This window comes from Nicotiana tomentosiformis, chromosome 7 (genome assembly GCF_000390325.3).
Source record: "Nicotiana tomentosiformis chromosome 7, ASM39032v3, whole genome shotgun sequence".
Classification (NCBI taxonomy): Eukaryota; Viridiplantae; Streptophyta; class Magnoliopsida; order Solanales; family Solanaceae; genus Nicotiana; species Nicotiana tomentosiformis.
Window position 1 is genome coordinate 100,467,111 of NC_090818.1, and position 72,089 is coordinate 100,539,199.

General features: G+C 39.9%; 1 protein-coding gene and 1 pseudogene across 1 annotated transcript; both read left to right on the forward strand.

The window, feature by feature from the left end:
- The first annotated feature begins 29,536 nt into the window (after positions 1–29,536).
- Positions 29,537–31,756, forward strand: LOC138896098 (uncharacterized). The gene is made up of 4 exons (XM_070180878.1): positions 29,537–29,864; positions 30,746–30,945; positions 31,038–31,235; positions 31,484–31,756. The coding sequence occupies exons 1-4, from the start codon at positions 29,537–29,539 to the stop codon at positions 31,754–31,756; spliced, it is 999 nt and encodes a 332-aa protein (XP_070036979.1).
- Positions 31,757–41,485: 9,729 nt separating this feature from the next.
- LOC104086436 (protein NRT1/ PTR FAMILY 8.1-like) lies at positions 41,486–44,174 on the forward strand (annotated as a pseudogene).
- Positions 44,175–72,089: the final 27,915 nt, after the last annotated feature.

A 72,089-nucleotide genomic window follows, 5' to 3' on the forward strand; every position in this document is an offset into this window, starting at 1 on the left:
ATCTTCAACTAAAATAGATTAATGACTTTCAATAACTTCAACTCCAATTAATTGCTTAAGAATAAACTCAATAATGAAGGTATTTTCATGAAATGGCAAACTTCCAAATTCTACGGTGTGAAATAACCTAACAATGAAGAGATGACATGAACTAGCAACTACGTCTAAATGCGTGAGAATAAGCTGACAACGAAAGGATATCATGTAACAACAATTTCAATTAAGAGTAACTTATTAATAAAGGAGGTAACATTACAATAAAAGAGGTAACAACTTCAAATAAAGCATATAAGAATAAACTTGATAAGAAAAGGATATGACATGTAACAACAACTTCAAATAAAGCATGTGATATTAAACATGACAAATAAAAGATATAGCACGTGCTAACAATTTCAAATAAATACATGAAAGAACAAACTTGAAAAATATATAATATAACATGTAACAACTTCAAATAAGTACATGAAGGAAACCTAAGAGTCTAAACAAGCCAATTTTCACCTCCAAGTCTGAGTACGCAATCGTCACCTCGCGTACACATCTTTCACACAATTCAAATAATACAATAAATCCCAAATCCTAAGGGGTAGTTCCCCCACACAAAGTTAGGCAAGATACTTACCTCAAAGAAGCTAAATCAAAACTCTAAAATGACCTTCGCATGTGAAACGACCTCCGAAGGGCACGAATCTAACCAAAATAACTTAATATCATAAATAAAATCCGTAGAAAATAATTCCGGATAATAAAGCTTCGATCTTTATTGAAAAATACAAAGTTAACCAAAAGAGTCAACCCCAGTCCTGCATCTCTGAACCCAACAAAACTTACAATCTGAACACTCATTCCGATACGAGTCCAACCATACCAAAATTTTTCAATTACGACATCAAATCCTCATTTTACATTTTAGAAAGTTTTTACAAAAATTCCCAATTTCTCCAATTCAAATATTTAATTTAATGATAAAAACAAATATGGAATCATAAAATATAATACCCAATCCAACACGTGAAAACCCCCTCCTAAATCGCTCAAAACCAAGCTCTCTAACTCAAAAGCGATAAAAATATCATAACCCTAGAAATAGAGTACTTATAATTCTGCTCAGGTATTTACTCATTGCAATCGCGGAATTAGCTTCACGATCACGGAGACAAAAATCAATAGATGACCAAACTTTCTTCGTGAACGCGTACAACAAGTTGCGAACGCGACACACAGCCTCAGCTCACTACGCGAACGCGGTATCATTCACGCAATCGCGGACAACAAAGGCCTGATTCCTCTTGCAAATTCCCTTGTATGCGATAGCGTATCTCAAATTCCGACCACGAAGAACAAAAATATCGGCTTCCACAGAACTCTACGTGAACGTGGTTGCTTCATCGCGACCGCGATGAAGAACACTAGATAACAGCAATCAACAGTCCAATACATGAAGAAATGGCCCGTAGCCCATTCAAAACACACCCGAGGCCCCCGTCCTAATATACCAAAAAGTTCCAAAATACAATAGTTGGCAAAGTTCATCACAAATTACATTCATAAATGTGCTGAAAATTAGGTCAAATATAGCTGCGATTTTCTCCCAATATACTTGGAATTTGTTACATCCCGTGCGTCTCAATATGACTTATAATGAATATGAGACTTATTAATTATGATTGAAATGAGTTTAAATTCATAATATAACTATATATGATGTTTGGTTTTATATAAAATATAAAGTTTGGAAAAAATTGGATTTAAGTTGCGAAAAACTGACTAAGGATTTGCCTTGTAATGAAGCTTTTTGAACGATATATTTCATGTGTTATAAGAGGTCTATTTTTGGACATATTATATACAAATTTGAATTTCATGGAATGTATTTTCCAGCACTCTTAACCGTTCATTCATACGACATCCGGATAAAATGATATGAACGTCTGAAGAAGGGCCAATGCTAGGGTGCCAAGCTAGCACCTCTTTGACTTTTCAAATTTTGATATATATATATATATGTTTTAAGTCATCTTTCTTTTCATTTTTAATAGAACAAGAATAGAGAACCCCCATAAACCTATCCTTAAGCTCTCTACAAGGGTTTCAAAGAAGATTAATATCCCGGGTATGAAATCAAGAAGCGATAACATTAGAACGATCCCTACATCGTAAGTATCATTATACCGTCTTTCTTTTTCTTTGTTGTTTGAGTTTTGGAAGGTACTTCATAGTTAAGAAAACACATACTTTATGTATTTAAGCTTTTAAATATCAAGGAAGGTTGATAAATTCATTTCCTAATAGTTAGAACTCAAGGGACGGTAATCGGAAGTCGTGAGTTCGATTTATTTCACTTTTAGCGGACTGTTTTGTAGTCCACTCGTGTTGGCCTCTTCTGATCCTTATTTATGGAGTTTGGAAGGATAAAATGCATGTACAAATTCCACATGTGGTAGGGTAGTGGTCTGGTCACTCGTCGTTGCATTTGTTGATTTGGTGTGTTATGGTATATTTGGGGTTTTTGTTGTATTAAAGGTCCCATATTGTAGTTAGGTTGTTTTCGAGTTGTTGATTTTATTATATTGTTGTCTCACTTATAGTAGGCTTGAGGGAGCAGTAAAATCAGGGAAAATATTGCCCATTTGTTTGTTACAGATTAAGTCACTTTCGTTATATAAATGAGAGAGTCATTCGTAACTTGACAATAACTTCACTCTCGTTGTTGTAGGTTAAGGTGCAGTGAGCTGAGTTTAGCATTGTTATTGGATAGATTTCTATAAGGTATGTTAAGGATATCCTTTCTTTGCTTTCACTCGAAGCCTCAAATCACATCGAGCAATAACAAAACCACGAATCGCACATAGATTCAAGCCTAATAAACTAATGAACTTCCAACTTCTAAAACTAATGCTGAAACATATCAAACCAATTTTGAATGAACTCAAAATTTTGCATGTAAGTCCCAAATAACATAATGGAGATATACCAACTCCCGAAATCACTATCCAAACCCGATATTAATAAAGTCAACTCCCGATCAAACCTCTTAACCTTCCAAACCCTCAACTTTCTAATTTTTGCCAAAATGCATCAAATCAACCTACGGACCTCCAAATTCAAATCCGGACATACGCCTAAGTCCAAAATAACCATACGAAGCTATTGGAATCATCAAAATACTATTTTAGAGTTGTCTAAACAAAAGTCAAAATCCGGTTAACTCTTACCACTTAAGCTTCTAAAACAAGAATCATTCTTCCAAATCAATCTCGAATTATTCGAAAACCAAATCCGACCCCACATAAAAGATATAATACACAATACAAAGTGAATCAAGAGCTTAAGTCACTAAACAGAACGCTAATTCTACGGACCTTGAGAGAGAAGAAGTTGTATGCAAAATTTAAAAAGTATGAATTCTAGCTTGATTCAATGGCGTTTCTGGGTCATGTGGTGTCGAGTTGGGGGATTAAGGTAGATTCGAAGAAGATTGAAATAGTTTAGAGTTTTCCTAGACCGTCTTCAACTACTGAGATTCGGAGTTTTCGTGGTTTGACCGGGTATTGTCGCAGCTTCATAGAGGGTTTCTGATCCATTGCTGCACCTATGACTAGATTGACCCAGAAAGGTGCTCCTTTCAGATGGTCTGAGGAGTGTGAGGCATGCTTTCAAAATCTCAAGACTACTTTGACTAAAGCCCCAGTATTAGTGTTGCCTACGGGTTTGGGGTCTTACACCGTGTATTGGGATGCGTCACATAGTGGACTTGGTGCGGTGTTGATGCAAGACAGTAGGGCTATTGCCTACGCGTCTCGACAGTTAAGGTTCATGATAGGAATTATCTTGTGCATGACTTAGAATTGGCAACTATTGTTCATGCATTGAAGATTTGGAGGCACTACTTGTACGGTGTTCCATGTGAGGCCTATACCGACCACCGAATCTCCAGCATCTGTTCAAGCAGAAAGATCTTAATTTGTGCCAGCGGGGATGGTTAGAGTTTCTTAAAGACTATGATATCACTATTTTGTACCACCTGGGCAAGGCCAATGTGGTAGCCGATGCCTTGAGCCAAAAGGCAAAGAGTATGGGTAGTTTGTCATATCTACTGGAAGCAGAGAGGCCACTAGCCATTGATGTTCAAGCCTTGGCCAATCAGTTTGTTAGATTGGATGTTTCGGAGCTCGGCTGGGTACTTTCTTGCGTGGCTTCTCGGTTTTCATTATATTAGTGCATCAGAGAGCATTATTATGACGATCCCAATTTTCTTGTCCTAAAGGACACAGTACAACATGGTGATGCTAAGGAGGTTTCTATCGGAGATGACGGTGTGTTGTGGATGCAAGGTTGTATATGTGAGCCCAATGTAGATGGGTTGTGTGAGTTGATCCTTGAGGAGGCCCACAGTTCGCGGTCCTCCATTCATCCGGGTGCCACTAAGATGTATCGGGATTTGAGGTAGCACTATTGGTGGAGGATAATGAAGAAAGATATAGTGGAGTATGTGGCTCAGTGACTGAACTGTCAGCAAGTAAAGTACGAGCCTCATAGGCCGGGCGATTTGCTTCAGAAACTTGAGATTCTTGACTGAAAATGGGAGTGTGTTACCATGGACTTCAATGTTGGGCTCCCACAGACTTTGAGGAAATTTAACATAGTATGCGTGATTATGGACAGGTTGACCAATTCAGCTCATTTTATTCCGGTGGTGACTACCTATTCTTTAGAGCAGCTAGCTCAGATCTATATTTGTGAGATTGTTCATCTTCATGGTATGCCGGTGTCTATTATCTCCGATCGAGGCACACAGTTCCTATCGCATTTTTTGAGAGTTGTGCAGAATTAGCTAGGAACAGGGTTAAGCTGAGCACAACATTTCAACCCCAAACAGACGGGAAGTCTAAGCACATCATTCAGATCTTAGAGGATATGCTATGCGCTTGCGTTATGGATTTTGGGGTTCTTGGGATCCGTTCCTGCCTCTTGCAAAGTTTGCCTATAACAACAGCTACCAATCGAATGTTCAGATCGCTCCTTATGAGGCCCTATATGGGAGGTAGTGCCATTCTCCAATTGGTTGGTTTGAGTCGGGTGAGGCTAGGTTGTTAGGCACCGATTTGGTTCTAGATGCCTTGGATTAAGTCAAGTTGATTCAGGATCAGCTTTGTACAATGCAGTCTAGGCAGAAGAATTGTGCCAATCGGAAGGTTCGTAATGAAGCATTCATGAGCGGAGAGACGGTTTTGCTTCGGGTTTCACCTATGAAGGGTGTGATGAGGTTCGGGAAAAAGGGAAAGTTGACCCCCAGGTATATCGGTCCTTTTGAAATCCTTAAGAGAGTGGGGGAGGTGGCCTACAATCTTGCATTACCACATATCGGCAGTTCATCCGGTGTTCCATGTTTTGGTGCTCCGAAAGTATCATGGTGACCTGTCTCATGTTTTAGACTTCAGCTCACTCCAATTGGACAAGGATTTAACTTATGTTGAGGAGCCGGTGGCTATGTAGGACAGACATGTCCGGAAGTTAAGATCAAAAAACATTGCTACACTGAAGGTTCAATTGAGGGTTCATCCAGTCGAGGAGGCGGTGTCACAAACCAAAACCCGTGATACATCGCGATGGCACCTAACGCTTCCGTTAGGCAAGCCCACAAGTGAACCTATAATTTAGTTATCCCTTTTTAACTTTTTAAAGCAAAAGTTTTCTTTTTAAATGAACGAAGTAAGTAAGATCCCATGCAACCGTACATACTCTTTTCTCAAAATAAATACCAGCGTGAGAAATACACCAACCGTAGTTACAATAATGATAAGTACAACAATACATGAATGCTAAAAGCCCCCCAAAACCCGGTGCCACAAGTGCATGAGTAATCTAGAGAATATACAAAACTAATACAACTATTGTTTGAAAGGTAGTAGACAGAAATATTAAACAAGGTAGAGGGAGACTCTGGTGTTGCAGATCGGAGCAAGGCAAGAATCTCACCACTAAGTCTCTGTATAAGTGCGGCTACATGCCCGTGTAACCACTGGTAGTACCTGTCTCAGTACCTGCACATTTAGTGCAGAAGTGTAGCGTGAGTACGAAAAACAACACGTACCCAGTAAGTATCTAGTCTAACCTCGAAGAAGTAGTAACGAGGGGTCGACCTGAAACTTACTAATGGTCAGACAGTAATAGAAATATATAAAGTAGACATGGTGAATGTACAACAAGTAGCAACAAAGAAAATAAAAGTAATTAAAGTAATTCCACGCATGAGTCTATATCAAATCACTAAACATGTCATAACTGGCCTTGCAGGCGCTAACTCAACTGTTACCAAACCAAATCCAATCTCAAGTATTAAGCACGAAGCTTCCGAGGTGAACGGCCCGATCCCATAGGAATAGCGGTACTCAGTATTGCCGAGACGAATGGCCCGATCCCATAAGAATAGTGTTACCATACTGTCGAGGCGAACGGCCCGATCCTATAAGAGTAAAGAAATTTACCTCGCTCGGGGAAGCACATGCGAGTCGATAATACACGGATCGATAGTTTATCAAATATTTCCCAATGTTTCCAAAGTAAGAGGCTAAGTTGGAATCTTTATTTAAATCCTCAATATTAATCATCATCAAGAAAGTTAATACACAGGATATGTACAAATAGCACAATTAAAGACGTACTATCAATTTAAGTCTGCCTGGACATATGATGAATATAGCTACGTACGGACTCTCATCACCTCGTGCGTACGTAACTCCCCACAACAAGTAGCACACAACAAGTAATACACCTAACGGTATAAGTTCCCTATTACAAGGTTAGGCAAGAGACTTGCCTCGCTTTCAAGTCCATTAACCGGCTCTTTAACCTCACTAGAACTCCAAACGAAGCCGAGAAATCCGAAGCTAATCAAAAATAGTATAAACTAATTAATAAGTACTCAAAAGTTCATAATTTAGCTATTAAACTAATTTTCCAACCAAATTCGGGAAGTCCATAAAAATCATCCCTAGGCCCACGTGCCTGGATTCTAAAACTTTCTAAAGATAAATGTTACCCATGACTTCATGAACTCGAATATATAATTTATTTCCAATTCCATAATCAATTTCTTGGCCAAATATCATTTTTATCAAAACCTAGGTTTTTCAACAAACTCCTAAAATTTTCACATTTTACGTGTTAAAATTTACCCATAATCTATGTATTAACTTAATTTAGGTAGACAAAACTCACCTTACAATGCTTGATGAAAACCCCTCTCCAAGAAGCTCCAAATTAGGACCACACAAATGACAAATGGGAAAATAAGCCTAAGTCCCGTCTTTAAATAAAAACATTGCCCAGTTGACCCTTCTTCGCGATCGCGGAAGAAGCCTCGCGATCGCAAAGGCATAGCTGGCCCAAGACCTGAAGACCTTCTTGGCACATGCGAGGGTAGTCTTGTGAACGCGAAGGCTTGCCCAGCCTCAATTTCTTGAACGTGCTCATCCCTTTGTGAACGCGAAGAGCAAAGGTGGTTGACGTACCCCAGGCCCTTTATTTTACGCGAACGCGGGCCTGCATATGCGAATGCGAAGGCTACCAGTGCCAGACCTTCGCGAACGCGACCTCTTGAAGGAGAATGCGAAGGGAAAATGCCCAAACCCCCAACAACAGATTTTCAGACTTAACTCCGGGTGGTCCAAAATTCACCCGAGCCACCCGGGAGCACGACCAATCACACCAACAAGTCGATAAACATAATACGCACCTGCTCGAACCCTCGAAACATGTAAAGCAATATCGAAACCAAGAATCGCACCCCAAAACCAAATTGAATAAACTTATGAACTTTAAACTTTTCAATTAGCTCCGAACGCGTCGAATCATTCTTAGACAACTCGGAATGACACCAAATTTTACGTACAAGTAATAAATCACCATACGGATCTATTCCCAGGCTCAGAATCCCAAACGAACCTCAATAGCACCAAACTATACTCCAAACCAAATTTAAAGAACTAGAAAACCTTCCATGAGCTAACGTTCAACATTAGGCGCCGAAACGCTCCCGGATTACCCGAAACTTGATCTGAACATACGCCCAAGTCCAAAATCATAATACAAACCTATTGGAACCATCAAATCCCAGTTCCGAGGTTGTTTACTTAAAATGTTGATTCAAGTCAAACTTGTCCATCTTAGGCCGCTATTAAGGAACTAAGTATTCTGATTCCAACCCGAACCCTTCCAAACCCAAACCAATCATCCCCGCAAGTCATAAAACAGTAAAAGCACATACAAGGATTCTTAATTAGGGTAAAAGGATCTATAAAGCAAAATTACCTATTGGGTTGTTATATTCTCCACCTCTTAAACAAATGTCTGTCCTTGAATGGGTCTAGAATCATACCTGGAGTGGTGAATAAGTGTGGATATATTCTCTGCATTTCCTCCTCGTCCTCCCAATTCACCTCCTTGACTGATTGACCCCTCCACTAGACTTTTACCGCAAAAATTATCTTGGACCTCAGCTGGCAAACCTGCCTGTCAACAATGGCAACTGGCTCTTCCTCATATCCCAAACTCTTATCTAGCTGAACCGTGCTGTAATCTAACACATGCGACCTATCGGCATGGTACTTCCAGAGCATAGACACATGGAAGATTGGATTAACTCCTGATAGACTGGGAGGCGAGGCAACCTCATAAGCAACCTCCCCAACTCGCCTCAACACATCAAATGGGCCAACAAACCTCCGACTCAGCTTTCCCTTCTTTTTCAACCTCATGATACCCTTGATCATCGAGACTTTAAAGAGAACCTTCTCGTCCACCATAAATGTTAAATCGCACACTTTCTGATCCGCGTAACTCTTTATTCTGGATTGTACTATGCAAAGTCGCTCCTGACTCAACTTTACCTTCCCCAAGGCATCCTTCGTGCCATATAACATAGCCTCACCGGGCTCAAACCATCCGATGGGCTAAAGACATCGCCGACCATATAAAGCCTCAAATGGAGCCATCTCGAGGTTGTACTGATAACTGTTGTTACAAGAAAACTCGGCCATAGGAAAGAATCTATCCCATTGCCCTCCGAAGTCAATAACACATTCTTTGAGCATATCCTCTAGAATATGAATTGTCCGCTCCGACTGCCCGTCGGTCTGTGGGTGAAAGAATGTGCTGAGCTCTACTTGGGTACCCAACTCGCTCTGTACTACTCTCCAGAAATGTGAAGTAAACTGAGGGCCTCTATCTGATATGATGGAAACAGGCACACCATGCAACCGAACAATCTCTTGAGTGTAATTCTGGGCCAACCTCTTTGAAGAGTAAGAAGTCACCACCGAAAGAAAGTGTGCCGACTTGGTCAGTGTGTCGATAATGATGCAAACGACGTCAAACTTCCTCAACATCCGTGGCAACCAAACTACGAAGTCCATAGTGATGTGCTCCCACTTCCACTCCGGTATAACCATCTTCTGGAGTAGGCCACCTGGCCTCTGGTGCTCAAACATAACTTCTGGCAATTTAGACATCTTGCTACATACTCAACTATGTCCTTCTTCATCTTCCACCACCAATAATGTTGCCTCAGGTCGGGATACATCTTCGTAGCACCAAGATGAATAGAATACTGAGAACTGTGTGCCTCCTCAAGAATCTTCTCCCTTAAGCCATCCACATTAGGAACACATAGGCGACCCTGGAGTAGCAGTATACCATCCTCACCGATAGTAACCTCCTTGGCACCACCTTGTAGTATTGTCTCTCTAAGAACCAACAAGTGTGGATCATCATGCTGCCAAGCCTTGATCCGCTCAAGTAATGAAGACTGAGCCACAACACATGCAAGAACTCGATGGGCTCTGAAATATCCAACCTCACAAGTCTATTAGCTAAGGACTCAATGTCCAAAGACAATGGCCTCTCCTCTGCCGAAATGAATGCCAAACTACCCATACTCTCGGCGTTTTTGCTCAAGGCATCTACAACCACATTTGCCTTGCCCGGATGGTAAAGGATGGTTTTATCAAAGTCCTTCAGCAACTCAAGCCACGTGTGCTGTCTCAAATTAAGGTCCCTCTACTTAAACAAATGCTGCAAGATATGATGATCGATGTAATCCTCACAGGACACCCCATAAAGATAATGCCTCGTGATCATGAGAGCATGAACTATTGCGGCTAACTCCAAATCTTGTACGGGGTAATTCTTCTCATGGGGCTTCAGCTGACGTGAAGCACATGCAATAACTTGCCCCTCTTGCATCAATACACAACACAAAACAATGCGCAAAGTGTCACAATACAAGGTATACATCCCTGAATCGGAGGGCAACACTAACATCGGTGTTGTAGTCAAAGCGGTCTTGAGTTTCTGAAAGATCGTCTCGTAATTATTTGACCATCTGAATGGAGCATTCTTCTGGGTTAATCTAGTCAAAGGTGCTGTAATAGACGAGAATCCTTCACAAATCAACGATAATAACCCGCTAACCCCAAGAAATGCCTGATCTCGGTCATTGAGGTAGGACAAGGCCAACTTTGGACTGCCTCGATCTTCCTGGGATCCACCTTAATACCCTCACCTGATAAAACATGCCCTATGAAAGCCATGGAATCTAACCAGAACTTGCACTTGGAGAATTTAGTATATAGCTTCTGTTCCCGCAAGGTCTGAAGCACTAGCCTCAACTGTTGCTCGTGCTCCCCATGCTACACGAGTAGATCAATATGTTATCAATAAAGACAATGACAAATGAGTCAAGATACGGCTTGAACACCCGATTCATCAAATCCATAAACATCACCAGGGGGTTAGTCAAGCCAAAGGACATCACTAAAAACTCATAGTACCCATATCTGGTCCAGAAAGCTGTCTTCGAAACATCCGAAGCACGAATCTTCAGTTGATGATACTCAGACCTCAAGTCGATCTTAGAGAACACCCTGACACCCTGTAACTGGTCAAACAGGTCATCAATGCGCGACTACGGGTACTTGTTCTTGATGGTGACTTTGTTCAACTGGCGGTAATCAATGCACATCCTCATACTCCCATCCTTCTTCTTCACAAATAACACTGGTGTTCCCCAAGGCGACACACTGGGTCTAATGACCCCGTCTCAAGCAACTCCTGAAGATGCTCCTTTAACTCTCTTAGATCCTTGGGAGCCACGCGATAAGGCGAAGTAGAAATAGGTTGGGTTCCTAGCACCAATTCAACATCAAACTTGATATCCCGATCTGGCGGCATACCTGGTAGATCAGTAGAAAATACATCAAAAAACACTCGTACCACCGTCACTAAATCTAACGCAGGAGTATCTACAGTAGTATCCCGAACAAAGGCCAAGTAGGCCAAACAACCCTTCTCGGCCATATGTCGATCCCTCAAGAAAGAAACAACCCGGCTGGAAGTACCAATGGACAAACCCCTCCACTTTAATCTGGGCAGCTCAGGCATCGCCAAGGTAACAGTCTTGGCATAGCAATCAAGAATGATATGGTACGGTGACAACCAGTCCATGCCTAGGATAACCTCGAAATCAACCATATTGAGCAATAAAAGATCCGCTCTGGACTCAAAACTATAGAAAGTCACTACACAGGACCGGTATACCTAATGCACAACAATAGAATCACCCACTGGCGTGGGCACATATACAAGAATGCCCAAGGACTAGAGAGATACATCCAGACAAGGAGCAAATAGAGAGGAAACATAGGAATAAGTAAACCCTATATCAAATAATATCGAGGCATCCCTACGGCAGACAGAAATAGTACATGTGATCACTGTATCGGAGGCGACAACCTCTAGCCTGGCGGGGAAAGCATCGAATCCAGCTGGAGCGCCACCTCACTAGCCTCCACCTCTAGGGTGACCCCTACCCACCTAACCTCCACCTCAGGTCGGGCGGGCAGGCGGTGTGGTAGCTGATGCGGTAATCGTGGGCCAAAGTTTGGGACAAAACATCTTCACCTGGCCAAACTCCCAAGACTCAAAACAACCCCTAGGAGCAGTGTATTGCTGACCTAAAGTCTGACCCTAATGGTCTGAATACCCACTGGAGTAACACTAAAAAGTTGGCAGACGGTAAGTGCTCTCTGGATTAGCAATAAAGTAGGGTCGTGATGAAACACTTCGAGCAGGATGTGGTGCTGACTGTATGGGCCTGCTAGACTGACCCCTCACGAACTGACCTCTGCCCTCAGGTGGGACGCCACTGAATCCTCCAAACATTCAGGGCACCTTGTCCCTCGACGCAAACTCTCCAATGTAGTTGCGAATACGCTCGAGCCTCCGAGCTATATCCACAACCTGATAAAAGGGAGTCCCCATCTCTGCCTCATGCACTATAGAAACCTGAATCTCAGGGTGCAGACCTACAATGAACTTCCGCACCCTCTATACGTCTGTGGGGAAAATAATAGTTGCATGGCGAGACAAGTCAGTGAATCTCGTCTCATAGTCGGTCACAGACATATGACTCTGATAGAGTCTCTCAAACTGACCCCGAAGCTCCTCTCTCTCTGACGGAAGTATACACTTCTCCAAGAACAGATATGTAAACAAATCCCAAGTAAAGGGAGGTGAACCTGCTGGCCTTCTAAGGAGGTAAGCCTGCCACCATCTGTGAGCCTTGCCCTCAACATAAAAGGTGGTGAAGTCCACCCTGTTGGACTCCAGTATCCCTATGTTCCGTAGCCTATCCTTGCATCGGTCAGTGAAATTCTGGGGGTCCTCTGACCGCTCACCCCCAAAGTTAGGGGGTGAAGCCTGGTCCATCTGTCCAGCCGCTTCTACTGATCAATGATCGCGACTGGTGTAGACTCTGGCACAGCCGTTGTAACTAGTTGTGCCCCTCCCGGAGGTAGTGCACCTATGGTCTGATAAATGGCAACAACGTGCCTTGGAGCCTGAGCGGTAGGGGTTTGTGCTCTCCCTCCTGCCTAATATGTTGCTGGGTCCGCTAAAAATAAACCAGCCTGCGTCATAGAGTCCATGAACTGCAAAATATGGCACATAACCTCCTAAAATCCTGGTGTAGTCATGAAATCTATCGCGGCTGGCTCGACTGCAGGCGCCTCATCCTGCTCCTCAATAGCAGTATCCCCCACTAGATCTGTTGGTGGTACAATGGGAGCAATCATAGGACACCCTCATCCTCTGACAGGAGCTGGAGACCTCCCCCCGTCTCTGCCTCGGACTCTAGCAATGGGGGAGAAGCTCCTCTACCTCCTGGTACATCTGTCGCGCGCGTTCTCACCATCTATGAGAGATCAATACAAATATACAAAGCACGATATCAATTGCATGGTAGGAGATAAATAAAGAGAGGTTTCCTAACACAATGTAGTCTCTCGAAGATAGGTATACATGTCTCTGCACCGATCTGTAAGACTCTACTAGGCCTGCTCATGACTCACAAGATATATGTGAACATAAAGCTCAGATACCACACTGTCACGACCCAAAACCCATGATAGGTCACGATGGCACCTAACGCCGCCATTAGGAAAGCCCACAAGTGAACCTACTAGTTATCCCTTTTTAACTTTTTAAAGCAAAAGTTTCCGTTTTAAAATAACGAAGTAAGTAAGATCTCATGCAACCGTAAATACTCTTTTCTCAACAAAAATACCAGTGTGAGAAATGCAAGAACCGTAGTTACAATAATGATAAGTACAACAATACATGAATGCTAAAATGCTCCCCAAAACCTGGTGCCACAAGTGCATGAGCAATCAAGAGAATATATAAAACTAATACAACTACTTTCTGAGAGGTAATAGACAAAAATAATAAACAAGGTAGAGGGAGACTCCGGTGCTGCAAGTCGAAGCAAGGCAAGCAACTCACCACTAAGTCGCTGTAGAAGTGCGGCTACACGCCTGTGTGACCACTGGTAGTACATGTCTCGGTACCTGCACATTCAGTGCAAAAGTGTAGCGTGAGTATGAAAATCAACGCGTACCTAATAAGTATCTAGTCTAACCTTGAAGAAGTAGTGATGAGGGGTCTACTTGACACTAACTAGTGGTCAAATAGTAATAGAATTATATAAAGTAGACATGGTGAATGTACAACAAGTAGCAATGAAGCAAATAAAAGTAATTACAGTAATTCCACAGATGAGTCTATATCAAATCACTAAATATGTCATAACCGGCCTTGCAGACGCTAGCTCAACTGTTACCAAATCAAATCCAATCTCAAGTATTAAGCACGAAGTTGCCGAGGCGAACGGCCCGATCCCATAGGAATAGAGGTACTCAGTACTGCCGAGGCGAACGGCCCGATCCCATAAGAATAATATTACCATACTACCGAGGTGAACGGCCCGATCCCATAAGAGTAATTAATTACACTGCCAAGGTAAACGAGAGGATCCTATAAGAGTAGAGATATTTACCTCGCTCACGGAAGCACATACGAGTCGAGAAGACAGGGATCCATAGTTTATCAAATATTTCCCAATATTTTGCAAAATAAGAGCCTTAGTCGGTATCTTTATTCAAATCCTCAATCTCACTCATAATCAAGAAATTTAATACATAGAATAGGTACAAATAGCACAATTAAAGGCATGCTGTGAATCTAAGTCTACACAGACATATCATGAATATAGCTACGTACGGAATCTAATCACCTCGTGCGTACGTAGATCCTCACAACAATTAGCACACAACAAGTAATACACCTAAGGGGATAAGTTTCCTCTTTCACGGTTAGGCAATAGACTTACCTCACTTTCAATTCCACTAACTAGCTCTTTAACCTCACTGGAACTCCCCAAACGAAGCCGAGAAATCCGAAGCTAATCAAAAATCATATAAACTAATCAATAAGTGCTCACAAGTTCATAATTTAGCTATTAAATTAATTTCCCGACCAAATCCGGGAAGTCCATAAAAATCACCCCTGGCCCACGTGCCTGAATTCCAAATTTTTATGAAGATAAATGTTACCCATGACTTTGCAAACTCGAATATATAATTTATTCCCAATTCCATAATCAATTTCGCGGTAAAATCTCATTTTTATCAAAACCTATATTTTTCAACAAACTCCTAAAATTTCCATATTTTACCCGTTAAAATCTACCCATAATCTATGTATTTAACTTACATTGGGTAGAAATTACTCACCTTACAATTCTTGATGAAATCCAGTCTCTAAGAAGCTCCAAATTCGGACCACACAAATGAGAAATGGGAAAATAAGCCTAAGTCCCATCTTTAAATCAAAACATTGCCCAGTTGACCCTTCTTCGCGATCGCGAAAGAAGCCTCGCCATTGTGAAGGCATAGTTAGCCCAGGCCCTTCTTCGCGAATGTGAGGGCAGTCTCGCGATCACAAAGGCTTGCCCAGCCTGAGCTTCGCGAATGCGAAGAGAAAAGGTGGATGACCTACCCCAAGCCCTTTATTCTACACGAACGCAGGATTGTATACGCGAACACGAAGGCGTTCGGTCCCAGACGTTCACGAATGTGACCTATTGAACGCGAACACGAAGAGAAAAATGCCAAGTTTCCCAATTCCTTCTCCACAAATGTGACTCTACCTCCGCGTTTGCAAAGAAGGAAACCGGAACCAGCAACAGCAGATTTTCAAACTTAGCTCTGGGTGGTCCGTAATTCACCCGAATCACACGGGACCCCAATCAATTATACCAACAAGTCCATAAATATAATACGGACCTGCTCGAAATCTCAAAACACGTAAAACAACATCGAAACCAAGAATCACACCCCAAAACAAAATTGAATTAACTTATGGACTTCAAACTTTTCAATTAACTCTGAACGCGTCGAATCATACATAGAATGCTCAGAATGACACCAAATTTTGCGTACCAGTCATAAATTACTGTATGGATCTATTCCCAGTCTTGGAATTCCAAACATGCCTCAATAGCACCAAAGTCTACTCCAAACCAAATTTAAAGAACTAAAAAACCTTACATGAGCTAACTTTCAACATTAGGCGCCGAAATGCTCCCGGATTACCTGAAACTCGATCCAAACATACGCCAAGTCAAAATTCATCATACGAACCTATTGAAACTATCAAATCCCAGTTCTGAGGTTATTTACCCAAAATTTTGACTAAAGTGAAACTTGGCCATCTTAGGCCACTATTAAGAAACTAAGTGTTCTTATTCCAACCCGAACCCTTCCAAACCCGAACCAACTATTCTCGCAAGTCATAAAATAGTAAAATAACATACATGGAGTCCTTTTTAGGGGAACGTAGATCTAGAAAACAAAATGACTGGTTTGGTCGTTACAGGTGACCTAGGAGACCGAGAACGACATGTTGAGTCGTTATCCTTACCTTTTGTCACTTCAGGTATGCCTCTATGCACATTCGAGGATGCACAATTTCTTTAAGAGGTGTAGAATGTAATGACTCGATTGATTGTTTTGTGTTATTACGCCCCATTTCCTCTTTTGATGCTTCCCACATGTGTAATTTTTGTTTTATGACTTACGAGGTTGATTGGTTTCGTTCCGGGAAGGTTTCGGGTTGATTAGACTCTTTGACTCTTGGCTTAGAAGCCTAATTTAATTATGTTGATCAATGTTTGACTTTTGTGAAAAGGATCCCGCAACGGTGTTTTTAATGCTTCGATAGGTTCATATCGTGATTTTGGACTTAGGAGTATGTCCTGAATCGAATTCGGAAGTTCGTAGGTTTATTTCTGTTATTTTGTCGAAAATTGGCAAATTGAGGTTTAGAAGTTTAACCGTAGGTTGACTTTTGGCTATCGGGTTCAGAATTTGGTTTTGGGACTAAGATTAGGTCAGTTGTGCTATTTAGAACTTGTCTGCAAAATTTGGAGTCAATTGGAGTTGATTTGATAGTATTCGGATGCTTGGTTGCAATTATAGAAGTTCTTTACTTTGAAATTCATGCGTTTTGGTATCCGATTCGTAGTTCTAGATGCTTTTTTTGTGTTTTGATCGCACGAGCGAGTTCATATGATATTTTTAGACTTCTGTTGATGTTTGTTTTGGAGCCCCGAGGTCTCAGATGAGTTTCGGACGTGATTCGAAATGGTTTCGACTGAAAATAGAATTGTTGGTATGTTGGTTCTCTGTTATCGCAATTTTGAGCACCAACCTCACAATTGCGAAGGGAACAGGAGTGATCAAACGTCACAATTGCGACTTCTCCTTCGCACATGAGAAGTCATCAGTCATGGGTTGTGGTCGCATTTGCGATAACTTGGTCACTTTTTCGATGGGAGTCAGGTTCACAACTGCGAAGCCTTTGTCATAATTGCAAATTCTATTTAGGTTGTCAGGGTTCGCAATTGTGATCCCTGATTCACAATTGCGATCCCTGATTCGCAATTGCTAGGGTTCACAAATGCAAACCCAGTGTTGCAAATGCGACATCTACAACTGAACAAAAGGGTTGGGAGTCGGGATTTTTCATCATATTCTCCATTTGGGAACCCTAGACTCGGTAGGAGCGATTTCAAGAGGGGATTTTCATCTACAAACATTGGGTAAGTGATTCTAATAAATTTTCAACTATATTTCATGATTATATCTTAGATTTAACATCAAATATATGAGAATCAAACAGGAAAATTGGGAAATTTTGTTGAGTTTTGAAAAATGAAGAATTGCATTTTGAAAGTCGATTTGAACTCGGATTTGAAACAAAATAAATATATATATGGACTCGTGGAGTAATGGGTTGTCGGAATCTACCCTTGGACCCAGGTTTTGACTGGGCGGGCCCAGGGTTGACATTTGTTGACTTTTTGGAAAATGTGTAAAGATAATAGCTTTATCTATTATAATTGATTTCTCTTGCATTGTTTCATGTTATTAAGTCGATTTTGGTTAGATTTGAGCCGTGTGGAGGTGAATTTTAGGGAAAAGCTATTTTCGAGGGTGGAGTTGGCCTAGTTGAGGTAAGTATCATGTCTAACTTTGTGTTGGGGAACTACCCCTTAGGATTTGGGTTGATTGTGCTATTTGTGTTATGTGAAAGCCGTGTACGCAAGGTCATGAGTGGCGGGGTTATATTTTGTATTTGACCAGTTTAGGCTATTTAGACTCTTTTCATTCCTTTAGTTGAATTGTCATAACATGTCACATATTTCGTTGTTAATCTACTCTTACAATTGTTAATCTACTCTTACATGCTTTATTGTGGCACTTTTTCTACCTCTTACTTGTCATATTTGCTCTCATATGTTTTAGTTGAAGTTGTTATGGTCCTTATTGCCTTGTTACCTCTTTATTGCTAAATTACTCTTACTTAGTGTTGTTATTTCGCAAAATATCTTCTTGTTGAGTTATTGGTGTTGAAGTTGTAAAGGTTGTTATCACGTTGAGGTGAAGTTGTTAATTGTGGAGGTTTCTTTTCTTGTTGAGTATTCCTCATTCATCTTGTTGTTATAGAGATTATTGTATACATTGTGATTGAATCATGGGCTATTTGTTATGGAAACATTGGTATTGTTGATCTTTTGGCAAGTTGTGGCATATGCTCACTTGTGGTGTGAGTTGTGATTATGTTGTGATATTGATATTCATATGGTGGTATAAGGCTAGGGGTTGATACGCATGCGGTAAGATAAGGTTGGCTTGATACGCGTGTTACTAGTAGGGGAACTACTTAAAGTCACGCGGTGAGATAAGGTGGGCTAAAACGCATATAGCTATTTCGGAAAAAATTATTTTCAAAACTTAATGTAAGGCTCACGCGGTGGTATAAGGAAAGATTGTGATTGAAATTGTAAAATATGGAAACGGGGCGATACCTCGGTTGAGATTTCTTGGTGTGCACTCTATGTTAAAAAGGCTAGTTGGTTGAATAGTTCTTGTTGTTTCTTCATTGCCTTACTTGAAATTACTGGTATTTGTTTCCTTGTTTTTTCATTATGTGTTTACTCTTTGTTGCCTTTACCGCTTAAGCTTCTGTTGTTAGCTTACATTATTGAATTGTTTACTTATCATTTGTTTTCCTCGCCTTCCATATTTAGACCATGCTATACTCTGTTAGTTCTCTTTTATCCTAGTAGGTGTCTTGCACTGGCCTCTCACTACTCTTCCGAGGTTAGGCTTGATACTTATAAGGTACCGTTGTGGTGTACTCATACTACGCTTTTGCACATTTTGTGCAGATCCAGGTACGTCTGCCCAGGCTGGATGCTAGTGATTGATTTATTAGCTGCCTTTTGGTGACTTCAAGGTATACCTACTCAACGTCCGCAGGCTTGGGAGTCACTTTCTGTTATCTTCTCATTACTTTATCTCCTTTATCTGACATTGTTGTAGTAGAGGTTTCAGAATACTCTATAGAGCTTATATTATGTTGTTGATGTTCTATTTTGGGAATTAATATGAGCTTATCGATTTTATTTTAGTATCTCAGCTTGATTATTTCTGTTAAGCTATTATTAAATGTTAGGCTTACCTAGTATCAGAGAATAGGTGCCATCACGACATCCTAAGGTGAGAAATTGGGGTCGTGACACCAAATTGGGTGATTCAAGAGGCTATCTTAGGTGTAATCTTGCAAGGATCATGTTGGGCTTATCAAACGTGAGTTTCGGGATCATCTAGGACCTGATTCAAGCTGGGACAAATGCTGTATTTTGTTTTCTTGTTTCGGAATTTAGTTACTTTTTCTCACAAGGTTTTGGAGCTCAGTTTTGGGCGATTTGTTTGGAATTTTTACTACTTGGATTAGGGTAAGTATTTTTGACTTGGATTTATTATTATTTCATAATTCCAACCTCGATTTTAGTGTTTGATTAATGATTTAAATTGGAGAAATTGGGGATTTTAGTAAAAAAATTCTAAAACATAAATTCATGGTTTGAAGGCCGATTTGAGGTTGGAATTGAATGATTTTGGTATGGTTGGACTCATATTGGAATGGGTGATCGTAATTTGTGAGTTTTGTCGGGTTCCCAGGTGTGATCCCGGGGTTGACCTTTTGGGTTGAACTTTTGATTTTAGTTAAATATCGAATCTTTATTATCCGAAATTGTTAACTATGGCTTTTATTTATGATATTAAGTTATTTTGGCTAGATTCGAGCTATCTGAAAGTAGATTTGCACGAAAAAGGGCTTATTAGTAGATTGATTTACCTTGTTTAAGATTAGTATCTTGCCTAACTTTGTGGGGGGGGGGGGGGGAGGGAACTACCCCTTAGGATTTGGGTTGTTAGTATTAATTGAATTATGTGGGAGACGTGTACACGAGGTGACGAGTGTGTACACAAGCTCATATGTGGTATTTTGTCCAGTTTAGACTTCTAGGCTTCTTTCATGCATTTAACTGAAATTGTCATATTATGTTATATCTTCCATTCTATAGTTTACTATTACATGCCTTGTTTGACGTTCTTAGTACATGTTCTATTTCTTGTTGTCAAAGTTTCTCCTATATGCCTTAAATGAAGATGTTACCTCTCTCATTGTCATGTTACCTCCTTTATTGTTGAGTTATTCTTATTTGGAGTTGTTATTACATGAAGTCTCTTCGTGTTGAGTTATTCTCATGCATTTAGACGTTGTTACTATTTCATACTATCTCTTTCATTGTTAAGCTTATGATATACATTTGAATTGGAAATTGTCATTTCATGGGAATACCTTCATTTTGAGTTATTGAAGTTGAAGTCGTGAAAGTTGTTAGCACACTGAGGTTGAGGTTGTTGATTATTGAGATATCTTTCCTTGTTGAGTATTTCTCATTTATTTATTTATTTTGAGATTCTTGTATACATTGTGGTCGAGTCGTAGGCAATGTGTTATGGTAATATTGATATTGTTGATTTGGGCAAGTTGTGGTATATGGGCACGTGTGGTGCGAGATGTTATTATGTTGTGATATTGATGTGCATGCGGCGGTGTTAGGATAGGGGTTGATGTGCATGTGGCGACATAAGGTGGGATTTATATGCGTGTTAATAGTAAGGGAATTACTTGAAGCCACATGGCGACATAAGGGGGCTAAAGCGCGTATCGCTATTTCGGAAAAAATATTTTCAAAAATCTAAATGTAAGCCTCACGTGGCGATATGAGCAAACATTGTGATTCTGATTTGTGAAATGTGAATATGAGGTTTTGTACCTCGGTGTGAATTTTTTGTACATTCGACATTTGAAAGGCATGTTGATTTGAAAGGTTATGGTTTTTCCTCAAATCATCTCACTTGTATTTTGATTGTGTTTGGTTATTTGTTGTTTTTTTTATGTGAAAACGATTGTGACTTCTTATATGAGTCATGCATTCTACTTGATTTGTTATGTTGCTTTAATGTACCAACTTGTGCCTGGTGAATTGAGTTTCTAGATGAATTTGCTTGCGTGGATCATTATGTCATACTCTGTTCAGTTGTTGGTAATATAACGATTTTAAATAAAAGAATTATTAACATGTTTTATGTTATGTGACTCTTAAGATAGAACTCGTTATCTCACTTGGTGCTTTGCTATTTTTGAATGATTATTATATTTTACTTTAATTGGGTTCTCAAATTAAACTTATTACCATATTTGATGTTTTACTTTACATGAAATTGTTATCACGCCTTACTTTAATAAATTCTATATTTAATTCATTAACTTATCTGATATTTTTCTTAATTTAAAGGCGTTATTTTACTTTACCTTATTGATTTCTAAATTAAACTCACTTGATACTCTATTTTTGTATAAATTGTACTTTATTTTAATTTATTTGTTTTCTAACATAAATTCATTATCTCATTTGACACCTTACTTTATTTAAGATTTTTATTATGACTTATTGTATTTAAATAAACCTCTCAAACATTTTATTTGGCATTCGATATGGATACAATGTACATGGTAGCATGTGGACTTTGTCGTGCGAAGGTGATTGATAACGTAGGCACGAGGTGCCATGCGTGTAAGATTCGATATTGTGGCTTATGATTTATGATTATGAGGTATGGTGTCTCGAGGTAATTCATGTTGTAAGAAGTCATACGTTGGGAATAATTAGATTACTTGAATTATTATTTGTTTTACTAATTTGAGTTCATTCATATTTCATCTGTGTTATGATTATGTTGTTGCTTCATTACCCGTTCACTTCTTGTTGCCAGTTGTGTTTCTATTATTTCTTTGTTGGTTTTATATTAATAATCTTTACGTTGTTAGCCTTACATTGATGTTCTTTCCATTTCTAGCTTTATGTTAATATCTTGCACAGGTTTTATGTCTAGTGAGTATCTCGACTTACCTCGTCACTACTCCACTAAGGTTAGTCTTGATATTTATTGGGTACTGATGTGGTATACTCATGCTGCGCTTCTGCATATTTTTGTGCAGATCTAGGTACTTCTGATCGTGTTGGTTATTGAGAGTTGTGTCTGTGCGGCTGGAGACTTCAAGGTATACCTGCTAGACATTCGCAGGCCTCAGGGTCACCTTCGGATATTATATTTATGGTTGTTTATCTTCATTTCAGAATAATATTGTATTTAGAAATTCTAGTGTATGTCGGTTGAGTTTATGACTCTGCACTATCGGTTCTAGGGACTGTATAACATTTGTTTAGTTTTTGTTATGTTATCTCATTTATCAATTTACGTTTTATATAGTTAAGATGGTTATCTCTATTAGATCTCCTCATGTGTTAGGTTTACCTAATCTTAGAGACTAGATACCATCATGATTCCTAAGGTGGAATTTTGGGCCGTGACAAATTGGTATCAGAGCTCTAGGTTCATAGGTGCTACAAGTCAAAAGCAAGTTTAGTAGAGTCTTGCTGATCGATACGGAAACATTTATTCTTATCTTTGAGAGGCTACGAAACTATTAGGAAATTGCACTTCTTTCATTCCTTATCATGCGGCATTGATTCAGTTTGAAGCACATATCTTACATTTCATTACATCCACTCGTATACAATATTGCGCACTCGGTATCAGCTATGCACTGACGGTCTATGATGCTGTGGATGGGCTATGAGGGGCCATGGATTCTCGACCATTGTCTCGAGGTGTTGTCCAGACTGAGGACGCGGACATGTTGGTAGATCTTCAGTTGTTCAAGTGTGGGATGCAACATATTCTTGTATCTGGTTGGTGAGTACGAGCTTGGGAAGATTTAATTAGTTGCCTAGTCGTCATGATCGTTGTAGGGTCATGAGAGAATATTGATTCGAGGTTGGTCGATGGTATAAGAGGTTATGCGTTTTGTATGATACTTCTATTCAATGGAAAGTATATATTATTATTCAAGGCACTTGAGGAAAACGGGCTTGATCGTCACGAGGTTAGATATGCGCTTAGTAGATGATTTGGGGTATCTTATGATTGGTGCTACATGAGCTTATGGAGGCTGGTATAGTAGATCACCGGATGTTGTGTCCTATGGCTATGCGCCATGTGGGGGAGTCTGTTTTCGATGATCAAATTGCATGGTCACGTGTTATAGTAGTTTTGGTCTGAGATATATATGTGGTATGGGAGGATTTCCCCGAAATTTCATATGGCTAAGATCTGAGTTTTGCATGGGTTAGTGCTGAGACTTGCGGTATTTCTGTTCCATTGTTAATTCTACATTTTAGTATTTGAGAGGTTAGAGAAACAACCTCAGATTCACACAAGGCCTCTTCAGAGTGGGTATCTCGATTGCGACTTGAGATGGGTGTCTTCTACAGGCATGAGGAGTATGTTACGTGCTGTGATTATCTCCTGGATGGCAGCAAGTGGATGTTTTCTGGCTGATTGAGTAGGTATCCTGCTTTTGACTCAGGGTTGATAATGGGATTCTCATGTTTGCATATGATGGCATGACAAATGCAGTGCATCGTGTGGGATTGAGATTTGCATGCACAAGGTCGCGATTTAGTTTTAAAGAGAAGGTCATGAATTATTAGACACAAGGACTATCTTAGATGTTTAGATGAATGCTAGTACTCCTTGTTATTACCCGAGAAGGGTGCGCAGTTCAGAAGGCGCACTGTGTTTTGACTTACGGGTGCTTTATTCGTATTGCAGTACTCGCCTGGTTGATCGACTACTAATGTTCAAATTTTTCTATATGGCACGGAAGAATTATGAAAGTATTTCTCGCGGGATGATCGGGTTTGAGAGATGAGTTATTCATTCGAGTGGTGGAGGTGGGCTCGGTTATGGTGATTTAGGTACTCTAGAGATTTAGAGACTGGGAGTTCTCGAAGGCAGATTGTTTCTTGCTGTGGACCGTGAAAGTATGGCCAGAGTTAGACAACGAATAATATGTGTTATGGTTAGTTATGGTGGACTTGTGAAGGGTTATTAATATGTTGGTGGATGATCGGAATGGATTTGGGGGCCCATTGGTAGGCTAATGAGGACATGTATTCTACATCTGGTCGAATTGTTGACTCACAACTGTTATTGTTGAGGGGTGTGTCATTTGGTTAGAGTTGAGCTTGTTCTTGTTCTCATCTATTCTATGTGTTACTCTTCTATCCTACAATAGGTTGTGATCTCTTGTTTATTTTCACACATGATGTGTTTCTGTTAAGGCCTTGTGGTGAAATTTTAGCGAGATGGTTCTTGGGGTGTTGAACGGCTGATTGCGCCTTGATTATGGTCTTTCCCATTTGTGGTATATTGTGTATCAGTTTCTCCATGGCTATGGTCATGCACTTTGTGTGTTTGTAGTTGATGTGCGTATTGTTGTTGATTTTGAGCATTATGGCTCGAGGTATTTCATGTGGACCGATTTTTGGATTGGGTCATACACTGCAGCAGAGTTATGTTGGGATATGATCCATTCTGTTGATTTTGCGTGTTTTGGCTTGTAACGACCCGCTAGTTGTTTTGAGTATTTTAGCCTCATTCACCTATATATTGCCTCTTCTATGTTATATTATGGTTAGGTGACTTGCCGGGGTGGTTGGTTTTGGTTTCAAGTGAGTTTCGAAGTGAAATGGGACACTTAGTCCCAAACTTAGAAGCTTAAGTTGAAAAAGTTGACCGGAGTTTAACTTTTATATAGACGAATTCACAATGGAGTTTTGATGGTTCAGGTAGCTTCGTATGGTGATTTCGGACTTAGGAGCGTGTTCGGATATTGATTCGGAGGTCCATATGTCATTGTGGCTTGAATTGGCTAAAGTTAGAAACTGGAAGGTTTGGAAGATAGAAAAGTTTGACCGAGAGCTGACTTTATTAATATTGGGGTCGGATTCCGCTTTCGGAAGTTGGAATAGGTCCATTGTGTCATTTATGACTTGTGTGTAAAATTTGAGGTCAATCGAAGTTGGTTTGGTATGAATCGACGTTAGTTTTGGAGGTTGGAGGTTTATGGTTTCAATAGGTTTGGATTAGGTTGCAATTCATATAACTGATATTGTTTGATTGATTTTAGGCCTCAAGTAGATTCGTTATATGTTTTGAACTTGTTGGTATATTCGTAGGGGGTCCCGGGGGCCCAGGTGTGAATCAGACTGAAATCGGGATAATATTTGGACTTAGATGATTGCTGAAGCTGCTGAAGTTCTGGAGTCATCGCACCTGCGGTGGTCTTTTCCGCAGGTGCGAGAGGGCCATCCGCAGAAGCGGAATTGAGTGCGCTGGGGGAAGACCGCAGGTGCGGTCAGTATTCCGCAGAAGCGAGCTCGCAGAAGCAGAACCACTGAAGCGGTTTGTGACTGCAGAAGCGAAAAGGTTTTGGCTTAATGAGATGTCGCATCTGCGATGGATTTTCCGCAGGTGCGAAGCCGCAGATGTGGAATCACTAGGCTAAAAGGGGGCAAATCGAGGGTTTGTTCCCATTCTTCATCTTTTAAGTTAGAGACCTCGGTTTTGGAAGATTTTGAGAGAGATTTTCAAAGAGTTGATCGGGGTAAGTGATTTTAACTTGGATGTTATTATTATACATGAATCCATCATTATTTTTACCATTTAATTAGTGTTTTGAGGATTTAAAGGTCGATTTGTGATCGGAATTGAGTACTTTTAGCATGGTTGGAATCGTTATCGAATGGGTGTTCAAATTTTGTAAGCTTTATCGGGTTCCGAGATGCGGTCTCGGGGTTGAATTTTTGAGTTGACTTTTTATTTTTCTTTACAAATTGCAACTTTATTATCCGAAATAATTTCCTATGGTTTTTATATTTGGTATAAAGGTTTTTGGCTATATTTGAGCCATTTGGAGTCGGATATTCGCATAAAAGGTTTACTAGCGGATTGAGTTAGCCCGTTTGAGGTAAGTATCTTGTCTAACTTTGTGTGGGGGGAATTATCCTTTAGGATTGGAGTTGTTTTGTGTCATTTGTGGTACGTAAAAACCGTGTACGCAAGGTGACGAGTAGGTACATGGGCTATATATGGTAATTGACCGGTTCAAGCTATGTAGATTCTTTTCATGCCTTTAATCGAGTTGTCATAACATGTTATATGCATCGCCGTTAATCCATTCTTACAGGCTTATTTGACATTGTTAAAACTTGTTCCATCTTTTACTTGTTATGTTCCCTTACATGCTTAGTTGAAGTTACTGTTTCCTTATTGCCTTGTTAATTATTTGACTGTTGAGCTTACTTGAAGTTGTTATTTTTAGGAATATCTTATTATTGAGTTTTGGTGTTGAAGTTGTAAAAGACGCGATCACATTGAGGAAAAGTTGTAAATTGTTGAAATACCATTTTGTTGAGCTATTCACTTTCAGTTGCTATTGTTGAGACCCTGGTATACATTATGGTTAAGCCATGGCCTATTTATTGTTGAAACATTGTTATTGTTGATTCTTTTGGCAAGATGTAGTATTTGGGCACTTGAGGTGCGAGTTATGATATGTTGTGATATTGATACGCATATGGTGGTATAAGGATAGGGGTTGATACGCATGCAGTGAGATAAGGTGGGCCTGATACGCCTGTTGCTAGTAGGGGAACTACTTGAAGCCACGCGGTGTGATAAGGTGGGCTAAAACGCGGGTAGCTTTTTTGGAAAAATAATTTTCAAACCTAAATGTAATGCTCCCGCGGTGATATAAGGAAAGGTTGTGGTTGAAATTGTGAAATGAGAAAACGAGACGGTACCTCAGACGTGATTCTTGTTATTATCTCTCCTTTTCCTCACTTGTTTTTGGTCCGCATTATTTCCTTGATGTGCTTATTATGTGATTCCTTTCTTGTTGCATTTACTACTTTACATCCAGTGTAGCTTATCTTGTTGTACTTCATTACTATATCATTTCATTGTTTCCATTATTGTACTGTACCATACCTTTTAAGCTTCTTTATTTATTCCTGTAGGTGTCTTGACCTGACCTCGTCTCTACTCTACCGAGGTTAGGCTTGATACTTACTAGGTACCGTTGTGGTGTACTCATACTATGCTTCTGGACATCTTTTTGTGCAGATCCAGGTACTTTATACCAGGCTAGGCATCCGAGAGTTGAGCTTTCGGATTGGAGACTTCAAGGTATACATGCCGGCGTTCACAGGCCTGGGAGTCACCCTCTGTCCTTGTTTCTTTTCTACTACTTTCTCTTTACTTAGACACTGATGTATTAAGGATTGGTTCAGTTATTCGTGTAGAGCTTATGACTCGGTCTCACCGAATTTTGGGTGTTATTGTCAGTTGTATTGTGGAGTCCTTTTATGATAGTTGGTTGGTTGAATTGGAAGTTTTATTATTATTCCATTAATTCTTCGTGTATGTTAGGCTTACATAGTCATAGAGACTCGGTGCCATCACGACATCCTACGGAGAGAGATTGGGGTCATGACAAGTTGGTATCAGAGCTCTAAGTTCATAGGTGTTACGAGTCATAAATAGGTTTAGTAGAGTCTTGCGGACCGGTACGGAGACCTCTGTACTTATCTTTCAGAGGCTATGGAACTGTTAGAAAACTTCACTTCTTTGAGTCCTTCGTCATGTGAACTTTTTGACTTCGAAATTCTGAATCTTTGTCTTTCTATTCTCTCACAGATGGTGAGGACACACACCGCTAGATTCGATGATCTGACACCCGCACCCCCTGCTAGAGCCATGAGAAGACGGGGTAGAGGCTGAGGAGGGGCACGTGGTGCAGCTAGAGCACCTGCCCGAGCTGCGACAGAGGATCCACCAGTAGATCCAGTGGGGGGCAGGCACCTGAGGCACTTATTTACACCCCTGCATTTCAGGAGACCCACGCGCAGTTCTTGAGTATGTTTGGTACTCTAGCTCAGACGGGGTTGATTCCACTTGTACCGGCCACTTCTCAGGCTGGGGGAGGAACTCAGACTCTCGCGGCTTGTACCTCAGAGCAGCGAGTCCATGCTGACCATATCCCAGAGGTTATACCTAGCTATAGAGGACGTATAGGGTTTTCTAGAGAAGTGCCATTGTATTCTCTACACCATGGGTATTGTGGAGACGAGTGGGGTTGCCTTCACTACATTCCAACTATCGGGACCAGCGTATCAGTAGTGGCTGGCTTACTGGGAGGGTATCCCAACCGATGCAGCTTCACTCACATGGGCTCAGTTGCTAGAGATGTTATTGAGAGAGTTTGTTCCCAGAGCCATCGGGATGCATGGCGTGCAGAGTTTGAGCAGTTGTGCTAGGGTATTATGACCGTGTCAGAGTATGATGCTAGATTCAACGAGTTGTCCAGACATACACGTGCCTTGGTTTCCACAGTCAGAGAGCGAGTCCGTCAATTTATCGAGGGGCTCAACTATGGTAGTAGATTCAGCATAGCTCAAGAGTTGGAGATAGAGACCCCATATCAGTAGGTGGTAGATATCGCACGGAGATTGGAGGGTATGCACGGCCGGGAGAGAGAGACAGGGAAGCCAGGAGGCCTCAAGGTTCTGGCACATATAGTGGTGCACGTGCTAGAGCTGCAGCCCATCATGGTAGAGGCTTTGTGAGACGTCCAGTTTATTCAGCACTTCCAGCTTGTAGTGGTACTCTAACCCCTTCCAAGTCTTAGGTTGCCCATTATGCACCGCCACTGTTAGTGCACCTCCTGCACGTTGTGCTTTCAGAGGTCAGTCCGGCCGACCAGGACCGATCCAGTTTCAGAAGCCACATCCTCTGAGAGCTTGTGTTGAGTGTGGTGATGCTCGTCATATGGTGAGAGACTTCCCAGACTCAGGAGGGGTTCACCTTCACCGACTATGCAAGCTCCACATATTCCACAAGGTCCCCAAACTTCTTAGGTCTTGGTTACTGCTCCAGTTGTCGTTCCACCTACACAACCAGCTAGGGGTGGAGGTCATGAGGATAGGGGTCGCCCTAGAAGGGAAGGCCAGGCTAGATGTTATGCTTTTCTGGGTAGGATGGAGGCGGTTGCATCAAATGCAGTTATCACACATATTATTCTAATTTTTCATAGAGATGCATCAGTCTTATTTGATCCAGGCTCCACTTAATCGTACGTATCATCTTACTTTGCTCTATATTTGGGTATATCTCGTGATTCTTTGAGTTTTCTTGTTTATTTGACAATGCTTGTTGGAGATTCTATTGTTGTTGATCGTGTGTAATGGTCGTGTTTAGTTGTTATTGGTGGTTTTGAGACAAGAGTTGATCTATTGTTGCTTAGCATGGTAGAGTTTGATGTTATCTTAGGCATGGACTCATTTTCTCCCTATCATGCTATTCTTGATTGTCACGCCAAGAAGGTGACTTTGGCTATGCCAGGTTTACCGCGGTTGGAGTGGAGGGTTACTCTGAATTATGTTCCTAGCATGGTTGTGTCCTTCCTTAAGGCACATCGGTTGTTTGATAAGGGGTGTGATGCATACCTAGCCTTTGTGAGAGATGTCAGTGTTGATACTCCTAAAGTTGAGTCAGTTCTAATAGTGAGAGACTATCCAGATATATTCTCGGCAGATCTTCTGTGCATGCCGCCCGATAGAGATATCGATTTTGGTATTGAATTGTTGTCGGGAACTTAGCATATTTCTATTCCACCATATCGTATGGCCCCAACGGAGTTGAAGGTGTTAAAGGAGCAGTTGCAAGAGTTGCTTGATATGTGTTTTATTTGGCCTAGTGTGTCACCTTGGGGTACTCCGGTTCTATTTGTGAAAAATAAGGATAGTTATATGCGCATGTGTATTGATTATGTGCAGTTGAACAAAGTTACAGTGAAAAAGAGGTATCCATTATCGTGCATTTATGACTTATTTGATCAGCTATAGGGTGCCAGAGTGTTCTCAAAGATTGATTTGCGGACATTGTATCATCAGCTGAAGATTAAGGATCCGGATATCCCGAAGAATGCTTTCAGGACTCGGTATGGTCACTACGAGTTCCTCGCAATGTCATTTGGGCTGACAAACGCCCCAGCAGCATATATGCACCTGATGAACGGTGTGTTTCATTATTGTGTTTATTGACGACATCTTGGTGTACTCCCGCAGTCGAGAAGATAATGAGTAGCATTTGAGGAATGTGCTCCAGACCTTGAGAGAAAAGAAGTTGTATGCAAAATTCTCAAAGTGTGAATTATGGCTTGATTCGGTGGCATTTTTGGGTCATGTGGTATAGATCGAGGGGATCAAAGTGGATCCGAAAAAGATTGAAGCAGTGCAAAGTTGGCCCAGACCGTCTTCAGCTACTGAGATCTAGAGTTTTCTTGGTTTTACCGGGTATTACCTCTGTTTCTTATAGGGTTTCTCGTCTATTGTTGCACCTATGACCAGATTGACCTAGAAGGGTGCTCCTTTCAGATGGTCTGAGGAGTGTGAGGTGAGCTTTCTAAAGCTCAAGACTGCTTTGACTACAGCCCCAATGTTGGTATTGCCTAGGGGTTCAGGGTCTTACAGTGTGTACTGTGTGTGATGCATCACGTGTTGGCCTTAGATCGGTGTTGATGCAAGATGGTAGGGTGATTGCCAATGCATCTAGGCAACTGAAGGTGCATGAGAAGAATTATAATATCCACGACTTGGAGTTAGCAGCTATTATTCATGCCTTATTTGGCGGCACTATTTGTACAGTGTCCCTTGTCAGGTCTATACCGACCACCAGAGTCTCCAGCATATGTTCAAACAGAAGGATCTTAACTTGCGGTAACGGCAATGATTAGAGTTGCTTAAGGGCTATGATATCACTATTCTATATCATCTCGGGAAGGCCAACGTGGTGGCTGATGCCTTGAGTCGAAAGGAAGAGAGCTTGGACAGTTTAGCATATCTACCGGCAACAGAAAGGCCACTAGCCCTAGATGTTCAGGCCTTGGCCAACCAATTTGTTAGATTGAATGTTTTGAAGCATAGTCGGGATCTTGCTTGCATGGTTTCTCGGTCTTTTTTATATTATCGCATCAGAGAGTGTCAGTATGACGACCCCCATTTGGAGAGCAAGTCTTGCTTTGGTATTCACCTATGAAAGATGTGATGAGGTGCGGGAAGAAGGGCTAGTTTAGCCCTAAGTATATCGGACCTTTTGAGATCCTTGAGAGGATTGGTGAGGTGGCCTATAATCTTGCATTGCCACCTAGTCTATCTGCAGTTCATCCGGTGTTCCCTGTTTTCATGCTGCAGAAGTATCACGTTGATCCATCCCATGTTTTAGATTTCAGCTCATTCCAATTAGACAAGGATTTGTCTTATATTGAGGAGCCGGTAACCATCTTGGACATGCAGGTCCGAAAGTTGACGTCAAAGAGCATTGTTTTAGTAAAGGTTCAGTGGAGAGGTCAACCAATCGAAGAGGCGACTTGGGAGACCGAGCATGTTATGCGTAGCCATTCTCCTCATATTTTCGTCACGTCAGGTATGTCTCTATACTCGTTTGAGGATGAACGTTTGTTTTAAGAGGGGGAGGATGTAACAACCCGGTCGGTCATTTTGAGTATTTTAGACATGTTCCCCTATTTATTACCTCCTCTATATTATATTGTGGTTAGGTGACTTTTCGGGGTGGTTAGTTTTGGATTTGGGTGAGTTTTGGAGTGAAATGGGACACTTAGTCCCAAAGTTAAAAGCTTAAGTTGAAAGAGTTGACCGTAGTTTGACTTTTATGTAGACGACTTTGGAATGAAGCTTTGACGGTTCCGGTAAGTTCGTGCGGTGATTTTTCACTTAAGAGCGTGTTCGGATATTGATTTAGAGGTCCATAGGTCGTTTTGGCTTGAATTGGCAAAAGTTAGAAAGTTGAAGATTTGGAAGATTGAGAAGTTTGATGGATAGTTGAATTTATTGATATCGGGGTAAGATTCCTGTTCTAGAAGTTGGAATAGGTCTGTTGTCTAATTTATGACTTGTTTGCAAAATTTGTGGTCAATCGAAGTTGGTTTGGTATGAATCGGCGTTAGTTTTTGAGGTTGGAGATTCATGGTTTCAATAGGTTTGGATTGGGTTGCGATTCGTAGAATCGATGTTGTTTGATATGATTTTATGCCTTGAGTAGGTTCGTTATGTGTTTTGTACCTTTTTGGTATATTCGGACGGGGTCTCGGGGGCTTCGGGTGTGAATCGGATTGAAATCGGCATCATTTTTGGACTTAGATAATTGCTGAAGCTGTTGAAGTTCTGGTGTCATCGCACTTGCGGCGGGATTGGCCGCATGTGCAGACACGCAGGTGCGAGAGGGCCATCACAGAAGCAAAATTGAGTGGGTTGGGGGAGGACCGCAGGATTAGTTAGTATTCCGCAGAAGCGGGCTCGTAGAAGCGAGCCACTGCCCGCAGAAGCAGGCTCGTAGAAGCGAGCCACTGCCCGCAAAAGCGGAATCGCAGAAGCGATTTGTGACCACAGAAGTGAAAAGGTTCTGGCTTAATGAGAAGTCGCACCTGCGTTGGATTTTCCGGAGGTGCGGAGCCGCAAATGCGGAATCACTAGGCTAAAAGGGGGCAGATCGAGGGTTTTTTCCCATTCTTCATCTTTTGAGTTAGAGACCTCGGTTTTGGACGCTTTTAAGAGAGATTTTCAAGGAATTGATTAGGGTAAGTGATTTTAACTCGGATTTGATTATTATACATGAATTCATCATTGTTTTTACTATTTAATTAATATTTTGAGTTGGAAAAATTGAGGAAATTTATGGAAACTTCTTAGACTATATTTTGAGGATTTGAAGGTCGATTTGAGGTTGGAATTGAGTACTTTTAGCATGGTTGGACTCCTTATTGAATGGGTGTTCGGATTTTGTAAGATTGGTAGGGTTCCAAGACGCGAGTCGGGGGTAGACGTTTTGAGTTGACTTTTTGTTTTTCTTTAAAGATTGCAACTTTATTATCCAGAATAGTTTCCTATGGTTTTTATTTATGGTATAAAGTTAGTTTCACTAGAATAGAGCCGTTCAGAGTCGGTTATTCGTAGAAAAGGCTTACTAGTAGATTGAGTTAGTTTGTTTGAGGTAAGTCTCTTACCTAACTTTTTGTGGGGGAATAACCCCTTAGGATTGGAGTTGTTTTGTGTCATTTGTGGTATGTGAAATCCGTGTACGCAAGGTGATGAGTGGATATACAGGCTATATGTGGTAGTTGACCGGTTCAAGCTATGTAGATTCTTTTCATGCCTTTAATCGAATATTCATAACATTTTATAACCATCACCGTTAATCCATCCTTACATGCTTATTTGACATTGTTAATACTTGTTTCATCTATTACTTGTTATGTGCCCTTACATGCTTAGTTGAAGTTATTGTTTCCTTATTCCCTTGTTAATTATTTGACTGTTGAGTTACCTTACTTGAATTTGTTATTTCTGGGAATATCCTATTGTTGAGTTTTGGTGTTGAAGTTGTAAAAGTCGTGATCACATTGAGGCAAAGTTGTAAATTGTGGAAATACATTTTGTTGAGGTATTCACTTTCAGTTGTTATTGTTGAGACCCAGGTATACATTGTGGTTGAGCCATGGGCTATTTATTGTTGAAACATTGTTATTGTTGATTCTTTTAGCAAGTTGTGGTATTTGGGTACTTGAGGTGTGAGTTGTGATATGTTGTGATATTGATATACATGCGGTGGTATAAAGATAGGGGTTGATATGCATGTGGTGAGATAAGGTGGGCTTGATACGCGTGTTGCTAGTAGGGGAACTACTCGAAGTCACGCGGTGTGATAAGGTGGGCTAAAATGTGGGTAGCTATTTCGGGAAAATTATTTTCAAAACTAATGTGATGCTCCCGCGGTTATATAAGGAAATATTGTGGTTGAAATTGTGAAATGAGACTACGAGGCGGTACCTCGGACATGATTCTTGTTGTTATCTCTCATTTTCCGCACTTGTTTTATGTCCGCACTATTTCCTTGATGTTCTTATTATGTGATCCGTTTCTCGTTTCATTTACCTCTTTACATTCAGTGTAGCTTATCTTGTTGTGCTTTTTTACTGTATCATTTCCTTGTTTCCATTATTTTACTGTACCATACATGTTCAGCTTCTTGATTTATTCATGTTGGTGTCTTGACCTGAACTCGTCACTACTCTACCGAGGTTAGGATTGATACTTAGTGGGTACCAATGTGGTATACTCATACTACGCTTCTACACATCTTTTTGTGTTGATCCAGGTACTTCATACCAGGCTAGGCATCCGTGAGTTAAGCTTTCGGATCAGCGACTTTGAGGTTTACCTGCCGACGTTTGCAGGCCTCGGTGTCACTCTCTGTCCTTAGTTCTTTTCTACTGCTTACACTTTACTTAGACATTGATGTACTAGGGATTGGTTGAGTTATTCGTGTAGAGCTTATGATTCGATCTCACCAGATTTTGGGTGTAATTATCAATTGTATTGTGGAGTCCTTTTATGATAGCTGGTTGGTTTAATTGGAAGTTTTATTATTATTCCGTTAATTCATCATGTATGTTAGGCTTACCTAGTCTTAGAGACTAGATGCCATCACGACATCCTACGGAGGGAGATTGGGGTCATAACATGGCTCTCCTTTGTGTGATGGGTTCATAGCATTGCTCATGTGGTGGTACTTGTTGAGCTTGCAGGACGGTTCTATCATTTGATTCTCTTTTCGTCCTTGGGAACACTGAAGTTGTTGCTTGTATGGTGCACAAATTGCATGGCTTACGGCTTTAGGTAGTATTGGTGTGGCATATTGTTAGAGCATCTTGTACTAGATGTGATGAGGTTATTTGACCTGAAATCAGTGTTATCAGACTTAATTAAGGTATGTTGGAAGGATAATGTCACCAGTCAGCTTAGATTTCGTCTAAGGTTCTTATCGGGCAAGAGAGCTCCACGACTTGTTAATCTGATGAGTGGATATGAGTCTATGCATGTTTCCTCCATCATTGAAAGTGTACGAAGGTTTAGAATAAGGTTTTATTTGATATGAGTTTTGTTACCGGTACCGGGCTTGTCATTGAGCATCTATTATGATCGGAAACTACCGCTATGAGTATCATAGTTATGTGATATATTATGAGATTACATTCTGGGTTAAGTACTACGACTTGATTTGTCTTGTTCAGACTTACACATCGTATAGATGTGAGAATTGGGTCTTGTAATGGATTCCGGATATTGGAAATTTGACTCTAAGGTTTATGGGTTAAGGTTGCATTAAGGATCTTCATCTAGTTGTGTTGTCGGACTTATATAGGTTGAGGTGATGTGGGATAAGTCTTGGGTATGTGTATGGCAAGTTTATTCAGCGATTTGATGGCTTTGGAATGACTCATGGCACGTTAAAGGACGAACGTATATTTAAGTGGGGGGAGAATGTAATGACCCGACCAGCCACTTTGAGCTTTAGCATTCCATTCTGTGGTTTGACTTTGAGTAGCTTCATATTATGTATTAAAATTTGTGTGTATGGTTGGTTTCGGTTTTTGAATGATTCGGGATTGATTTGGAAGAATGATTCTCGTTTTAGAAGCTCTGAATTGGAAAAGTTTATCAAGGTTTGACTTTTTGATAAATGGACTTGGAATCGGGTTTTGATTATTCCGATAGGTTCGTATGATGATTTTGGACTTGTACGTATGTTCGGATTTGGTTTTGGAGGTTTCTAGAATAATTCAATACTATTTGTCGAAAGTTGGCAATTTAAAAAACTTACGAGTTCATAAGTTTGACCAAGAGTTTACTTAGATTTTGTTGGACTCCAGTTGGTGTTTCGAGAATTTGGATAGGCCTATATAGTTGAATTAACTTTTATGCAAAGTTTGAAAGTAATTCGAAGTGTTTAAGTATGAGTCGGACACTCTTTTGAAAGAATGAATATTTTAACAACTTAAGAGAAATTATATTCGTTTTGAGCCTCGATTCTTTATTGTGATGTTCCTGTGGGTGTTTCGAGGCTTTGGATAAGTTTGGATGATGTATTTGTACTTGTTGGTATGACTGGATGGGGTCCCGGGGGGCTTGGGTGTATTTTGGATCATTGGTTGAGAAATAAGTTAAGTTAAGAATTTGAAGTTTGACCATAGTCAACATCAGGTTAAGATTACCTATTTTCGGTGTTTTGAGTGAGTGAGCAGGTTCGTAGCGTATGTTATGAGTGAATTGTATATATGATTTGTGTCCAGGAGGTTCCGAATGAGGTTTGGGTGCTAAAATGAATATTTTCTTATTAATGGTTTTTTTCCTTATGTAATTAATTACGAAAATGCTATTTATGTCCCAAAAATTTTCATATTTCTTTTAAAAATTCAAAACATTATATCTCTCTCATTTTAAGGCCAAATTGGGTGGCTATCTTGGGTGTAATCTTACAAGGATCATGTTGAGCTTATCAAACGTGAGCTTCGGGATCATCTAGGACCTGATTCGATCTGGGACAACTGCTGCATTTTTTCTTATTTCGAAATTTAGTTAATCTTTCTCACAAGGTTTTGGAGCTAGGTTTTGGGAGATTTTGGAGGGAATTTTTACTACTTGGATTGGAGTAAGTATTTTTGACTTGAATTTATTATTATTTTATAATTCCAACCACGGTTTTAGTGTTTGATTAATGATTTGAATTGGAGAAATTGAAAATTTTAGTAAAAACGTTCTAAAACATAAATTGATAGTTTAAAGGCTGATTTGAGGTCGGAATTGAATGACTTTTGTATGGTTGGACTCGTATTGGAATGGGTGTTCGGAATTTGTAGGTTCTCAAGTGCGAGCCCGGTGTTGACTTTTTGATTTTAGTTAAAGATCGAATATTTATTATCCGAAATTATTTCCTATGGCTTTTATTTATGATATTAAGTTATATTCGAGTCGTCCGGAAGTGGATTTGCATGTAAAGGGCTTATTAGTAAATTGATTTAACTTGTTTGAGGTAAGAATCTTACCTAACTTTGTATTGGGGGAACTACCCCTTAGGATTTGGGTTGTTTGTATTAACTGAATTAGGTGGGAGACGTGTACATGAGGTGATGAGTGTGTACACAGGATCATGTGTGGTATTTTGACCGGTTTAGACTCTTAGGCTTCTTTCATTCATTTAATTAAAATTGTAATCTCATGTTATACCTTCCATTATTTAGTTTACTCTTACATGCCTTGTTTGGCGTTGTTAGTACATGTTCTATCTTTTATTGTCAAATTTGCTCCTATATGACTTAATTAAAGATATTACCTCTTTTATTGTCATGTTATCTACTTTACTGCCGAGTTATTCTTATTTGGAGTTGTTATTACAAGAAGTCTCTTCGTGTTGAGTTATTCTCATGCACTTGGACGTAGTTACCATTTCATACTATCTCTTTCATTGTTAAGCTTATGTTATACATTTGGATTGAAAATTGTCATTTCGTAGGAATACCATCATTTTGAGTTATTGAAGTTGAAGTCATGAAAGCTATTAGCACATTGAGGTTGAGGTTGTTGATTATTGAGATATCTTTTCTTGTTGAGTATTTCTCATTCATTTATTTATTTTGAGATTCTTGTATACATTGTGGATGAGTCGTGGGCTATGTGTTATGGTAACATTGATATTGTTGATTTTGGCAAGTTGTGGTATATGGGCACGTGTGGTGCGAGATGTTATTATGTTATGATATTTATGCACATGCGGCTGTAAAAGGATAGGGGTTAATGTGCATGTGACGATATAAGGTAGGATTTATGTGCGTGTTGCTAGTAAGGGAATTACTTGAAGACACACGGTGACATAAGGGGGCTAAAGCACGTGTAGCTATTTCGAAAAAAAATATTTTCAAAAAAATAAGTGTAAGCCTCATGCGGCGATATAAGGAAAGATTGTGATTGTGATTTGTGAAATGTGAATATGATGTGTGGTAGCTCAGTGTGAATTTGTTGTACATTCTACATTTGAAAGGCTTGTTGATATGAATAGTTATGGTTGTTCCTTAAATCATCTCACTTGTATTTTGATTGTATTTAGTTATCTGTTGTTATTTTTGTGTGGGGACGATTGTGACTTCTTATATGAGTCATTCTACGTGATTTGTTGTGTTGCTTTAATGTGTCAACATGTGCCTCCGTATTACTTGGTGAATTGAGTTTCTAGATGAATTTGCTTGTGTGGGGTCAGTATCTCATATGTTGAGTTGTTGGTAACATAATGGTTTTAAATAAAAAAATTATTAACATGCTTTATTTTATGTGACTCTTAAGTTAGAACTCGTTATCTCACTCAGTGCTTTGCTATTTTTAAATGATTATTACATTTTACTTTAATTGGGTTCTCAAATTAAACTCATTACCTTATTTGATGTTTTACTTTACATGAAATTATTATCACACCTTACTTTAATAAATTTTATATTTAATTCGTTAACTTATCTGATATTTTTCTTAATCTGAAGACGCTATTTTACTTTACCTTATTGATTTCTAAATTAAACACATTTGAACTCTATTTTATATAAATTGTACTTTATTTTACTTTTTTATTATGCCTTATTGTATTTAAATAAATCTTTCGTACATTTTATTTGGCATTCGATACGGATACAATATACATGGTAGCACATGGACTTTGTCGTGAGAAGGTGATTGATAACGTGGGCACGAGGTACCATGCGTGTAAGATTCGAAATTGTGGCTTATGATTTGTGGTTACGAGGTGTGGTGTCTTGGGGTAATTCTTGTTGTAAGTCATGCGTTGGGAACAATTTGATTACTTGAATTGTCATATGTTTTTCTAATTTGAGTTCATTCATATTTCATTGTGTTTTGATTATATTGCTGCTTCATTACCCGTTTATTTCTGTTTGCCAATTGTGTTTCTATTATTTCTCTGTTGGTTTTATATTAATAACCTTTATGTTGTTAGCCTTACATTGACGTTCTTTCCATTGCTAGCTCTATGTTGATATCATGCACAAGTTTTATGTCTAGTGAGTGTCTCAACTTACCTCGTAACTACTCCACTGAGGTTAGTCTTGATACTTATTGGGTACCGTTTGTGATATACTCATGCTATGCTTCTGCATATTTTTATTCAAATCCAGGCCCTTCTGATCGTGTTGGTTATTGAGAGTTGTGTCTGCGCGACTGGAGACTTCAAGATATACCTGCTTGACGTTTGCAGGTCTCGGAGTCATTGATGTTTATCTTCATTTCAGAAAATTATTGTATTTAGAAATTCTAGTGTATGTCGGTAGAGTTTATGACTCTATACTATCGGTTCTGAGGATTGTATAATATTTGTTCGGTTTTAATTACGCTATCTCATTTATCAGTTTAAGTTTTATATAGTTAAGATGATTATCTCTGATAGATCTTCTCATGTGTTAGACTTACCTAATTTTAGAGATTAGGTGTCATTACGATTTCGATTTTGGATCGCGACAGTGATTGATTAAAATCACATAGAAATTCACATCATTGAATGTACAGTGAGTCGTCATTTTTGCATTTTTAGCAACAAGCTTAGTCGTGAGATCTTCAATTGGATTAGCTTTCATTCCTAGGATAGTCAATATCGTTGAAATAGTAATCAACATTCCTAGCCTTGGATTTGCTATAGATTTACTTTTTTAAAACTAACCTTTTATAAAAGATTCTGGGAAAGAAAAAGTTATGTATCTGACTTAGTTTTCGAAAAGAAAAACTTCTAGGAAATCTTTTACCAGGAAAACAATTTGGAGTGAACTTAAGTATAATACTTTTTTTGTAAGACATAAAATAAAATTTTCTTTTTTTAAAGTAAAATATTTATTATTGATGGGTGGAATCCGGGTTAAAAACGGAAATGCAGATGTGGGGATACATGGGGTGACAACTATACTCCTATATAGAAGTGCATATCTTCATTGTAACAACAGCTCCTACTTCTCCAAAAGCAAAATAATAGTTATTGAATTAAACAGCTTGTTTGTATGTTTGTTACTCATTGTATCGTATTATATTGTTATCACAAAATAATGTTTGTTTTGATTGTATTGTATTGTTAAATTTATTATTTCAGAATAATGAAAAGTCTCATTTTACAAAATAACAAAATCATTGTGGTGTGATTGTTTCCTATTTTTCTTTCCAATTATATCCGTACATATTAATCCATAATTATATTTTACTCCACCCCAATTACCGTACTTTTATGTTTCGTTTGCCGTCGTCCAAAAACAAGGTTCGATCTCACTGTTCTTGCCAAGAAGAACTCCAATATTATTAATCCTCAAAGTCAATTTTGAACTTCTTCTATCTGCTGCTGCCTAGTAGACAATGTTTAATTTCATTTAGTTCTTTTATTTCTTACTAATGTTTTGACTTTTTGGTCTCATATTGAACTTTAGTTTTCTGGGGTCTTTTCAAGAATAATAGTCTAAATAATATTAGTAGCTTGTTTCGTTAATTTTGTTAGAATTTATATGAATTTAATTGATTCATATATTTACAAGACATAATTGGTGAGAAATTAGTATAAGGAGATTTACTGAAATAATTTTTATGAGTAATTCTTAAAAATTTATAATATTTAAAACAATTGAGGTTATTTTAGTAAACTCATAATAGCAAGCGATACAATCTATCCAAATGTTGTATCCATAAAATGATACAATATAATACAATACAGTACAATACAATACATTATAAAACGATGAGTAACGATGATCCAAATAGAGGGTAAGAGAAAGGGAAAGAGAAAGAAACTAAACTCTTTGTTTGTCGTTTCATAAATTCAATAAATGGAGCATTTGTCGTCGATGAAGCCAATAGGAGTTAACAAACAGTAATTATTTATGAACGTCTATTTTGCTTTTCTGCTCTGGCGAGATTTGTTTTCCTTTTTCGGATGTTCATAAGTTTATTTGTTTGCTAAGTTTAGTTCCTTTTTTTTATTTACTAGTAAAACATAGAGAGATTTTAGGACTCATAATGAAAGTACTACATGATTAATATTGTAGACTCTACAAGTTGTGGGCAAAGTTCGGTTAACTCGTGAAGATACAAGGCAATCAATTCGAGATTCTAATGGAATTTACTTACTCCATTTTAGTATTTCTAAAATCTGATAGGTTCAATAAATAAAATTGGCAAATATGACTACCACTTTGTGCATTTATGAGAATTAGAAATAAGAAGAACACAAAAATAGAACAAAATGGTTGCTGAATTTACGAGGAGAGTTTACTCCTTTTCTTTGTTTGACTTTTTTCTATTGTTTGATAGCACAAGAAAAGCAGATGTAAAAACATGAGCCATTAATTCTCCAACAAACTAAGATAACCTTTTTCAAGATGTATCTAGCCATTTTACTGGCCGATAGACAAAGCTAATGAGTTTGGTACATCCAAAACTAAATTGCACCTATGCTGCCAACAATATAGTGTTTTAGATTATGTGAATGAACTTTAGAATATAGTGTTTTAGATTTCTGAGATATTCTATCCAAGGAAAGAAAGGGTGGAGCCATAGCTCAATCTTTTGGCTCCCTCTTAATTGATTTTAACGACGTGTTTCAGATAATTATTGGAGTGACGAAAACCACATCAAGAAAGCATTGTTTTTCTTCTTTGTTAGGCCATGGCAGAAGAAGATATCTATACCAAGGATGGAACTGTGGATTATCGGAATAAGCCTGCAAATAAGAAGAAAACAGGAACTTGGAAGGCTTGCCCTTACATACTTGGTAAACATAGTAATCTTTATCATCATATATATTCTCTGTTCTAATACCATAATTATTGATTTTAAAATATTGTTAATACTTGACAGGGAATGAATGCTCTGAAAGATTGGCATATTATGGGATGAGTACCAATCTTGTCCTTTATTTTAAGAATCAACTAAATCAGCATAACACAACTGCTTCAAAAAATCAATCAAATTGGTCAGGGACATGCTATGTCATGCCTTTGCTCGGAGCATTTCTTGCTGATTCTTATCTTGGAAGATACTGGACTATTGCCATATTCTCTATTATCTATGTTTGTGTGAGTTTATTTGGCTGTTGGCTCTTTGTTGTTTTTCTAGGCTTTCATTATTATATTCGGTTTAGAGAAGTATACCATCTATAAATCTAATATTTTATTTTGTAATTTCTTAACTAATTTTTCTTATCATTCAAAGGGGATGACATTGTTGACAATTTCGGCATCAGTGCCAGGGCTTAAGCCAACTTGCTATGAAAAAGATAAATGTCATGCGACCGACGGTCAAACTTCTGTATTCTTTATTGCACTCTACTTAGTAGCACTGGGAACTGGAGGGATCAAGCCATGTGTCTCATCCTATGGAGCAGACCAGTTCGATGATGCTGATCCTATTGAGAGAAACCACAAGAATTCCTTCTTTAATTGGTTCTACTTCTCCATCAATGTTGGGGCTCTCGTTGCTTCTTCATTGATAGTCTGGATACAACAAGACATTGGCTGGGGATGGGGGTTTGGTGTTCCTGCTGTGGCCATGGCACTTGCTGTTGTATCTTTCTTTTCAGGCACCCGGCTATATCGATACCAAAAGCCTGGAGGCAGCCCTTTGACGCGTATATGCCAGGTTGTTGTGGCTTCTTTTAGAAAATACCGACTTGCATTGCCTGCTGAAAAATCTCTGCTACATGAGACTGCAGACGAAGCTGAATCTGCCATCAAAGGGAGTCGCAAACTTACTCATACAAATGAGTTGAGGTATGCTTGTGAATTATGAAATCTTCAGAAGCAACATAAGGATTTAACTTACTAACTATGACATCCAAAGGGCTCATGATCTGTCATGGATACCTTATACGATCATCCTCGATGCTATATAGGTGTAATATCTAGTTTGAAACTGATTAAACTTTCTTGATACTTATAGTATTAAGTTTTATGAGATCTTTAACTTGGATGTTTGTCACTCTGCAGTTTTTTCGATAAAGCTGCTGTGAAGCTAGAGTCAGATGAGAATAGAGGTTCAATAAACAATTGGAGGCTTTGCACAGTAACACAAGTTGAGGAGCTCAAGTCTGTTATCAAGTTGCTACCTATTTGGGCTACTGGAATTATCTTCAGCACAGTGCATAACCAATTGAGTAATATGTTTGTGCTGCAAGCTACATACATGGATACACATTTAGGAAAATTTAGAATTCCTGAGGCTTCACTTTCTGTTTTTGACACCATGGCTGTGATTCTCTGGGTTCCTATCTATGATAGACTGCTTATCCCGTTTGTTCGAAAGTTTACAGGTCACAAAAATGGCTTGACTCAACTTCAACGGATGGGGACTGGGCTCGTCATATCAGTCTTTGCAATGGTATCTGCAGCCATTGTAGAGGTAGTTAGGCTGGGCATAGTAAGAAGGCACAATTACTATAACACCACCAATGTGCCAATGTCAGTATTTTGGCAAATTCCCCAATATATGATAGTTGGTTGTGCTGAAGTTTTCACATTTATCGGTCAGTTGGAGTTTCTATGATCAAGCACCTGATTCAATGAGGAGCTTGTGCGCTGCTCTCTCTCTCACGACCACTGCACTTGGAAGTTATGTGAGCTCGTTCTTAGTGACCATTGTCACAGATATTAGCACAAGGAATGGAAAGCCAGGATGGATAGCGGACAATCAAAATCGCGGCAAGCTGCATTACTTCTTCTTGTTGTTGGCCATTTTAAGTGTCTTAAACTTCTTTGCTTTTCTTGCGGTTGCAAAAAGGTACAAGTATAAGAAGGCTATCAACAAGGACTCTGTTGCAATGGTGCCTGTTGATGATAAGTAAGCTAGTTTCATGATTTCTGGTGTTTAAACTTCCCTTCTGCTTTTCTAAAATTTGAACATTTCAGACGTACAAGTTTGTGGCATAGACGTACAGACCTGTATCATTTATAGATCAAACATGTTCTTAAAGTTTATCTCGTGGATACATTGATTTTCTTTTTAATTTATTCCATGTGGTAATAGTACCTTATTGGATAATAATACTCCCTCCGTTCCAAATAGATTGAAGCTATTTAGTTATTAGTTTGTTTTAAAAAGATTGACACTTTTCAATATTTCCTTAATATGAAGCATATTTATAGCCATACAAATAATATGGCAGATTTAAGACCACCACAAGTTTCAAAAGTTTTACAGCCACACAAATGTTATGGCTTATTTAAGACCATATATTTCAAAAGTCTTCCATTTATACAAGCCTCATTTTATGTAATCTAACTTGTACAAAATCTTGTTGCAATGAGATGTTTGTATACGGTCGAAACTGATTTCGGCCTTTATACATCTGATCGAGATGGAACATAATGGACCGAATAAAGTCTTCATAATATCGAGATAGGATCCGAAAAAGGCACAAACGAGCTTCAAGTTCCAGGGATATGTCAAATATCGAGCTCGAAGTCATTATCGAGCTCGGGTCCAATTCGAACTATGATGAGATGTGATGGAATCGAGCTTAAGGGCCCGAGGCCAACCAATACCGAGCCCAATTCATTACCGGACCCCGAGTCGGCATCAAGCTCAAACCCGCATCGAGCTCTAAAACGGGAAACCAACCAATACTGAGTCCGATCAAGATCAAGCTCATAGACAAAAGTCGTTGCAGCTGCACTAAGGGAGAGAATCTCGGCGGAAATTAGAAAAAAACTAATTTATCATTGGTTCCCCACTATGTATTTTTTATTATATCTAAAGTAGGATCCCCCACTATAAAAGGGATGGCTATATTTCTGTAAAGAAACAAGTTTGGCATACATTGTAACTAAGATATCATACACTCTTATATTGAAGAGTTATCCTTTTTAGCTTTATAGATTGATTCATCTTGCTTAATCCATAAATCTTCTTCTTTCCAACCTTGTTTATTTTTCATTCTCTACACTCACCACTCGATATTTCAATTTATTCTTACGATTTGTGTCAAGTTATACCACATACCCTTAGAACTACGTACCAATTCAACTCTATCCGTTTTTTCGGTTAAACAGTTTGGCGCTCACCGTGGAGCTAAGGATAATAGTGATTACTTGATACGAATCTAAACAAACTCACCATTTTACGCTTATTTTTGGAAGTGCCTTTGATTTCGAATTAGCAACGACGAACTCTCAAATTAAATGGCCTTACCTATCGACAACGAAGCTGGCCTTCAAGATGAGAACAACAACTTGCCGCCCAGGGCCGGAATGCAGCTTGTCGACGTCGTTGGAGCTCTAGTCGAAGTGCCGTTAGACGTTAATTTGTATCTGGCCATTGAAGCAAACCTACATTCTGAACCTGAAAACAGTATTCATGGTGGCACTCGATCTGCAGTTAGAGATACCCATAACGTCGAGGAAAACGGCGTCAGCTTGCGCATGATTTTCGAACTGTTGCAAGCTCAACAGGCACTAATAGCTCAGTTGCAGAGTCAAACCCAGATGTCGAGTAGGTCGGAGCCCAGTCTACCCCGAGAAATCACCCACAGAACGGAACTAGATATACTAAGGTCAAATGAGCAAGAGTCGGGGACTAATCCCGAAATTGCTAAGATATTCGAAGAACTGACCAAACGAATAGAATCAGGAGAAAGGAGGATCGAAGCAAACGACAAAAAGGTGGAAACATATAACTCCAGGGTTGATCAGATCCCGGGGGTACCACTGATATTGAAGGGCTTAGATGTCAAAAAATTTGTACAAAAGCCTTTTTCCCCAAGCGCAGCTCCTAAACCGATCACAAAGAAATTCTGCATGCCTGAGATTATAACGTAACTTCCGACCCCAACGAACATGTCACCTCTTACACATGTGCCATTAAAGGGAACGACCTAGAAGACGATGAAATCGAATCCGTATTACTAAAGAAATTCGGTGAAACCCTATCAAAGGGAGCAATGATATGGTGTCATAACTTACCATCTAATTCTATCGATTCTTTTCCTATGCTTGCAGATTCCTTAATAAAAGTGCACGTCGGGGCCATAAAGGTCGAGACCAGGAAGTTGTATATATTCAAGGTTAGACAAAGGATAATTAGATACTAAGGGAGTTCGTATCTCATTTTCAAATGGAACGAATGGATCTGCCACCAGTCACAGACGATTGGGTTGTTCAGGCTTTCACTCAAGGTTTGAACGAACGAAGTTCGACGGCTTCACGGCGATTGAAGCATAACCTGATCGAGTATCCGGCTATTACTTGGGTCGACGTGCATAATCGGTACCAGTCAAAAATTAGAGTCGAAGACGATCGGTTGGGTTCTGAACTCGCTGCTAGAAGGGACATCAATCGAGAACAAGGTCCGATTAGGGACCGATACCGACCATATAGTGGAAACCACAAGATCAATGAATCGAGACGTAACCCCGGGCAAGGCAATAAAATGAGTGATCGAGGTCAAGGGTCTTGGGGGCTGATGAACAGAAATGGGTTTGACAGGTCTACCGTACCTAAGGAAGCACCGCGGTTATCGGAGTATAACTTCGGCATCAATGCATCCGCCATCGTATCGGCTATCAAACGCATCAAAGACACTAAATGGCCTCGACCCATGCAAATCGATCCTGCCCAGAGGAACCCCAATTAAATGTGCAAATATCATGGCACTCATGGCCACAGAACGGAAGATTGCAGGTAACTAAGAGAGGGGGTATCCCGGTTATTGAATAAAGGGCACCTTCGAGAACTTTTAAGCAACAGGGCCAAAATCTATTTCAAAATTAGGGATTTCGGTAAACAAAACGAATAGGAAGAACCGCAGCACATCATCCACATGATCATCAGTGGTGTCGATACCCCTCAAGGGTCGGTGCTTAAACGCACTAAGACATCGGTTATACGAGAAAAGCGACCTCGAACTCAGGATTACGCACCCATAGGAACCTTGTCCTTTAATGATGAAGATGCAGAAGGAATCATGCAACCTCACAATGATGCACTGATAATATCCGTACTTCTGAATAAAACTAAAGTTAAGCGTATGTTAATTGATCCAGGTAGCTCGGCCAATATTATTAGATCGAAGGTTGTAGAACAGCTAGGTCTACAGGACCAGGTCGCACCCGTAACCATGGTTCTAAACGGATTCAACATGGCATGTGAAACCACCAAAGGCGAGATAATTCTGCCGATAAACATGGCCGAAGCAATCCAGGAAACGAAGTTCCACGTAATTGAAGGGGACATGAGGTACAATTCTCTTTTTGGAAGGCCATGGATCCATAATATGAGAGTTGTACCTTCGACCCTCTACCAGGTTCTTAAATTACCAACATCGGAGAGAGTCAAAACAGTGTACGGAGAGCAACCGGCCGCAAGAGAAATGTTTGCCATCGAAAAAGCAATTCTGATATCCTCACCTTCATCAACAAAGGGATCAGACGCTACCCAATCAACGATTGAAGAACTGGAACAAGTCATACTAATTGAGCATTTGCCCGAACGAAAGGTATACCTGGGAATGGGATTAACCCCCGAACTCAGGAAAAAGCTTATTCAATTTCTCATCGATAACATAGATTGTTTTGCTTGGTCCCATTTAGATATAACAGGGATCCCACCGGATATAACGACGCATCGGCTAAGCCTGGACCCTAGGTTCAAACCAGTGAAGCAAAAGAGAAGGCCCCAGTCCAAGGTAAAGCACACATTCATAAAGGACGAGGTACCTAAACTTCTCAAAATAGGGTCCATTCGCGAGGTGAAATACCCCGAATGGTTAGCCAATGTAGTTGTAGTCCCTAAAAAAGGGAACAAACTTAGAATGTGTGTAGATTATAAGAATTTAAACAAGGCGTGCCCCAAAGATTCTTTTCCGCTGCCCAACATTGATCGCATGATCGATGCCACAGCCGGTCACGAGATCCTTACTTTTCTCGATGCCTATTTCGGGTATAATCAAACCCAAATGAACCCGGAAGACCAAGAAAAAACTTTATTTTTTGGGAATTGTAAGAGATTTCTATTTATTTTGTTAGATGTTAATTAAATAATGTTGTTTCAATTAATGTTAGGCTTACCTAGTCCCTAAGACTAGGTGCCATCACGATACCAAACAGAGGGAAAACTTGGGTCATGACAGTTGGTATCAGAGCCCTAGGTTCATAGGTGCTACGAGTCATAAGCGAGTTTAGTAGAGTCTTACGGATAGGTATGGAGACGTCTGTACTTATCTTCGAGAGGCTACAGAACTATTAGGACAATTTCATTTCCTTCATTCCTATCTTGCGAGTTCATTGATATTGAAGTTTGAAATTTACCATTCCATTCTCTCACAAATGGTGAGGACACGAGTTGCGGTTCTTGATGATGTTACCCCTGGAGTAGATGCCGCTATGGTCAGAGGCAGAGGCCGATGAGGAGCACGTGCCGTAGCTAGGGCACCTACCAGAGCAATAGTTGGGGAGCCGCTAGTAGTTCCAGATGAGGGCAAGTACCGGAGGCGCCTGCGATTACCCCCGGACTTTAGGAGACTTTAGCACAGTTCCTGAGCATGTTTGGTATATTGGCTCAGGCGGGGATATTCTGGTTGCACCAGTTACTTCACAGACCGGGGGAGGAGCCCAGACTCCCGCCGCCCACACTCCAGAGCAGCAAGTTCACATTGGTCAGGTTCCAGGTGTCATGGTAACACAGGCTATGGTTCCAGTTTAGCTTATGGTCAGAGCAGTAGCATCCGAGGAAGGGCAGCTTAGATTTTCAAGGTTCAAGAGATATAACCCTCATATATTCAGCGGTTTGGCTTCAGAGAGTGCACAGGGTTTTCTGAAGGAGTGCCATAACATCCTCCGCACTATGGATATTGTTGAGACGAGTGGGGTTGCTTTTACTACATTCTAGCTTAAGGGAGCGGCTTATCAGTGTTGAAAGGCATATGAGATGGGTAGCCCAGCCGAGTTAGCTTCACCTACATGGGTTCAGTTTTCAGAGATGTTCCTAAGAGAGTTTGTACCTCAGTCCCGTTGAGATGCATGGCACGTAGAGTTTGAGCTGCTGCGCTAGGGCACTATGTCAGTGTCAGAGTATGCCGTGAGATTCAGTGATTTGGCCAGGTATGCACCTGCTTTGGTCGCCACAGTTAGAGAGCGTGTCCGTAGATTCATTAAGGGACTCAGGCATGATATTCGGTTCAGTATGGCTTGGGAGTTAGAGTCAGATGTTTCGTTTCAGCAGGTGGTAGGGATCGCTCGCCGTGTAGAGGACATGCGGGGCCATGAGAGAGAGTACATGCTAGATCAGGAGAGAGAGGACAGGGAGGTGAGGAGGCCTCGTAGACCGGAGAGATCTACTGGTCCTTATTTTGGAGGCAGGGTACGACATGATAGAGGTTTTGTAGGTCAGCCAGTTCGGTTTGCACTTTAGGCTTCGCACAAGTCAGGTGCTCATGGGTCTCAGAGTACCCGTACCGCACAGTTCCCACAGCCACATCAGCAGAGAGGTTGCTTCGAGTGTGGAGATACCAGCCACAGGGTGAGAGATTGTCCTAGACTCCGGACAGGTGTGTCACAACAGAGTATTCAGGCGAGTAGAGGTGCCCAAGAGGGGAAGGCCCGACCCATTGATATGTTTCATATAATAGGCTTGAGGCCACTGCGTTAGATGATGTCATACAAGTATGCTTTTGATTTGTTACGGAGGGGCACCATTCGTATTTTGATTCGGTTCCCCTATTTGTTATCCAACCTATGGGTGAGTTCATGACTTACTATTAATTTTAGGTGTTTACCCCTATTGGGAGACTCTATGAGTGGTAGCCCGTGTCTATCATTTATTTCTATTCATTATCGAAAGTTTCAAGACTAGAAGTGAATTCATGTTGTCCATTATGGCAAGTTTGATGTGATTCGTGAGTAAATTGGTTACGATTTGTGATTTGATACTCTACTGGGGTGAGGGTTTAGTAAGTGTTGTGATTTTATTGGCAGAATTGAATTAGTGGAAGATTTCCATTGGTATGATGTGTATTCGACTTGTGATTCAGAGTTGAGGGTGAGACCCTCGCGATTCCATGTGATTTGATATGTTTGAACCGGGCTGAGTACCATGGTGGAAGTTATAATAGGATGGGATCCTTGTGATTGTTCATATGCTTTAATTCTTTCCTTGTTATATTGTTTTGTAGTTTAGTACTGATAGAAAGTTGTGCCTATAGGGCTTGTTTGGTAGTTTCCTTATGTGTTTCTCTTTTCATATTCAGTCAATTTCATTCTGTGCTTCTTGAGTTTTAGCTTGCGGGGTGTGTGCCTGGTGGTGTTAGTTGTGACTTGTTGATTCGGGTGTATAGTTAAGAGGTCTTCGTGTTTCTTGTATCGTTGTCAGTGTTGTGTAGGTTTGAACAGGGTTCTAATGGATATCAGGCTAATTGTCGGTGATGGTTTTGATTACGGGCAACTATTGTGATCAGAAATGTTATTATGGGCCTATGTGTGGTGTGTCTTGTTGTGTGGTCGTACCTTGTGGATGTAGGCATGAGTTGTTACAGCTAGTTAAGACTGATATCGGTTATGGATTTAGAATTGGGTCTTTTGAAGACAAATGGAAGGTGAGAATTTTGACTCTAAGGCTTATCGGTGTTGATAGAAAGGATAAATTACAATTCAGATGGTGTCGTTAGGCTTATGTGGATTGGAGTGACGTGGGGTCCCCCGCGGTTGTATGTTGAATATGTGCTTTCAGTGATTGAAGTCTTCGAGGCGATTCTTAGCACGTTCGAGGACGACCATTTGTTTAAGAGGGGAAGGATGTAACGACCTGGCCGGTCGTTTTGAGAATTTAAATCACGTCCGGCGGCATAAGGCCCTGAGCAGCTTCGTATTATGTGCCTTGACTTGCGTGCATGGTTGAATTCAATTATCGGGTGATTCGAAGTGATTTGGGACACTTAGTCCCTAAAACGAAAGCTGAAGTCTTAGGATTTTGACCGTAGTTGGAACTATATGAAGAGCACTCCAGAATGGAATTTTGTCTGTTCCGTTAGCTCCATTTGGTGATTTTGGACTTAGGGGTATGTCCGGATTGTGTTTTGGAGGTCTGTAGCTCATTTAGGCTTGAAATGGTGGAAGTCTAATTTTTGGAGATTTTGACCGGTAGTGGACCTTTTGATATCGGGGTCGGAATATGATTCCGGAAGTTGGCATAGGTCCGAAATGTTGAATATGACTTGTGTACAAAATTTGTGATCATTCGGACGTGGTTTGATAGGTTTCGACATCGGTTGTAGGAATTTGAAGTTTCAAGTTCTTTAAGTTTGAATTGGAGGGTGATTCATGATTTTTAGCGTTAGTTGATGTGATTTGAGGGCTCGACTAAGTTCGTATGGTGTTTCAGGATTGGTTGGTATGTTTGGTTGAGGTCCTGGGGGCCTCGGATGAGTTTCGAGTGCTTAACGGATCAAAAGTTGGATTTGAGTTGCTGCTGAAGTCTTCAGGCATCTGTCATTTTCGCACCTACGGTGGAGAGACCGCAGGTGCATGATTGCACATGCGGGGAGGCAAGCGCAGAAGCGAAAAAATGGAGGAGTGCCAGGGGTCACAGGTGCGATGCCCGCAGTTGCGTTAGGGTAATAGCGGGTGCGCAAGGTCCGCAAAAGCGGAAGGGATTTCCGCAGGTGCGACCCTTTCATCGCAGGTGCGAAGGCAGAAGGGGTAAGTGATTTGCGTAGATGCGCACTTTTTGGCCGCACAAGCGCACGCGCAGGTGCCAGCCCAAGCTCCGCAGGTGCGGAAATACCTGGGCAGTGGTTAAAATCGAAGGGCTTCGCGATTTTTGTCATTTTTTGGACTTTGCAACTCGGTTTAGGGCGGTTTTTGAGTGCACTTTCGAGATATTTCTTGAGGTAAGTCCCTTGTGCTTATTTTTTATCAATAATCATGCTTCCCCATGTATTTTCCCACCTAGTTAGTGTGTATTTAAGGTGGAAATTGGAAGTTGGATGCTAGGAATTTGGGGAGTTGGATTGTAGATTTGAAGGACCATTTGGTGTCGGATTTTAGTAAATTTGATATGGTTAGACTCGTGAGTGAATAGGCTTTCGGATTTTGTGACAATTGTATTAGTAGTTTGACTGTGGTGACGTTTTAGTAGCTCATGTACTCAGTGACACCCGGATTTTGGGGAATTTTGTATTTAGTCGCGATAGTTTCTTATTTCATTGTGTTTTCAATTTAAAAATGTGTTGTTATTTGTAATTGTTGACTTGCCTAGTATTGCGATAGGCGCCATCACGACATGTGAGATTTTGGATCGTGACAAGTTGGTATCAGAACCTAGGTTACATAGGTCTCACGAGTCATGAGCAGATTTAGTAGAGTCTTGCGGGTCGGTACGGAGACGTCTGTACTTATTTTCGAGAGTCTACCGAACCATTAAGAAAACTTCACTTTCTTGTAGTCTTGTCATGCGGATTTGTTGATTCCGGAAACTAAACTTCTATTACTCTATTCTCTCATAGATGGTGAGGACACGTACCACTAGGTCAGCTGGACAGCCACCAGTACCACCTTCTTCATGAGAGGCCGGGGCCATGGTAGATATCGAGGTGCGGCTCGTACAGCCGCTAAAGCAGCACCTGTAGATCCACCAGTTCCTCCATCTTAGGAAACGATCCCAGATGTGATTGAGCCGGTGGGACCAGCCCAGACACCAGCTATGCCCATTGTGATTTTAGGATTTGAAAAGGCTTTGGCCCAGATATTGACTGTATGCACTAGCCTTGCTCAGGCTGTTTCAGTTCAGGCCGTACCAACCACTTCTCAGGCCGGGAGAGGTGCTCAGACTGCCGCAAACAATACTCTAGAGTAGGTGGTTTAGAGACTTTAGACATCGGGGGTACTACTAGCCCAGCCGGTTATACTTACTCAGGCCCAGGTGTGTCTCCCTATGAGTGACGAGGAGCAAAAGAGGCTAAAGAGTTTTGGGACGCTCAGGCCTCCATTATTGAGTGAGGCTTAGTCTGAGGATGCTCAAGACTTCTTCAATAGGTGCAAGCGCATTCTTCACACAATTGGTATTCTGGAGACTAGTGGGGTCTCATTTACTACTTTTCAGCCTTCAGATGGTGGGAGGCTTATAAGTTAAGCAGGCCATGCGACACTGCACCACTTACATGGCATGAGTTCTCCGTCCTCTTCTTGGAGACGTTTGTGTCACAGACCCGCCAAGAAGAGTTGCGTAGGCAGTTTAAGCAGTTATGCCGAGAGGGTATGTCCGTGACCCAGTACGAGATGAGATTTTCAGAGTTGGCTCGTCATGCGATCTGCTTGGTCCCCATATAGAAGGAGAGGATTAGGAGGTTCACTAAGGCCTAAACTATGGACTGCACTTTGTCATGACTTAGGGGATTGCATCAAGTACTAGGTTTGATGAGGTGGTTGATATTGCTAGGTGGCTAGAGCAGGTCCGTAGTCAGGAGCGTGAGGCGAGAGAGGCCAAGAGGCCTCGTGGTACATGTGGTTTCAGCGGTGTTTCTTCTGGAGGGCAATTCAACTACAGTAGGGGTCGTCCTTATAGGCCTGCTCAGATGGCTCGTCAGTTAGCCATGGTTCATAAAGTGCTCATCCGGGCCAGTAATCTCCTAGTGCCGTCCCAACTCAGAGTTCATCTCGTGCTACGTTAGTCCAGGGTTCATCTGTGCCAGGTTCTTCTAATAGTTATTCTGGTGCTGGAGGTCCGATTCAGTCTCCACCACCATCGGGGAGTTTTGTGGGGAGTCTGTACATGTGTGGAGGCAGTGTCCTTGTCGTTACTTCAACACCAGTTACTTTACCACCCGGTCATCCAGCTCGTGGTGGGGCTCATGTAGCTAGAGGTTGCCCTAGAGGGGGAGGTCGATCAGGTGACAGTCAGGATCAATGCTATGCTTTCCCTACCGAGCTATATTATGGATGCTTCCATAATATTTGACCCAGGTTCCACTTATTCGTATGTATCATGATAATTTGCTCGTTATTTGGATATGCCATGTGAATCCTTAGTTTCACATGTTCATGTATCTACGTCGGTGGGCAATTTTATTGTTGTGGACCGTGTGTATCGGTCATGTGTGGTGCTTATTGGGGCATTGCAGACTAGAGTTGATCTCTTATTGCTTAGTATAATTTATTTTGATGTGATTCTGTGCATGGATTGGTTGTCCCCATGTCATGCTATTCTGGATTTTCACGCTAAGACCATGACATTGGCAATTTCGGGGTTTCCTAGGATCGAGTGGATAAGTTCTCTAGACTATGTTCCCAGTAGGGTAATTTCATATCTGAAGGCCCAACGGATGGCTGGAAAGGGGTGTTTGTCATATTTGGCTTTTTTGAGGGATGTTGGTGCTGATACTCCTACCATTGATTTTGTTTCGGTAGTGTGAGACATTCCGGATGTATTTCCTGTAGACCTGCCAGGCATGCCATCCGACAAGGACATTGATTCTGGTATTGACGTGGTGCCGGGCACTCAGCCCATTATTATTCACCTGTATTGTATGGCACCAGCAAAGTTGAATGAATTAAAAAAGCAACTTCAAGAGATTCTTGATAAAGGGTTCATTAGGCCTAGTATGTCACCTTAGGGTGCACCGATTCTGTTTGTGAAGAAGATGGATGGTACTATACAGATGTGCATTGGCTATAGGCAGTTGAACAAAGTTACAATTAAGAACAAGTATCCTTTGCCGCTCATTAATGACTTATTTGACCAGCTTCAGGGAGCTAGGGAGTTCTCTAAGATTGATTTGAGGTCTGGGTATCTTCAATTAAAGATTCGAGACTCAGATATGTGGAAGACGACATTCATTGAAAATTTGGAGGCATTATCTCTACGGCGTATCATGTGAGGTATTTACAGATCATAAGAGTCTCCAACACTTGTTCAAGCAAAAGGATCTAAATTTGAGGCAGTGGAGGTGGTTGGATCTATTAAAAGACTATAATATTACCATTCTGTATCATCTCGGGAAGGCCAATGTAGTGGCCGATGCCTTGAGTAGGAAGGCGGTGAGTATGGGTAGCCTTGCATTTATTCATGTTGGTGAGAGACCGCTTGCATAAGATGTTCAAGTTTTGGCCAATCAGTTTGTGAGGTTAGGTGTTTCGAAGCCTAGTCGAGTTCTACCTTGTGTGGTTTCTCGGTCTTGTTTATATGATCCAATCAGAGAGTATCAGTATGACGACCCCTATTTGCTTGTCCTTAAGGATACGGTTCAGCACGATGATGCCAAGGAGGTTTCTATTGGGGATGATGAGGTGTCACGAATGCAGGGTCAGATTTGTGTGCCCAATGTAGATGGGTTACGTGAGTTAATTTTTGAGAAGGCCCACAGTTTGCGATATTCCATTCATCTGGGTGCCGCAAAGATGTACCAGGTCTTGAGGCAGCACTATTAGTGGAGGAGGATGAAGAAAGACATAGTGGAGTTTGTAGCTCGTTGTTTGAATTGTCAACAGGTGAAGTATGAGCACCAGAGGCATGGCGGTTTGCTTCAAAGGCTTGAGATTTCTGAGTGGAAATGTGAGCGTATCACAATGGACTTCGTATATGGGCTTCCATGGACTTTGAAGAAGTTTGATGCTATTTGGGTGATTGTGCACCGGTTGACTAAGTCCGTATATTTCATTCCAGTTGGAACTACCTATTCTTCGGAAAGGTTGGTTGAGATCTATATCTGTGAGATTGTTCGCCTTCACAATGTGCCAGTATCCATCATTTCAGATTAGGGAAGAAGGGCAACTTGAGCCCTCGGTATATTGGCCCTTTTGAGGTGCTTGAGATGATTGGAGAGGTGGTTTACAAGCTTGCATTACCGCCTAGTGTATCGAGTGTTCATCCAGTGTTTCATGTTTCCATGCTCCGAATGTATTTCGACGATCCGTCACATGTTTTATACTTAGCATGGTTCAATCAGATGGTGATTTGAATTATAATGTAGAGTCGGTGGCCATTTTTGATCGGCAGGTTCAAAAGTTGAGGTCAAATAATATAGCTTCAATGAAGGTGCAGTACAGAGGTCAGCCAATCGAGGAGGATACTTGGGAGACCGAGGGGGAGATGTGGAGCAGATATCCATACCTATTTTAGAATCCAGTATGACTCTAGACCCGTTTGAGGATAGACGTTTGTATAAGAGGGGAAAATGTAATGACCCGACCGGTCGTTTTGGGTATTATAGCCTCGTTCCCCAATTTATTACTTATTCGCTGTTGTTTGTTGCTATGTGACTTTCCAGGGTGGTTAGTTTGGGTTTGGGGATGTTTCAGAATGAATTGGAACACTTAGTCCCAAGGTTGAAAGCCTAAGTTGAAAGAGTCGACCGGATGTTGACTTATGTGTAAATGACTTCAGAATAGAGCTTTGATGGTTTTGATAGCTTCGTATGGTGACTTTTTACTTAGGAGTGTGTCAGGATATTGATTTGGAGGTCTGTAGATCATTTTGGCTTGAATTGGCAAAAGTTGAAGTTTGGAGAGTTGAGATGTTTGACCGAGTGTTGACATTGTAGTTACCAGGCTCGTATTTTGGTTTCGAAAGTTGGAATAGGTCCGTTGTGTCATTTATGACATGTGTGCAAAAATTTGAGGTTAATCAGAGTTGGTTTGGTATGCTTCGGCAATAGTTTTGTAAGTTAGAAGTTTATAGGTTCACTAGGCTTGAATCGATGTGCAATTCATGGTTTTAGTGTTGTTTGATATGATTTGACGCTTCGAGCGAGTTTGTATGATGTTTTAGGATATGTTGGTATGTTTGGAAGGGGTCCTAGGGGCCTCGGGTATGATTTGGATAATGTTCGGTTCATTTTTGGAATTGTGTTATTGCTGAAGTCAGTGCTTCTGGTTTGCTCTTTCTCGATCGTGAAAGGAGCATCGTGATCGCGTAGGGTTAGGTATGGCAGGTGGGAAATAGTTATATGTGATCCCGTTGTTACGACTGCGATCGCGAAGCCGTGAGGCAGTTGTGTTATGCGATCGCATGGGAGGAGACGCATTCGCGAAGAAGGAATAGGAGGCCTGGGATTTCCACGTGTTGTTCATCGCGATCATGTGAGGCTGTCCGCGATTGCATAGATCAGGGAAATTAGTCACCGCATTCGCGACGTGGATTGTGCGTTCGCATAGAAGGTTTTTGGCTACTGAAGGTTTTGTTCTGCGCGATCGCATGGGAAATTCCGTGATCGCGATGTGCAATCACTGGGCAGGCTATTAAAATATCAAAATCGATTGTTTGAACCCATTTCTCATATTCTGAGCTACAGACCTTTGATTTGGGCGATTCTTGAAGGGATTTTCAAGGATTAATTTGGGTAAGTGACTCTAACTCAGCTTTGGTAAATATATATGAATCTATCATTGTTTTTACAATTTAATTAGTGTTTTGGGTTGGAAATATTGTGAAAAATTGTAGAAACTTCATATACTTTAATTTGTGGATTTGAAGGTCGAGTTGAGATCGGAATTGAGTAATTTCGGTATGGTTGGACTGGTTATTGAATGGGTGTCCAGATTTTGTTAATTTTGTCGGATTCCAAGTCGTGGGCTCGGGGTTGACTTTTTGAGTTTTGTTAAAGAACCTAGCTTTATCATATGGAATTGATTCCTATAGCTTGTGTTGATTGTATTATGTTGTTTGTTGCTAGATTCGAGTCGTTTGGAGGCCGATTCGTGAGGAAAGGGCTCATTGGAGTAGAGATTTATGCGGTTTGAGGTAAGTAACACTTCTAAACTTGATAATGAGAGTATGAATCTCCGAACTACTTGTTACGTGGTATATGTTCGGGTGACGCACATGCTAGGTGACAGGCGTGTGAGCGAGCACAATAGTAATTGTGACTCGGTTTATTCCATGGGACTGTGTAGCTACCCAATCTTATTGTTATTCGTGTAATCTCCATGTGTTAGAGGAATTGAGCTGTGATCCATGTTAGATATCATGTTTAGGCTATATGCTGGTACTATTCTGCTGTTGAATTATTTTCTTAAATTGCAGTTATGTACTCAGTCACATCTATCATTTGCATATCATATCTCAGTCTCTGTTGCCATTTATTGTTACATCATGTTGTCATTCTTTGGGATGATTGTCATGAGATTTGTGAGCTCGAGAGACTGGAGAGATTGATGACTGAGTGTGGCTGAGGGCTTGATTGTGAGTGATATTATTGGATCGGGAAGCACGCCGCAACAGGCTTTATTGAATCATGCCATGATTGGCTTATATTAGCGCTTGGGCAGGATCCGCCCCTCCGGAGTATGACATACCAACAATGAGCGCAGGTACCTACTGAGTGCAAGTGCCTAGTGTGAATGTCGAGTACGAGTGCCGAGTGATTGAGAGTGTTGAGGGATTGGGAGTACCGAGTGATCGAGCGTGCTGATTGAGGATGAATACTCCGAGAGTATGAATATATGACTTTATCATTATGTTGTATTACAGTTAGCATGCATATTTGACATGTAGATATCGAGATGTAACATACCTCATATTAGTCGTACTTGGCATATTTTATCAGTGTTGAGCTCAAACTGTTAAATACCTGAAAGCATGTCTACAAACTGATTATCAGGTTTTTCTATGAGTTATTATTGTCATTTTCCTGACATATCTACGTTGTTAGTATCTGGATTTAGACTGTACCTTTCTGAGCACGTCACTGCTTTCAGTCCAAGGTTAGTAGTGTTACTTATTGAGTACATTATGTCAGTTGTACTTATACTACACCATGTACTTCGTGAGCCGATCTAGGTACTTCTGGGCACGGTGGTTACCGGATTTGGAGTTTCATCTGCTTGGAGATTTTTGAGGTGGCTGTTTTGGCGTCCGCATACCTCGACTCTCCTTCTTTTCAATTATTTAGTACTGGTCTATCTTTCTAGACAGTTGTATTAGCAGTTTGACTGTGTTGATATTTTAGTAGCTCATGTACTCAGTAACACCCGGATTTTGGAGAATTTTGTATTGAGTCGCGATATTTTCTTATCGGTTATTTATGAGATTTTCACTGCTAAGATTATTTCATTGTGTTTCAATTTAAAAATGCATGGTCATTTGTGCTTGTCGACTTGCCTAGTATTGCGATAGTGCCAACACGACATGTGAGATTTTGGGTTATGACAGATATAGGCAAATACAGTGTGAACAATGAACACAAAGTCCTCAAATACCAGATACCTCAATGATGGTCATCACCAAATCAATGGTCACATCTCAAGTAAGGAAAAATCATGAGTACGAGGACTCCTCATCAAGTATTTCTTACGATTAAACCAAGGTTAACAGCCTGATCCCATAAGAGTAAAGACACGAATTCGTGTCGTTGCGTACGTCTAGATACCATAAAAGTTCTGCTGAGGCGTTCGGCTCAATCCCATAATCGTGTATACTGCCGATGGTCGACCGGAATGAACCATAGATCCATCTCATAATACTGTCGAGGTGAACGGCCCGATCCCATAATGATACTATTAAGGCTATCAACCCAATCCCATAGGAATAGTGAAGACTTGACGGGTCACTGGCCCCAGTCACAAATATACGTGTGAGTTGTGAAATTCAATAAAACCTCTAGACAAATACATACAACATGGGAGAAGTTCGTAGGAAGTGAAATCTCTATTGCTAATTAATTAGAATAACTCAAATATTATAATTAAAACATGGCATGAGTCTAAGTCTACCCGAACCTAATCATGAATTCTAGAATTCGCATGTATACTCGTCACTTCATACGTGGGTAGCTCCCATAACATGTAGCACATAGCAAATATAACACATACGGGGTAAATCCCCCCCTCACAAGGTTAGACAGGAGACTTATCTTGCTCTTAAGTCCCATAACCGGCTGCAACGCCACTCTAACACCTCATGCCGATGCACATCGATCAGAAACTAGTCAAACAACATGCAAACCAATAAAAATATACTCCAATATTCATAAGAATCAATTTATAACAATTCCCATCTACGCTCGAAAAGTCAACAAAGTCAACATGCCCAGATTCCGAAAATATTCGAAGATAAACATTACCCATAGCAGCACGAACTCAAATAAATAATTTATTCCTAATTCCATATACAATTTCGCTGTCAAAATCCAAAAATACCATTTCTAGATTTTCTTCCAAAAATTCAAGAATTTCTATCAAATTCCATGGTAAAATCTATATATAATCTGTGTATTTAACTCGAAACAAGTAGGAATAACTTACCTTATGAGATATGGCAAAAATGGTCTACAAGAATCACCCCAAATCGTCCCACATGTGCTCCAAGAACTTAAAAGTGAAGAAATGAGCCTAAAAGTGGTCTGAAACAGCCCCAAAACTCACCCGAGGTCTGAGGAACCCCGTCCAATTATTCTAACTAGTTTATATACCCTATGTAAACTTGTTCAAAGTCTCTAAACATAAATTATAACATCGAAACCAAGAATTGAAGATCAAACTCAATTTCTTAAACTCTCTTAAATTTCAAACCATCGTCCTTCGTCGAACGCGTCCGAATCAAACTTAAACATTTCAGAATGAAGCCAAATTTTGCGTACAAGTCATAAATCACAATACGAACCTATTCCAAAGCTCAGAATCCAAAATGGACATCAATAACACAAAGTCCACTTCTACTAGAACTTAAGAAATTCTAAAACCTTCAAAATGCCAGCTTTCCACATTAAGCGCCGAAATGCTCCTCGACCATCCGATACTTAACCCGAACATATGCCCAAGTCCAAAATTATCATACGAACCTATTGAAATCTTCAAATCACGATTCCTAGGTTGTTGTCATGACCCGGAATCCCAACCTCGGGGTCATGATGGCGCCTAACATCCACTTCCTAGGCAAGCCGATGTGAGATAATTACATAGCAAATTTTTAACAGTTAAAAACACAATGATGATATACAACGAGAAATAGAAACCCAATCTAACACAATGCTAATATAAGTCACTTGATAATATTTACGCCTAGAAATCCGGAGTCACGAGTACACGAGCAACTAGAAGTCTACAAACAAAGTCTGAAATAAATATAACTGTTAAAAAGGAAATGAACAATAAAAGTGGGAAAAGGAAGGGGACTTCAAGGTCTGCGGACGCCAACAGATCTACCTCGAGTCTCCATATGCAATGATCCAAGATGGCGCACCTCTCGTACCTCGGGTATCAATACCTGTATCTGCACAAGAAGTGCAGAAGTGTAGAATAAGTACAACCGACCCAATATACTCCGTAAGTGTCGAGCCTAATCTCGACGAGGTCGTGACGAGGCTATGACATGACACCTACGTAAATAAACCTTTACAAGTATATATAAATAAGAAATAATAACAGAGAATGGTAATGTACAAACTGGGAAGGGGCATGCAAAGGGGGAAAATATAACAACTGCGACAGGTATGAAATCACGAAATAGCCAAGTAAATCATCAACCAATGAAATCAGATAATCCAATGATATGAAAATGGAACAACATCACGAATAAACTCTCGGACCCTTAAACTCCCAGACCCCTCAAAAGATCCTGCACTAGTTGATACCCTATCCTGTTGCTGGGTAGCTACCAACTGTGTCAACAAATGCACCAAACTTCTCAAGTCCTGATCTGATGGAAGTGGAGGGGAAACTGGATGTGCGGTATCCCTAGGAATCTCCTTAGGTGGTGGAGGAGCCGGTAATGGCTTATTAGGGGTCTCGCCTTGGGCCTCAGACTAGGCCCCATCTACTGGGGGTACCCTACTGGTCCCCTCACCTGTTGTTGTATCTCTTCTCTGGCTAGCCGTAGTCTTCCTAGTCACCGTCATCTAGGCATGCAAACAGCAACACTTAAGTTTAACTCAAATTTCCTATAACTCAGTTCTATAACACGATTTAGATTTTAAAGAAGGGTAACCAACTCCTAAATGCCCTGAAGTTTCCTGCATATATAATGTGGTGCACAACACATCTATAAATAAGACCCTACTAGACATGTCTTGTAGACTCCCTATGACAGAACTTCTCTGATACCAAGTTTGTCACACCCCGAACATGAGGGGCGTGACAGGCACCTGGTGCCTCACCTAACCTTGCGTACCAACTTGCGACTAAGGGACTCTAAACATATAATGTCATACTTTGGCCATGGGGCCACATTTGAAGACAATTTGCGAAGCAAAATATAAAAATGAACGGAAACTAACGCTGACTAAACATCAATATAACGCTGGGCTGACAAGGCTATCATAACTACTATAGCTGACAAACCAACAAAATATACATACAAGGTCTATAAGCCTAACATACTGCACTAACTGATAGGATATGTCTACAAGCCTCTACCCATAACATATATACAGATCTACATAAAATGTACACAAAACTCTAAACCCGACAACTCTGAAGGACGTGGAGCTTACCGATCAGGATGAACTCGGGCAACACCTACTGAGGAAGCCTACTCGTCTGTCTGTCTGAACATGCATGAATGAAATGTGGCTCCCCAAGAAAAAGGAACGTCAGTATGAAATAATGTACCGAGTATGTAAGGCAATAAAATAACTGAAAGCAAAAACTGAACTGATAATATGATAACTGAAAGTAACTGGGAGTCAAAGTTGATCTGGAGATATACTTACTTGCTGATACTAACTCAACTCTCTCAATATAGTAAGTAAAATAAATGTTCGGCCCTATAAGGCTCGGAACGTGTAACTGCTCCGCCGTAGTAGGCTCGCTCATAGGCGCTCGGCCATACTACGCTCTATATTTCGGCCATTCTGGGCTCGACCACAGTAGACTCGGTATATAACTTACCATCTGATCAGAGGTTGCCCAATAGGGTCCTGCCCACCGATTATAGCTCAGTGGTGGTGAAAATACTGTAATATTGTGTGTATATATATATATATATATATATATATATATATATATATATATATATATATAGACTCTCTGCTCTCTTGGCTAAAAGAAGACAATACTTAACTGAATAGAAAGTCCTGTTAAGGAAGAATATTGTAACTTATGAGACTAGGATAATATGAACAAATTCAGGAATGCGAACATCTCTTTATGTATCGTTATCAAACACATGTAGGTACGAGATCATGCCAAAATGAAGGAAAGGTTTAGCCTTAACATACCTTATGACAATCTTTCCAAAAACCAAGTTGAACTCACCTCTTCGCATCTTAATCTATAACAACAATAATAATACTATCATTAAGTTACGAAAGGTACAACTATCGCACAACGAACGACAAGCTTATTTTGTATTAAATCGGGCAACATCTCCCCTATAATCCTTACTTCCTACAAATTCAAGATAACACCAAAAACAAAAGAACACAACAATAACAACATATATACATTATTTTCCTGCCTTATATACACCATAAAATACTACAAAACAGCCCAACACACCCGAATCTCTTCACACACAAAACGGCCACCGTAGTAGTGTCAAACGACCTGGAAATGTTATGACGAACGACTAGCCCACCACCCTAAATTTATATGGTGTTTATCCACCCACATTCCTCCTCCAAAACTCCACAAAGCAATAGTAAAACACGTAGCCCAATAGCAACACAAAACAGTACACAAAACAGTTCGCTTCCGATCACCGTCCCGTGAGTTCTTACAAGTATAGAACGAATTACCATGAATTTTCAGCAGAAATAATGGATGAAAGATAGCATTAAACTCACCTTATTTTTTGTATAACTCAACTCCTATCTTGGTTCTTCAAAATCCAGGTTTTACCTTTAATTAGAACTTGAAAGGGAGAGAAAATGAATTAGGGTTGGTGGGAAATATTTGGGAGGATTTTTGCAGAGCTTATGTATGGTTATTATGCCCTAATTTCAGTATACTATATGAAGAAAACAGGACTTTAAAATTCTTCTTTGGACGATCCGAAATGGCCCATTTTTGGGCTCTCATTTAAGCAAGTAGGTGACACACCTACTATGTCACCTAGCAGCCTGCGCAGTCTCGCAAAAATGCCCATATCTCTCTACTCCGATGTCGTATTGACAAACAGTTTAATTATTTAAAAAGTAGACTCATATATATTCAATTTTATGGGTGGAACACCCAGTAACACTAAGTATATTGGGAGAAAATCACAGTTACATTTGACCAACATTTTCAGTAAAACTTATGAACGTAACTTGTGATGACTTTCATTGACTTTTATTTCACAACTCTCTTGACTTCAAAACATAGCACACGGCTATCATACGACTAATATAAATCATAACATAGTATCCTTATCATGTTAAGCACCCTAGTCTCACCCCAAAAGTACATGTTATAACATTCCCAACTTGTCGACTTTCGACGAAACATTGTTTTCTTCAATTCCTTTAGGTTCTGAACCTTCCAACCTTCTTTGTACTTGCTATTAATGATATTCAATATTTGTAAACTCTGAGGTAACATGATCAATTTAATTTATATACTTTCACATATTATGTCATTTTTGGTCCTACATTAGTTTGCTTACGACGCACATTTACGTACGAAAATATAGTGTGTAACAGAGATTATGATTCTTGGGTGTGAGAGTGTTATTTATACATGCATGTACCAATAAGGTTTATGGGATGATTGTTGAGCTCAAATGGGTAAAGGTTAGGTTGTGAAGTGAAGGAAATCTTATGGAAGAACCTTATAACCAATTTGTACACCTAGTGTTTGATGAAATGCTTAAGTGAGGTGAACCCATGAATATCTTCCTAATTATGGTTTAATTTTGTTATGTATCAAAATAGATTGGGATTGCTTGAATTTACGGAACGTTGTAGTAATTTAAGGAAAGATCAAAGCGAGGTATGTTGGCTAAACTTTGTCTCTTGGAATTGAATTCCATAATGTTCCCGTAAGTTTCAAAGTATGGGTTGCGTATTAAAATGTTATGGCTTTGAGTCGTGTTTCAATGAAATATAGTATGCCAAATTGTGTGAGAGAATCTCAATATTCTTAAGACTCTTAATTGCTCATATGTGTACCTAAAGTATTGATTGGAAATGTCTTATTGTTGATAACCTATAAAGATGGTTGGAAGTGAAATAAGTGAATTGGGGATATAATGTGTGGCCAACGTGCCAAGAAGGAAAGTTATACTTGTGGCCAATGGTGCCCATGAAATGAGATGATGTGAGAAAGATTATGAAATGAGATTTGATTCAACTATTCAAAAATTGACTTTGAAAATAGAATTTCCTAAAAGCTTATGAACTCAAGTGATGCCCATATGTGGCTGTTTTAGCTAATGATATGATTAGTGAGTAATTTTAATTTGTTTTGCATTCTTACATATTCGTGAGTGAAAATTATGTATTGTCCTTTTTTGGGAAAAAGTAATTGAAGAAGAAATCCATTGTGTTTAAAGTCTTCATTACTAATAAACCTAAAGTTGTGATTTGCGGGATATTGTATATATTGATATTTAGGATGATGATCCATGAAAGGAAAGATATGAAAGTGTGGAATATGAAATACGTCCATTGTACCATGAAAGAATAATCATATGTATGGCCAATAGAGCCAATGAAATAATAATGTTGTAAGTGATTGAAAGTACGGATTACGTGATATAGTGTGTGAAAGGTTATGAGATGTACGTATTTATACTTTTATTTCCAATGTGTTATAAGCCCCTATATTCTTGCGAGTAAAGGATATGATGTTCCTAAATATTCTAAATACTCTTAATGTTCTATGATCACCCATGGAAAGTACAAGTAAGTGATAGTATGAACATGAAATGTGATCGTTGCCTAAATATGAATTTCGAAGTGTTGTATGTCTTCAACTATAGTTGTATGCTTCTGAAATAATATATGTAAATGAGTTTGATTGTTAAGTCTCCAAGAGTCATGAACCTAGATAATGACCTCAAGAGGTCAAGGGAGTGAATAATGAGATGGAAGGGAGATGTCCTTTGTTAAATGACGATGAACCTTAAGAAAAGGAATTGGGCCCATGTGCCATGGAAATCGACTTATTGATTTACCATGCATGCACTAATGTAATGAGTTTTGTTTCTCCATGATAAGCATGAACATGAAGTATTCCAATGATATGAGTAATTGCGACGTTAAATGTTATGAAATCCTGTGGACGGTCTATGAAACGCATATGTATATTGTGTTATGAAACCCTATGGACGGTCTATGAAACACATAGGTATATTGTATTATGAATCCTGTGGATGGTCTATGAAAAACATAGGTATATTGTGTTATGAAATCTTGTGGACGGTCTATGAAACACATAGGTATATTCTATTATGAAATCTTATGGACGGTCTATGAAACGCATAGGTATATTATATTATGAAACCCTATGGACGGTCTATGAAACACATAGGTATATTGTGTTATGAATCTTGTGGACGGTCTATGAAACACATAGGTATATTGTGTTATGAAATCCTATGGACGGTCTATGAAATGCATCGGTATATTGTGTTATGAAATCCTATGGATAGTCTATGAAACACATAGGTATATTGTGTTATGAAACCTTATGGACGGTCTATGAAACGCATAGGTATATTGTGTTATGAAATCCCGTGAACGGTCTATGAAATGCACAGGTGTATCGTGTAAGTAAACACCGTGAACGGTCTATGAAATGCACAGGTGTATCGTGTAAGTAAACACCGTGAATGGTCTATGAAATGCACAGGTGTATTGTGTAAGTAAACACTGTGAATGGTCTATGAAACACACAAGTGTATTGTGTAAGTAAACACTGTGAAAGGTCTATGAAACGCACAAGTGTATTGTGTAAGTAAACACTGTGAATGGTCTATGAAATGCACAAATGTATTGTATTGTATATGTGAATCCTATGAACGATCCATGAGACGCATAGGTGTATTGTCTATGGAATCCTATGAACGGTCTATGAAAGACATAAGTGTTTAATATGACATGTGAACATTAAGGATGGTCTAAGATATGTATAGGTGTAGAGGGATATAGACGGTCTAGTGCGACGCATTGTTAACGCAGACATTATGTGCCATTTTCATTGGCCTTGTTTGAACATGTTATTTCAATTACTTTGTATTATTTATTTCATGCATAGTTCATATGGCTCAGTTAATCCTAAACGAAATTTAAAATGATGTAAGCATAACGAGACTTGAAATGTGAATCTATGGGATATTTCATAATTCTTGATGTACTTCATATGACTCTTATTTGAATTACCATGATTTCATATGTTATTCTGTTTTCCTTACATGCGAGTACTATTCCACATGTACTCACGTTCCTTTTTCCAAGGGCGCTGCATCTTTTGATGGATGTAGGTATACTTCTATAGCATGATATGGATCTTTGGTAGGGATCTTTTGCGCAGCAGATTATGGTGAGCCCGTTACGATTCCAGTGGGCATTCAAGTCTAGTTGGTTTTATGTACTTAGGTATCTATTTTCATAGAAGCTCCATGTACATTGTGGGTCATGTACATAAGTTTTTAGTTTCATAACGTATTTATGTTGACAAATATTTATGAAGTTATGTACCCATCACGAGAAAAAAAATATTTATAGGCCATTGAGCCAAATGTATTCAATATGAAAGTCAAGATCTATTATATTTTGATAAATCATGCACGAGTTATGATGAGAGGTTGATGTAACGTAGGCTTGCTCGACTGGGTTCACTCGGTTGAGCGCCGGTCGCGCTCCTCGATTTTGGGGTGTGACAATAGGTCGTGATGGCACCCAACGACGATGTTAGGCAAGCCAACGATGAAAAATCTAAGTAACTATTCATTTTATTACTTTAGAAATCATAAGTTCTATTAAATAAAGAATCTAACGTATTTAAAATCATAGATACATGCAATTTTAGTAAGATATTAAATAAAAGGTGAAAGTATTAATGCAAAACTATTAACATCTACTAGAATATCTCAAATTCCTGTATAACAAGTACATGAGAATCTACTAGGAAGTAAGGTAGTAATACAACATTTCTCTCGAATGTAAAATAGACAGGATAACATAAATGAACATGATGGAGACTCTGTGTGCTGCAGATTGTATCATGGGATACAGCTCACCTTAAAGTTCCCTTAATAGTTGCACCCCTGCGCCCAAATGAACATCAGAGATATACCTACACGATAAGTGCATGGGTACGTAAATGAATGCGTACCCAGTAAGTATCTAGCCTAACCCCGAAGAAGTAGAGTCGAGGGGTCAAAATTGACCCTTACTAGTGGTTCAATAAATAAAATATAGTAATGTAGTCTCAGGCAAAATGCATATTAAAGCAATTACAGTCTGTGACTGAACAATGAACACAAAGTCCTCAAATACCGGATACCTCCTCAAATGGAATACGTAAGTCTAGTCTCTGGCTAAATGCATATTAAAGCAATTACACAGGCAAGAATAACTCTAATATTATAATTAAAGCATGGCGTGAGTCTAAGTATACAAGAACCTAATCATGAATTCTAGCATACGCACGGACACTCGTCACCTCATACGGGCGTTGCCCCCACAACATGTAGCACATAGCAAATATAATACCTACGGGGTAAATTTCTCCTCACAAGGTTAGACAGGAGACTTACCTCGCTCCAAAGTCCCATAACCGACTCCAACGCCTCTCTGACACCTCAAGTCGATGCCCATTGATCTGAAACTAGTCAAACAACTTGCAAACAAATAAAAATACACTCCAATACTCAAAACTAATCAATTTATAAAAATTTCTATCTTCGCTCCAAAAGTCAACAAAGTCAACCCCGGACCCACGTGCCCGAATTTTAAATTTGTTCAAAGATATACATTACCCATAGCACCACGAACTCAAATATATAATTTTGTCCTTATTCCATGGTCAAAATCCCAAAATACCATTAATATATTTTCATTAAAAAATTCCACAATTTCTATCAAATTCCATGTTAAAATCTATATATAATCCATATATTTAACTCGAAACAAGTAGGAGTAACTTACCTTTTATGATATATGGCAATAATGGCCTTGAAGAATCACCCCAAATCGCCCCACAACTGCTCCAAAAACTTAAAAGTGAAGAAATGAGCTTAAAATCCTGAAATTCGATGTTTAATACACCTGTCAAGCCTCATTCTTCACAATCGTAATCATTATCCATGCGATTGCGGTTAACAAAAGTTCCAGCATCATTTCATTCATCGTGACCACGACCAAAATCTCGCGATCGCGATGTACAATTTGTGCTTTCTTCTTCACAGATACCCTTTGCTATAATTTTCATAACATTTTATAAAACATTCCAAAGGATAAGTAAATTGATTTTAAGAAAACTAGATTCAAAGGGCTACAACTTCCATTTTTTGGATCATCCCCAAATTATTTATAGATTGCACGATATAAGCTCCCGAAGTCAGACTACTGACAGTAGAAATTCTTTCAACTCGATGGCGACCTTCCCTCCATGATCGCGATTAAAAAGGCCTGGGAGTCATTCTGCTCTTCAACATCGCGACCCAGAACTCTGTGATTGTGAAGAGAACCCCTGGCATCAGATAACAACAATTCAAAATGGCCTAAAAGTGGTCCGTAATCACCCCAAAACGCACCCGAGGTCCGAGGAATCCCGTCCAATCATTCTAACAAGTTTATATACCCCATGTAAAAATTTTCAAAGGCTCGAAACATAAATTACAACATCAAAACCAAGAATTAATGAACAAACTCAATTTCTTAAACTCCCTTAACTTTTAAACCTTCATCGTTCATCAAACACATTCGAATCACACTTAAATTTTTCGCAATGATGCCAAATTTTGCTTACAGGTCACAAATCACAATACAAACCTATTTCAAGGTTCAGAATCACAAACAGACATCAATAACACCAAAGTCCACTTGAACTCGAACTTAGGAAATTCTGAAACCTTCAAAATGCCAGCTTTCCACAATAAGCCTCTGACATCCTCCCGGACCATCCGATACTTAAACCAACCATACGCCCAAGTCCAAAATCATCATACAAACCTATTGAAACCTTTAAATTTTCTTAGGTCGTTAACTCAAAAGTCAAATCTTGGTCAACTCTTTCAACTTAAAGCTTTCGCATTGAGAATTTTCATTTCAAATCAATTCCGAACATCTTGAAAATTGAATATTACCACACGTACAAGTTATAATACATGAAGTGAAACTAATCAAGGCCTGAACCACCGAACGACGTGCGAGAGCTCAAACAACCGATCGGGTCATTATAGAGGTAGTGGCGAGGCTATGACAAGACACCTACTAAAGTCATATGCAGATATATACATAAAGCAACATAAATGACAAGTAGAGAATTTAAAATAATAACGGGAAGGGAACATGTAAAGTTGAACTAAGATAAGGCCAGCAAGTGCAAAATCAACAACCAGCCTTCTTCCGAAATAAACAAAAATGCAACCAAATAATCACAAATGCGGAAATAGAATTAAAGCAATGAAACCAACAATGACACGACATCACCTTTCTTGCTTTTACTCTCATCCTCACCATGTAAAATCATAAATATAATGCATTTCATCACCCATCATTCTTTTACTCTCATCCTCAACATATAATAAAGATATGATAAATGAAATGGTACGGCATCATCCTTCATGCTTTACTCTCATCCTCACATGATATAATAAATGATAACAAAGCAATAAAGTGCACGACATCACCTTCCGTACTTTAATCCTCACATTCACTCATCCAATGATAATAATACGCAGATATGACTGTAACGACTTGACCGGTTGTCTTGTGTATTGCACCTCATTTCCGCTTTTAAACTTCACACATGTGTAAGTTTGGCTTTTTGACTTACGAGGTTGATTGGTTTTGTTCCGAGAAGGTTTGAGGTTGATTTGGACCCTTTTGGTTCTTGGCTTAGAAGCCTAATTTTGAAATGTTGACCAAACTTTGACTTTTGTAAAAACAACCCTTGAACGGTACTTTGATGTCCCCGATATGTTCGTATAGTGAATTTTGACTTTGGCGTATTCTCGGAATCGGATTCGGAGGTCCATATGTTGATTTATGTTGTTTTGCCGGAAGCTTGAAATTTGAGGTTTAGATGATTTCTCAAGTTTGGCCGTAGGTTGACTTTTGGCTATCGGGGTTATAATTTGGTTTAGGGACTTGGAATAGTTTTGTTATACTATTTAGAACTTGTGTGCAAAAATTGGTATCATTTGGAGCAGATTTGGTAGGGTTCGGACGCTTGGCTGCAATTCTAGTGGTTCATGAACTTTTCTTTGAAATTCATGCATTTTGATGTCGGATTCATAGTTCTAGATGTTATTTTTGTATTTTGATTATGCGAGCGAGTTCGTATGATATTTTTATACTTGTGTGGATGTTTGGTTTGGAGCCCTGAGGGCTCGGGTGAGTTTCGGATATGCTATATAATGATTTTGGAATGAAACGAGGCTGGCAGGGGAGGCTCGAGCATCACAAATGTGATACCTTATTTACATTTGCGATGTCTTGGCATGGGTAGGCTAGTTCGCATTTGCGACTATTTTCTAGCATTTGCGAGGAGGATAGACTTCGCATTTGCGAAGTTTGTGTTGCAATTGCGACATCTCCTCAGTGTGTCAGTAGCCACAATTGCCAGCATTTCTTCACAATTGCGACATCTGCAACTGAACAAGACGGCTAGGAGTCATGATTTTATATCATTTTATCTCATTTTAGAACCCTAGTCTCGGTAGGAGGCGATTTGAAGAGGGGATTTTCATCTACAAACTTTGGGTAAGTGATTCTAATCAACGTTTAACTATATTTCTATAAGGCCCTGCAAAAATTTTACCTACAACCCGGGGTTTCGTGGTGCCAAAGTAGGCTTATATGTTGACGTTTGTAGGGATTCTTCAGTCCATTATGCAGTCGCAGAACTGAT

Excerpts from the sequence above, each read along its gene's own strand:
- LOC138896098 (XM_070180878.1), top strand. The coding sequence starts at position 29,537 with ATGGTAGAGTTTGATGTTATCTTAGGCATGGACTCATTTTCTCCCTAT. Across the intron at positions 29,865-30,745 it reads CGATAGAGATATCGATTTTG|GGGTTCAGGGTCTTACAGTG; the intron begins GTATTGAATTGT and ends GGTATTGCCTAG. Across the intron at positions 30,946-31,037 it reads CTATTTGTACAGTGTCCCTT|GGCTATGATATCACTATTCT; the intron begins GTCAGGTCTATA and ends GAGTTGCTTAAG.